This window comes from Diadema antillarum, unplaced genomic scaffold (assembly GCF_040938485.1).
Source record: "Diadema antillarum isolate AM-2024a unplaced genomic scaffold, OU_Dant_1.0 seq00001003_RagTag, whole genome shotgun sequence".
Lineage (NCBI taxonomy): Eukaryota > Metazoa > Echinodermata > Echinoidea > Diadematoida > Diadematidae > Diadema > Diadema antillarum.
The window spans coordinates 848,707-920,795 of NW_027271841.1; the positions used below are offsets into that span (position 1 = coordinate 848,707).

Consider the following 72,089-nt stretch of genomic DNA (forward strand, 5'->3'; position numbering starts at 1 on the left):
TTAGTCTAAGCAACTAAGGAAACATCGCAGGGATGTCCCCAAGACCAGCTGGAGACAGGAAAAAGTCTCCAAAAAAGTCAAACATATTCAATTCTCTCACAACTCTCTGGAGATCCTCAGGCTAGTCTCCAGGAGATGTTGTGGAGATGTCATGGAAACATCCCCGCAACCAGTGAGACTCGAGTTGTCACCAGGTTGCCACCTAATCTCCAAGCCAAAAGATACCACTTTACTCAGTAGCACATAGCACTAGGACCTACCAACCAGGTCAAAAAGCAAAGTAATTTGACACTCATCATCGATGAAAATGGAGGTGACATAGAAGAATGCAATTGTATCATCCAAATACTGTATTTTCATACTTGCCCAAAATATTAACAACTTAGAATCCCAAGATGCTTTAAACAATTATTTCTCCTTTGTTACTGAGCAAAGGGGAATTTTAAATTTTCATCCCATCTCATACTTAAATCTTGGCAGATTTTAGAAAGTGTACTCTTAATAGTGCATGCATGGAGAAAGTCAAATCATATTTTATTAAAGCAATTGAGTAGCAAGGCTTTGCTACAAGTGCCTTAAGTAAACCACATATTTTCATAAACTCCACACTTGGCAAACACAATAACATCAGCTAACACATTCCTATGGATGGCTCTGCAGTAGTTACTGACATCCTGCCTGTATGTAGCAGCATCAGTACTGCAAGGAAGGTAGTTGTTCTCATTTGTAAGTCATACCAATTATATGAAAACTAAAAAAAAAAAAACAGTAATCTGACGACAGAATCTGGCAGGACCAGTACAAAAGCATTTTTTAAATTGTTTCCTAAAATACTTCAGTCGTAATGTTTTCCTTGAATGGTTGCACAAAAGAGACCAACTTATAATGTAAGCACTGCACTACAACTTTTAATCAATGGCTAATTTGTATCTACCAGAAGAACTGTCATTTTGTTATCAAATAAGCCCATTTCTGTTCAAGTCCATTCACTACCCCCAGAGCTGCCAACTTTTGTAAAAGCCTTTCAGTACTATGATGGCTGAAAATCAGTAATTTGCACCTTTTTTGAGTGAAAATCAGTAATCCTTAACAGTGTTATAGAATTTATCACAGACAATGATTTCTAAAATCAGCAATTTGCTTGTAACCTTCAGTATTCTTGTCCAATTTCAGTAGAAATTACTGAAAATCAGTACTATTTGGCAGCTCTGTACCCCCCCCACCCCCCCCCCCCCCAAGATCTATAAATCTGATCCTAGATTGAGCATTGTGGGGGAAAAAATCAGACACAATGATGTAGCAATTGTATAGCACCCATTTTTTTTTTTTTTTGTCATGCTTTTTTTTGCTTGTCATGCTTTTTTTGGCGGTATATCTTCTCTTCTTTTCTTTTCCTTGCTCTTCTTTTCTTTACTTATCTTTAATTATTACATACTTTTTTCTCACTGTACCTGTAAATGTTTTCAATGAGTTTTTTTTTTTCATGTTTTGTGTTTACAGTGTATTATTTCGTATTGTACATGTAGGACCCTGTGGAAGAACAGTCATGTTTTGCAAATACGCCTGAACAGGCAATCCCCGGTTTCTTCGTACTGTATAAGTATTTTTCTCACAGATTGTATATATTCAATATGTACACAGAAATAACAACAACAACAACATAAAGCTTGATGCAAATATACTCTGGCGACAGAATTGCACTGAGTTTTCTGTCAGTTAAAAAAATGACTCAAACTAAGTTCCTGTGGTGAAAAATAGGACCACATCAGTAATTGTTCAACCAGGGAGGTTCAACCAATTAGAAAGTGCCATTGGATCCATCTGTTGAGAAATTTCATCAGATTGTAACCAGCCATCTCTTTTTGTTCAAATCTTTAAAAAAAATTGATTGATTTCATCCCAGCCAAATTAAACAGAACACACTATCAGAGGCCTCATACTGACATTTAAAGGAATATATATACATATATTTTCATCATGATAACACTGTGTGCTCATACATGCTCAAACAAAATGCCGACGCAAATTCAGGTCGTAGAGAGAGGGTTTGGAATTAATTTCTAGCAGACTCTAACATTGCCAGTTTTAATCCTATTATCATCCCACCTGTCGCTGATAGTGAGGGATGTGACAAAATACATTCAAGAACAAGCATGAGTTTTACCCCCGCTCAATTCTCATCTCCTTCGCATAACAGGAAACAGGAATTTGGAGGACTACTTTGAATGCTTGGAATTCTCACGGTGGCTCACACGCGCCTGCGCCTGTGTCCCTCTCGAAACCTCCATTCAACCTTGCTTCACACCTGTGGCTGTGTCGTAGAAGACAAATAAAATATCTCTGGTGCCACCTGCGTTGCGTGATTCACACCTATGCTATTCCTGGTGCACAAAAGAGGTTCAATATTGAACGGATTCCAGGTTTTTCATGATGTGAAACATCGTCACTGCGGTTTCAGTGCACCCTCAGTTCTGTGCATGTGTACGCAGGTGTATTTCCTGTTATGTTTGGTTCTCGTATCAATTGCATTATGTCCTATCTATTGGAAGGCTTTGCAGGTTGGCACAAAAAACGAGTGCACAAGAAAAACAAATGCGACCCTGAGAGATCTAGTGTCAAAGAATTAAGTTATTTTTGCGGAGAAAAGAAATTGACATTTCTTAGATTGAAAGACAGTCCTAATTGATGGTTTCAGTCATTTAATACAAATTTCATTTACACTGCTTCTTTTTTTTTCTTTTTTTCTTTTTCTCTTTTTTTTTGCAAAGACTGATCTCAGCAACTAAATACCTAATTACCAAAGGGAATGCCAGACAAGCCAACAGCAAATATGTGTAAACTAGAATGCATATATTTTGAATTTAAGCTGACAGCAAATTTGTGTAAACTAGACTCCACATATCCAAATATGTTCAACAAAAAACAGATGCTGAATATCTTAGTTACAAGATCCTTGGTGGCAAATATTGATAAAACTGGATACCTGAGCAGACTGCAGGTCTACTCCAGCGATGCAATCTGTCATCAAAGACAAGCACAGAATGACGTTTTATAATGAAAATTCTATTTTCATCAGAAACGGCAGAAAGACACAATGCTATTTACAAGATTTTTCCTGCTTCTCATGAATGCAAATAGGCATTCCAAAAAGAGCATATTTTGGTCACTTTAAAGAGCCTGTTAAAAATAAATTACACTCATTTCTTAGAAATTGTCAAATATTGTTGGCACTGGCATTCTGAGATGGCGGCCTCCAAAGGGTTAAAGATTTGTTTCAGGACTAGCTGGGGTTTGAGATATCTCATTTTACTGTTGAAATACGCTCAGAGCCACATCTCAAAGATATAATCATCAATAGGCGCTTTCACATCAGCCCGATGTTTCGAAATAGCGTGCTATTTTCTGACTTGGGGTATTAAAAAATATCTCCAGCTTGGATTTTTATCGGGCTGATGTGAAAACGCCTAAAGAGAACTGGTGTTAAGTATTCATGTTTGTGACAAAAGAAACACCCAAGTACTGTATCATGGATTTTTATGACTGACCCAACACCTGTTTATGCTATTTCCTTCACTCCCCCCCCCCCCCCCCACACACACACATATTTAAACAGAGGAACAAATATCAAAACTTGAAACCTGATTTCCACCTCAGAAGTGCAATTATTTGTATAACAGAGTATGGCAAAGATGTCTTACAAAACTCTATTACCGAAACTATTCTCATCTGCCCTTGTGTGCATGTGTGGGGTATGGGTATGTAAAAATGTGTGAATCCCTTGTTCTTTTTCTTAACTCAACACACTTGCTCTGTTATACAAAAATTTGGATATGTGATAGTCTTACTCAGAAGTGCTAACAAGGACAATAACATTAATAACATTGACGCCAGTGTGATACACCTTTCGTTCCTTTTGCTGGCATTTAAAAAGATTCATTGTTTGTCTCTGTTACAAATGAAAAAAAAAAATTACTGAGATTTTATGTAAAAGAGAAAATAAACGGTAGAAAAAACTAGATATATCGCTACGGCTACTGATATGCCTCCGCCATAATGCATGGTTCTGGTCTATAGTACAATGTCTTGACAATGTGTGATGACAGTTTCACACAATTGGCAAAATATTAAAATGACAGGTTTGACACAAATGTGCTGAATGATCACTTTCCTAGAACTAGGTTCAATTGGATGAATGATTAAAATGTCAGAGTGCAGGTATTTGGGGAACTGATGATTTTTACTTGACTTTTGACCCTTTTACAAGTTTATGCATTGAGTAATTTTCAAGGTATTGAGAAAAAGTATAATTTCAGTATCAAATGGGAAAATAGCATTATCTAAACCTGGCCTTTCATCATTGACCTCACAGTTGCCAAGAGAATCACTGTTAGGTTGAACATGCATGAATATGTAAGTTTCATGATGATACCTCGAGTTACTTTCGAGATATGGAGGAAAAAGTGCAATTTAGCACTTTCACTTGACCTTTGACCTTTTGACCTTTGACCTTTTGGCAAGAAACTTCCCCAAAAATATACATTGGGTAATACATGCCATACAAATGTACATCAAGTTTTTTTTAAAAAAAAACCTTCAGGCATATTGCATTTTAAGGAAAGTAGTGATATTTTGAGGAGTTGACCTTGACCTTTGACCCCCTGACCTTTGACCCATGACCCCCAACTTCCCTAGATAATCACTGCCCATCGGTACAAGCATATATACTAAGTTCCATGAAGATACCTTGAACCATTTGCGAGATATGGAGAAAAACATGAAATTTCAAATTTTTTTTCACAAAATAACCTGTGACCTTTGACCTTTGACCCTGTGACCCTAAAATCCACACAAAGTATCATCCCCCAAGGATATACCCTCATACCAAGTTTGATGTAAAACCACCACACGGTTCTTGACTTTGACAAAAACAAAACGGGACGGACAGACGTACGGACGTACGGACGGACGGACGGACGGACGGACGGACGGACGGACGGACGACCCGAAAACATAATGTCTCCGGCCACTTCGTTGCGGAGGCATAAAAAGCTCTACAAATGTGCTTCATTATCGCCTGCAGATTTATTTTGAGTGGCATGAAACCCTCTTTTCCTTTTTTTCTATTTTGAGGAAAATGAAATGGGTCGAACTGCCTACAGTGGCTAGGTAGTAGATTAATAGGGTGAACTGGAATTTGATGTGACATGTTTGGTACAGGTGTGTGAAAGAGCACTTAACGAGGTTTAGCCGGCCTTCTAGGTTCCCGGCTCGCTCAGGGATCAACTTCCTGTGCTATTTCAGGTCACATCATGTCTCGCCTTTGCTGTTGGCATGAAGAGAGGCCGCCCTGCTCCACAAGTCAAAGACAAACGACATCAATTGTCCATTGATGAGTTAATAATGGCCTTTTAAGCTGATGTTGGATGCAGGAGGGCCTATTGTACTGCTCCCAAATTTGGCTTTAGATTAACTAGAATTTTGAAACATTGAACAAATGTCATTTCCTTTTATCATTTTTTTTTCAAACAATTCCACCATTTGTCCAGATAGAGCACAATTAAATCACATTAAACACAGGAAATGGTAACTACATTTTAAGGGAATTGTTTCTCAATGGTGTACAGAATGAAACTCTGCTTTCGGAACAAAGCATGACATACTTTTACACACTAATTGCCAGCATATCATGTGCAAAAAAAAAAAAGAAAAAGAAAAATCAAGGCAGCCAGTATGAATACATATGCATGGTCATGACTCTAATGATTGATCAAACAATTTTGATCTATGTGACCATGTAAAGGATTTCAAAGACCATAACAGAGAGAGTCACCTGGCACGGAGATTCCGCGAAATCATTCCGAGAATATTCTTAGCCCACGCTCATGTAGTCCGAGCAGTAATTGGTGCAATGCTGCAGCCTTCATGGGCTTATTGGGGGCTTTGATTGGCCTTTGTTGAGAAAACAACCACAGCTGTGTTGAGAAACAAGGTTGAAAGTGGGGAGCAACAGACCAACTTGGGACAGATTGGAAACATTGCAGAAATAGTCCAGAGCCATCTCCTAAGCTAACAAGGGATTACCCAGTTTGGGATCTCAGGGGGTGAAGCAGGCAATGGTGAGGACACATATGAAGGTCAGACTGACGAGAGATGGGCTTTCCCTGCATCAAGTCTGCCCGCACTTTTTCAATGATACGCCCTGGCAAAACCGGGTGCTCCGCGCCCTGGCGGACGGAGCGCAGATGGAGAGCTGAGAAGGACGAAGACTACAGAGTCTTGGTGACTCACCTAGGAGAGACACGCTGGCGACGCGAGAGTCGGGCGTAATGAGCATACGTCGCAACGATTCTTCGCAACATCACCAAACAAGTGCAGTGGGTAATTATCACTAGCACGCACGGCAAATCACATCCCAGCACTGGGCTGTCAACAACGCAGCCAATGACTTCCTCCTTCCCGACGCCTCCACGGCTCTGACCTTCCCCAAGACCAAGGGATAAGAAGAGAGAGTGACTGGCTGTGACACCCTCGTGCTCGTCAGCCTGCCGCCTGCTCCAGCGCCACAGAGCCCCGAAACCCTGCTCCTCAATGACTACCAGGTCCTCCGAGGCGGAAACTGGAATTCCTCCCGGGCTTTGAGCTGCCAGGGGTAGGGCCGCTATGATAGGAGGAGAAGGGGGAAAAGTGTCAACACCATTGATACATTTCCTCACCAATTTACCTCAGCACTAAAAATACGCTCATCATTCTGACACTATCACGCACAGAGGTAAAAGAAAAAAAAAAGAAGAAATGTGTATGGTGGGTTTTACTGGCCGCAGCAACCTCATTAACAGCAAATATGGAACAAAAACTTAAACAAGATGATGTGGGAAGTAACGAGCCTACCAATCAAATGCAATCACAACATCCATCTTAACTAAGACATAAATCTTGAGTGGGTTCCAATCCTTCCCTCTTGTTCAACCCTGATGAGTCAATTGGGTTTGGGGAAGGTTTTAATAGAGACCTCCTGAGTGCAGCAAGCAAGTCTTCCTGCTTCAAACTCCTGTTCTTAGTTGGCTTTGACAACTGCTCAAACTTCCCCCACAACTTTTGCCTTCCCAAGCGGCTTACCTGACTAAATACGGAAATTCACTTCTCCCCCAGGAGCCCAACCTTTCCAGAGTAGAGGAAGATTCATACCAAGACAATCTAAGCGTATTGGCGCGCGGTGGAAAGGATTAGGCTGCGAGTTGCAGACCCAAGTCAAAGAGCACCAATGCAAGAACGAAGCTGCAAACAAGGTGGTAACCACGGCACATTGCGTCTTGCTAATCCTTCCCATGTAGCTGAACTTTTGAGGTCTGGTTAATTGCTGGCATGTGTGCATGCAAGCTTGACTTCTCTTTGGAGATCATGCCAAACCTCTGACACAAAGCGGAGTCTGAGATAGATTTGGTGGGGGCCCTGCCCAAAGTCACAGCCGTGTCAAGGTTTTCTTGATTTCCCTCCTCCCTTTCTAAAGATCATGTGAAGTGGAAACTTTTGATTTACCTTTGTATTTTCAGTTGAAGAGAGAGAAAAAAATGCACTAATGAATGGCAGATACATGACTCATTCCATCTTTTTGGAAGTTGAAAATTGTCTGCATCAATGTAAACAAAGCCACAGTAAGGACCTACTGGTGGAGGAATGCATGGAAAGGAACATTGGTGATAAGTAAAAATACCAGATGCTCCCTTCTAAACTAATGACACAGGATTTGACTGACAAGGTTTGATTACTAACACTGAACCAAGTTAGTTTCTGTTAACTCTGGCTTTGCCCATCTTGGGTTTTTTTGTTATTGTGTATCAACTCTTACATCATCAATGACAGAAAATATGAAGGAAAAAATGATGAATAATGCATCCATGAACATTGGTTGCCATGGAAATGGATGCAGGAATGAACCTCTATGCATCATTGGTTCTCCTTCTCTTTCTCTTTCTTTGCCTCTCTCCCTCCAGGAGGAGAGGTTGAGGGTGGAGAACAGGGGCAGGAAGGGACATTGGTGTAATTATCTTTCCAATAGTGTTGGAAAAAATGTGTCCAATGTTTTGAATCATTATTGCCCAAGGCAATTCTCTCCTCGCGCAAAGAGATGAGAAAGCACTGCTCCATCAAAGGCAGCGAGGACTGACTGCCAGATGCCTGGCACAGGTGACACTTGCGCATCACGGGGTGTAAGCTTCCCTTTCAGCCTGGCAGATTTTTAGAAAGGAAGTTCAAATTAAGGCACAATTTTTTGTCAATTCACATGAAAATAGCATCACATATTATATCTCTGTCTGGCCGAGGAAGGTAGGATGTTTAGCCCCTGTGTGTGTGTGTGTGTGTGTGTGTGTGTGTGTGTGTGTGTGTGTGTGTGCAAGCCTGCTGTAATTTACAGAAGGGAAATGAGCATACCAATGCATAAAGCATTCTGCACATTCTGCAAATTACTATTAAGTCAATTTATTGGATGTTAATTCTAGCTCCAAAATTAAATCTACTTCAGACTTCATTCCATTCTCATCACAATCTACCATTTTATCTCCTTTGATTATATTTCACGTCATGATTTGCTCTTGTATATTTGTTCCTAGACATTCTATACATTCATTTTTTTTTTCTATACACGCCTACAATGAAAACTTTCATGATAACGATTATCATGGCAATTACAACAACTCTGATGATGGTTTCAATGGTAATAATGATATAGGTAACAATGATAATGACAAATAATAATGATATTAATAGTAATGATATTTTTCAAATTCACTTATGGCAGTGACATCATTTGAGTAAAGATAACATCCATTTACAAATGAAATAGGATGACCATTTCAACCTATTTCAAACTAAGCAAACTCAATACATACTGGTATTGAGTCACGTCCCACATTATTGTATGTCATTCATGGAAATCTATGTACATACAATTCAGAAAATTGCACACATTCTGTATAATGGGAATTAAAACCATGAATTTTCATGTTGTGATTCTGTGCAAATTTCTGCTCTGCCATAAAAGAAAAAAAAATCACACTGAACATTATACATCATCAGACAGACATCCCTCTCAGATAGGTCTTCATCTGCATGCCTTAAAGGGACTGTACAGTAGTGGTTGAGGTGGGTATTCATGTTTTGAACATTCCTTAGTGAGATAATGAGAAACCTCTTGTGAAATATGAAAGAGCATGTAATCTTAAGAAGGATTCAATGTTTATTTGATGAAAATTGGTTTTCAAATGGCTGAGATATCCCAAAAAGTGATAATAATAAAAGGCGACAGGCCACGCCTTTTATTAGGATCTCTTTGTTTCACCTTGTTTTTGGATATCTCGGCCATTTCAAAACCGATTTTCATCAAATAAACTTTTGATTCCGTAGAATTGTATGCTCTTTGACATCTCATAGAGTGGTTTCTGAATATCTCGCAAAACATTAAAAGCTAAATCCTCACCTCAACCAGAACTGTACACACCCTTTAAGTCTCTGCATGCCACACTAATTTCTTGTACTTAGGTATATACATGTATGTGAAATCTGTGCACATTTGACTCATTGGCACAGAAATTGTTAAAAGGGAAATGTCATTTTCTTTTCAACTTGGAATCAACAAGAGGAAAATCAACAAAGCAGAAAACTAGCTTTCATTAACATAGGCTCTTAAAAAGATAGTTATGTCATTGTAAGTTCCACATGTGTTTCCCAAATTATCAGTTATATAGGCCCTGAACATGTGAAAAAAATGTGATGTCAGTGCAGTAGAATAATGAAACTAATTTTGGTGTCAATTATAGGCACATATCACAACTACCTGTTCAAAAAAAAAATCATCATGCCATATTGTTATCAATTTGAATTATTCTGATGCAAAAAACAAACACATGCAAAAGAAGATAATTATAATTCCATTCCAATTATATCAACTTATTCCAAAAAGCAAAGATCTGTGTCCTACCCATTGCAAGGGGAACTCTCCATTTCTCATGCAGTGCTAGGCCCTATGCTGCTGGCTGTGCCAAATATATGATTCAACTTCAAGAGATGAACCTGCTGCAAGTGCTAAGAAAAAACAATGAACTTTCCAGTTTATTTTTTGAATGGGGAGCAATTTGAATAGAAAATCATATTTGGTAATACATTCATCTGCACAGAATGTACCATGCAGTACGGGCCTACATAATTTGATAGCTATATCACGAATGAACTCATGAAGATAGGCCCTACCTGGTCTGGAAATCTTTACAACACCTATCCCTACCCCTTCAAAACAAAGCAAAACAAAATATTGCAGTAAAAACAGAAGCAGGTGTTCAAATATTGCTATTGATAACAGCTTGGGAAACTGGAGAAGGATTGTCACCATTTTCAAAGAATCTGTAAAACATGAAACAACACCATGAAACAGCACCTGTAAGAGTAACCTAACTGGGCAAAAATCATCTAGATCTATACGTATTGCCCGGCGAGGTTTTGATTCACTGCATGGCATATACACGCAATACTAAACTTCCTCTTCACCACGTGCTCATTGTAGTGACGCAGTCCCTCGAGAGGTCTAGAGTCGTAGAGGGAGAGAACAAACTCAAAACTTGTGAAACTAGTTAGGGAGGAAAAATGTGAAAATATAAATTTATCCCGAGCCGCCTCTGTCCGCTTACCTTATCTAACAATGAAGTGCATGCACGGAGCAGATAAGCCACAAACAGTTGTTAGGGGATTACAGAAGCGCTCATTAGCATGCAGAATTGCTCACTTGTCGCCTATCCAGGTATTAGCGAACAGGTGTTGCGCCGCATTTATCCCCTTTCCTACATCGAGGCATTCGTTGCTATGTATCAACAACCAACTCTGCACGTCACACGAGCAGACGAGAGCCATGCGAGAACTTTTTTCTGATGTGGTGAACTGTCGACACGAACAGCGCTAAACTCGTTAGGGGTCTTCTCAGAAAATCCAGGAGCGTGCGACCTCGCACAAGTTGACTCATTGTAAACAAACGATGTTCATCATTGTTTAAAAACACAGTGAAATAGAATTAATTGAGTAACATTCGGAGAACGAAATTGCTTATGATCTGAATTCCATTTTCATACTCCAGGCAAACTCCATGATTATGCGTAATGCATTTTAGACGATGATTCCGTTAAGACTCACATTTCGCATGGTGCCTATGTCTGCGACTATCGAAGATCAGCAGCTTGTGTTGCCCGACTTAGCGGCACCAACTATTCGGAACGCACGCCTTATTCACATCCGTTCTATATCAATGCGCTCTTGAAACACCTGACAGATCCAAAGTTTGTAACAGTTTGAACTGGTAGACTCCATGTTGTTTTGTGCATTGTTACTTTGTATTGCTCTCCATGCTGAGCTAATTATCATTTACTACGGATTCTTCTATCAATACTAGTCTTTGCTCCAGTATGGTGAATAGGCCTATGTCAAATTAAAAGGACATGAGATGCTGTAGCGGATGTTCTACACACCTCAAGAGAACGGAAGCAGAATTAAGTTCCGGGCACTCATCGGTGAGGGCGTGTGACACCTGAAGTGGTACGCAGGCCAAAAACTTTTAATAGTTCTCTGATACCCCATAATCAAGACGAGAACGAACTATTACTGTTTGATGGATTTCAATAATTAACTAATTAGGCAGGGTGTTAAATGCCACGTGTAGTCACATGATCTTAGACGAGATGGGTGGAGAGACAGACAAGCAAACAGACAAGTAGATTACATACATAAACAGTAGATAGATAAGCATGCAGATCGACAGATACACTGGAACGGATGACTATGAATATTAATAATAGATTTCATTTGTTCTAGTAACCTTATAATTTGCTTCAATACGAGGTGAACGTTGACTGACGTAGTCATGTTAATGAACATTGCGCGGCACCAGTAAAATGTGTATTGCTTGTTTTATTCATTAAATGAAATGGAATTTTCACCAGGTGATGAAGCATATAGGCCTAAAACAAAAGTCAGTCCCATCCAGAATTAATATTATGAGCAAAAGTGTAAGTCTGAGTGAAACATTTTTATATCAATTGTCATATTCTCCATTGATTTGTATTATGTAATCACAAAAATAAACACCTTGATTCAATATTATTGATTTGTGGTTTGATTGGAAATGAAAGTAAAATGGCATGAAAGTGATCAAAGGGTGTGTTACGAGATTACCAAACGGGGTTTATTAAACTTGTTTCAGTGATACTTAAACAAAAATCATAGGGTATATCCTCTTTAATTGAGCGGACGATATAAACAGATATGGAAATTCAGGAAGCAACCAATATTTTTATCTGCTTCAGAAAGCAATGATTGCCAACACTTGAGAACAAGGGGACTGGAGGAGTTTTCTGTTATCGAGTTTGTGAGATGATGGAGGAAGAATGAAAGAGACTGGCAGACAAACAAACAAACAAACAAACATAATTTATACCGATAGAGAGATACACATAGCCCCCCTACATACATACATACATACATTGATACATACATACATACATACATACACACACACACACATATATATATACATACATACACACACACATATATATATATATATACACACACAAACATACATACATACATACATACATACATGCATACATACATAGACACACACATACATACATCCCTCCATTTCCGACATCTTTTCCTTGATACGATTCAGTTACATTTTGCCCATGTATTTCTTTAAACTACATGTAGATATATATGTTTTGTCTTATTGTTAAAAAAAATTATCTTCATTAATTTCATTTGAATGTGCAAAAGTCACATTGTACTCTTTTTTTTAATACAAATGTTATATGAATTGCATACTTTTGTCGGAAATGCAATATAGACATACGTACTTGCATATATGCAAGCATACATTAATATACATTCACATACACACACAGACACACATACACCCATGAAAGATATATCCGTATGCAGTCATACACATAATGATATATATGCATACATACGCACATGCATGCAACCAATATCATAGATAAATAGATAGACGGATAGAACGGGTTGTATCACATTCTTTTATGTACAGTTTAGCAACAATTCATCTTATATGACTATTAGGGGAATGGGCGTCCCAAAGCTCCTGTAGGATATCTTCTCACAATAACAAAATAACATATACTTTAAGTCTATGAACAGAGACATCAGTTTTTCATTGTATTTCGTGACATTTTACCTTAACGCTAGTGACATCTATCATTCCCTTTTGGACCATAAAATGTCTAATATCCGATAGTAAGGTGACCTGCCACGCAGTCATGAATGTAATACTGCAATATTTCAATCTCAGGATTCACCATTCGATGCTGGACCCATACCTCTGGTTTAATTTCGAAAAGTTGCTCTGTTTCTTCGAACGGTTGAAACAATAGATACCTTGCACGCTGTGGTCATGCTCACAATAAATTCATTTGAGGATCAGCGTATATTGCAATCTTGTAACAGAGTTATAATAATTGTGCTATTCAGACTCTCTTTGATTTATGGACTGCAGGTAGAATAATAATGTTTGCATTAACAGAGCAACATACATGTATAGTTGCCTTTCTCTGTAAGTCGAGTCTGTCAGTCTTGTGATCAGATAGCCATGAAAATTTAAGCTTTATTCATTGTAGCAAACAAACATACAAACAGAAAAACAAACAAACATACAAACAGACAAGCAAACAAACTAAGAAACTTCAGTGAACGTATAGTGCTTTATTACAACTACAAAATTTGAACTGGAGGCCAATGCGAAAATGAATTTGTAACAACAAGATATAGCAGATTAAAACATATTGTTCTTTTTCGTTGTTCGAAACCTGAAATGTGAATTGGGAATTTGGTGATATTATTTATGACTTAACTCATAGCCAATTGATGATTCGCATCGTTGTTTCATATTTTCTCGGATTGAGATTCTTGAAGAAAATCATGTTTGTCTTCATTGCTGTTGGGTGTTATCATTTCTTGTTGTTGCTGTTGTTCTTGGAGGGGGAGGGGGTTTAACGTTTTCTGAATATGAGGTCACGTTGGTCTGGTGGTTAGAGTAAAATGGCTCTGAAGTCGGTAACAAGAAGTCCTTGGTTCGAAACCAATCCGGAATGACGTTTTATCCACTTTGTTTCTTTTAGCCCACGTGTAGATTACCAAGGATTATTGCGCCTCACAAAGCTGGGTCTAATGCTGACAATGGCAGGGAACCATTTAGGGAATATCCCCAGCACTTGAAAGAATTTCCTATATAGGTATCTTTTTTCTGTTAACTTTTTCGTTATCCATCTGAATCCATCAGCAAAGGGCAGGGTACCATCTTATTTCATTAAATACTATTCCAGACAATTTCATGTCAGGACTTGGAGCAACATTTTAATTGACAGTTAATGAAAACACTTTAACAGATATTATGTAGATCATAACTGCAGGATTACATTCTGTTCATTACCAGAACTGCGGTAGCATTTTTATTAGCACCCCGTAATCAGACCCAAGTGATATTTGTGAAAGGCGAATATGTAGGAATCCGAGCTCTCTGCCACTCGAAACCAACGATGGTAAACACTTATCTTTTGCTATCTTGTCCGAGAGTTCGCCCGGAAACGGTTACTCTTCTTTCAACAACTTGTCGGCAAGAAATGCTCCAAAATGGGCCTCGTCTTGATAGGTCACTTCATAAAGCATTATTCATTGTAAATGAAGACAGAGCGAAAAAAAAATACACGATTTGAATGACGACGCTTGAATTAATCGCGAGTGTTATCTATGTTTAAATACACACACACACACACACACACACACACACACACACACACACACACACACACACACACACACACACACACACACAAACACACAAACACATCACGAATGCTGTACGAATGCGCAATATCACCAATGGTAATAGTTGTCGACAATAATGTAATGTACAGTGATTATAATGATAGCAATAATACTGTTCATCACTAATACTATCTTGATCAACAGTGTAGTCATGCTTACTATCTTGATCAACAGTGTAGTCATGCTTTATCATGTGCGCATGAGTGCAATCTTATCTTTGTGTGCGTGTATATGTATGGTTGTGTAAGTGTGTATATGTATTTGTGAGTGTATCTGTCTGTGCCATTTTCTTTTCAGACATTAGGTTGGTGTGCATTCAACTGAGTGACATTGTACAAAACGGTCTTCAAACAGTAAAAGTGTGTTTCATGACAATTGTGTTTCTCGTGAGTCGTTGTGTCTTTAGGGTAGCTCTTGAACTTGTATGATGAAATGAAATGAAGAAAGAACTCTGAGTCTCAGTTTGCGTTTTCCTGCTGCTCATACTTGAAATCTTCCACATCAAAACCAACCTTAAATCCGATGTGAAAATCATTCGCTCAAAGGATTTTAAAGATCCAAGTGCAAACGAAACGCATCATTCTTACATTGATATTGGAACATGGCAAGAAAGATGGAGATAGAAACGGAGAAAGAGAGAGAGAGAGAGAGAAAGGGGAGGGAAAGAACGAAGCAGATGGAGTCGCTTTGGCATTGCGTGCACATTGCGGTCTGCTATGCGATCGTTCTTTTATTTATCGCTCGACTTTGGCGCCAGGTTGTCGCCAGAGAGTGTCGGATAGAGTCCGCGGCTATTGTTTCACCAAACAGGGAAAGAATGCGGTACCAAGCATTTTTCTATCTCCTCCATCCAGAGGTCGTGAGGGATTTAGCATTGCAGGTTTCGAAAGAGCCCCGTCTCTTATCCATCGAGGCAGCCGAGCTGTAGACGCGCTCGAAGCCCCAGGACCGTACGGTCTTCGCCACCGTGACCCGTGAGGGCGGGAGATTATTCGATGAGTTCGAGTGGCGTGGAGTAACAGACAAAGAGCTGCCACGAGGGACTTGCACATTCAAAACTACATGTACATGCACACACACACACACGCATGACTGAAAGTATTCCATGGCATGCAACTTTGCATTATGCATGCGTATTTGTATATCCGTTCGACATATTGTTGAGTGAGTATAAATGAACGAATGAATTAAGATAAATTGATAAATGAATTTACTAAATAGCGATAAAATGCATGTATGATCTTGTGGTTTATGTATTTCTGTCTTCGTAGAGATATGAATATAATTATGTACATGTATATGTATATGTATATATGCATACACTTGATGTGTGTATACATAAGATACATATATATATATATATATATATATATATATATATATATATATATATATATATAACGAAGAATAAACCGGTAATGCAATATTTCGCCAATATAGAGTTTATTGAGCAACTCAAATTTTCGGTGGCTTCCATCCACCTTCTTCAGGAGTATCGACGCGGAATGTCAATGTCAAATGTTTTGACATTGACATTCCGCGTCGATACTCCTGAAGAAGGTGGATGGAAGCCACTGTTTTGACATTGACATTCCGCGTCGATACTCCTGAAGAAGGTGGATGGAAGCCACCGAAAATTTGAGTTGCTCAATAAACTCTATATTGGCGAAATATTGCATTACCGGTTTATTCTTCGTTAAATTGGAGCCAATACGTGAATTCGCAACATGTTTGGACCTAGACTATATATATATATATATATATATATATATATATATATATATATATATATATATATATAATACATACATACATACACTGTAAAAACATCGGTGTTTATAGATTTAACACTACGGGTGTTAAATCTAACACCGATTAAACTTCAATAAAGGACCACACCCACAGGTGTTAAAAATGCACTGTGATAGTGTTGAAAAGTGTTCACCTGACACTTCGTGGTGTTAATTTAACACTGTACCTGGTGTTATTTTGACACTGTACTGGTGTTAATTCAAAAATGACACCACATGGTGTTGATTTGGTATTTGTTGGTGTTAATATCAATGGTTTAACACCCGTCCAGCTTCAATAAGAGACCACACCAGCTGGTGTTACTTTGGTGTAAATTTATTTTCACATTTTTCAAAAATCTAGTATTTTAATGTAAAATTCTTGATCGTCTTGTTTAAATTAAAAATCAACAAGAAGTGCAGTTACTAAGAAACTCTTCAAAAACAGTTTAAAATTTGGAAATGACACCCTGAGGTGTTAATTCAACACCATAAATGAGCACCGAAAATTTAACACCAGCTCGGTGTTCACTATTTAACACCGGACTTTTTGCAGTGTACATATACAAATACAATCATCTAAATACTTAATGTGCCCATTGTCTTTGTTCAGATGACAATTTCAAAGAAACTCATTGCCCCATATGAAAAACAGCATTACAATGTCATCAGGTCTCAAGCTATTTGTCTTCATATATAGGTGACTCGATGCAATATCTTCCCTTTTATACGCAAGTGATCTCCGGCATATAAGTGTCTTTTCATCTGGATCTATAGTCAGGTTTAGGCTTTCATGCTAACCAGTCATCGGATATTACCCCAACAAGAGGGGGAAAATCACTTCTGGTGCATATAGGACGCAAATGCACACAGACTTTACCGACTGAAATTTGATCTCATCATTATTTAAAGCACAAAGGTGAAAGATATATGAGTCCTAGTAAACTTCTTGTCCTGGCGAGCGACAACTTCTATTCAGACACTTTGCAAATATGTTGTATAGCGTTACACATACCTGTAACGAATAAGAAAAAAAAAATCACAAAATACGTAAGTATAAACACATGTGTAATAAACAAACATACAAGCACATGCGCGTATATATATATATATATATATATATATATATATATATATATATATACATATGCATAATATGTGTCTGTGTGTCTGTGTGGAGAGAGAGACGGGGCTAAATAGATTTGACGTATACATATGCATGTAAAAAGAATCATGACAAACACATTGTAAAACACAATCATGTTTAGACCAAAAATATACATTCTCATGAATGAAAGAAATGTTGACTAAAACATTACAAGAATCAGTGTTGCAGAAGTGAACTTGACTATAAAGCCGGAGTGTCAGTTATACGTGCAAAATCTGTAGGGTCTAAACCTACAAGAAATAATATGTAGAAGGGGGAAGGAAACGGCAACACCAACTTTCGACCGTGAGTATTTTGTTCACCCTTTTTGAAGAGTTTATGAGACATCAGTCTCATCGGAAGTGAGGCCGAGAGATGGTAAGAAAACAGGGAAGATTGTTATGGGAGGAAAGCTTTGGCAATGGAAAGAGAGAGGGAGGGTGAGAGCGAACAAACTGCAGGACTATCGGTCGGTAAACTAAGCTTGGCGCCTTCGCAGAGCGGATGAGGTATCTTAAGCCTTCGAGTGCTTCCAGGGTAGGGGGGAGGTGTTTGGCCAGCTCGCGCGGTCGTTTTACCAATCAAAACTCCGCGGCAAATATCATATTTATCTTGCACTTTGCCGTGATTTCGATGACTTTCGCGTTGTCCTTGGTGTGTGCGTGTGTATGAAATCCTTATGTGTTGGAAAGCATCGCAGGGGGAAATGATCCTTTTACAGGAGGGCTTGTTGTGAAACGGTGTGATACGAACGACAAGGTCAAAATCTGAATAAACGAATAGGAATGTCCACACACAGCACAATGAAAGGTACAGCCAGAAAACTCAGATGGGGAATACAAAGAAAGCATTTGTGGCGCTCGTCTCGGGCACATTAAAAAAGTAGAATGCCATTCAAAAGTAAAGCTACTAGAGAGTCAGCTGCTGACACTAAGACCACATTCATTTCACGTTTTTATTCGCATAATAGATGTCAGAAAACGATTTTATACAATTAGGTAAAGTTGCATTGAACCGGCCAGGACTAACTGTGATCATAGAGAATCGAGTCACTGGATCCAGTACCCATGTTGTAACGGCATTATATATCTTACGCAGCCATTGACCTGAAAAATACTATAATAACCGCTGAAAAAAACAACTAAATATGTTCATGAATACATTCATGAATTTGCTTACTTTACAATGTTCGTACTTCCCAAAATGTGATGCTAATCATGTCAATCTCGTTGCATTTGCAAGTTCATATTTAAGGATGGAATGTTCGGTTGTGTGTTTGTTTGTTTGTTTTTGTTCTTTTATTTTTTGGTCATTTACATCATAATGATAATCATCAAAATAAGTCGTTTGATTTTTATTTTCTTGTTGTTCTTATTTCGAAAATGTTACCAAATGAAATTCTATCAATCGAAATGATCACAAAAGGGTTTTGTATCGTGGACACCTAAGAGGCAAAAATTAGATATTTAAATCCATGTGAGTGTGTGTGGGTTTTTTTTTCTTAACAGAATCTTGACTATTGCGAGTTATCATCCGTTTCTCTAACATCTAAGTGTATTAATCCTATATCATTACGCCATGTTCCAGTTCTGTAGTTATGATCTTGATGCTGTGGAAAGTGAATAAAGTAGATTATTACCTTGTCATGGTGATTGTGCAAAAATAAAAGATGTATTCCAAATTGGAATCCTCCCCATCCAACTTCAAAAGACATCCGGAGTATATTGTTATAAGAGGTGATACATTTCTCTCTATACTGTTAAAAAAATCAAACGGCTTTTAATATAATATGCGTGATTGTTGATGGTAATTATTCGACGAAATGACAATTACATGATAGAGAGCCATAGGCCTGTTGAAATGAAAGGATGTCATTATTACATATTTTGCCACATGACACATATTACAAAACATAAGCATTATTGATAAAGGGTATACCCATAATACACAGTTTATCTCAGCTGCTTACGCATAACTTCAAGAAGCTTTCTCCGAATAAGATGGAAAGGGGAAAAGACGAGATATATAACATACGCATATAGAAGTGAGTGATGACGTGCACTTACATTATACACTACACACGCAGACGCACACAGATACCTGTACACTCGTATCTCTGTACAACACATTAACACGTGCGCGTGAGCACATACACACGTACACACAGGAAGAGACCTCACATAAGATGTAAGCACAAGACTTCACTGGCATTCCCCTTACCTTTGTTATCGAGAAACTGCGTCGCAGTGTCCCCACTTACCAGTGAGAACTGCGTCATCGGTACGTCACAAAACAGTCTAATTAAGTGTCTCAAACACACCTCACTGATCTTTCACTTTTCCCTTACAATTACCGCGATTTCTTTTATAATTATCATGAATCATAAAGGAGAAACCGAGTTTTGTTTGACTCGTATAGTTCCTTCTGTAAATGGAAACCATAGACTTAGATGGACAAGCCGTGACAAGCAATGTAGTTCCTTCTCGGAAGAAATGCATTGAAAATCTACTTCATACATCATATAACACAAAGGAAATGATATCGCACAAAAAAAGGGAAAAAATCACAAAGTTATTGCCGAACGAAGGAAGCAGAGGGGCAGTGTTCATTGCATATAACATATCCTACAATTTACAATATTCAGAAAGACCATGAAGATACCAGCAGTAGGGTATCCATTGATGTGATTTTATTGTTAATTTTACTGTTTTACCGTTTTTACGCGTCGCTGTACGTATAGATATAACATCACAACATTAATGCCGTTCGCATGCAGTGTAACAGTGAACGAAAGACCACGTAAACTGCTGTTGTTAGTTGTAATCACTTCTCCAGTTATGTGGGGAAGGCATTATCACCCTAATTTCATAAATTATTGTGATGAAGACTTGTTTTGCTACTTTTACGGTCAAAACTTAGAGAAATAGATCGCTGACGTTGACGTGTATTCGCATGGAATACATTAGACTTGCATTATAGGCATAGGCATCCGAGACTGCTGCAACTTCCTCTATTTACACAATCAGCACTCTTCGGCCAAAGTTAGTTAGCTCGCAGCGGTATAATAGATTATCGAAAACATACACGTGTTGAAGGCTAAAACAACAAATAAAAACGATAATGTGGAATACACATTATCAAGACTTATTATCCCTTATTTAGAAAAAAAAGAAAATAGCTAGACTGCGTCATTTCATTCCTGATATTCTGCATTTACAGAAGCAGATTACGGAAAACTAGACGTTCTACGTTTGTGTGTGTGTGTGTGTGTGTGTGTGTGTGTGTGTGTTTTTGGGGGGGGGGGGGCTCGTGCGCGCACACACACACACACACACACACACACACACAAATGCCCATTATTATATTTCTCAATATTCAATGAAAGCGTCATCAGGGTTAAGTTGTGGTAGAATTCGCAAATCTACTCATTCTCCTCGAAAATAGAGAGTAGCTGTTGCCAAATAATTGATTTAGCAATATGAACTATGGGTTTGGTTATAGCACGCATTTTTTTCCTCTTAAATGTACAGTAACTGGTTGTACCCATGACACAATGTACAAGCTTCGCTTTTTAGCCCCCCCCCCCATCTCTATCCAACACTCTATCTATCACTAAAATGCAAATTTCTGCGATCCCCATTACATCAAAAGTATATAATGTGCCACCTTTCTGTAATGCTTGCATAAATGTTGATATTTCTTTACTTCATTCACATTGTGCGTATAATATTGATTCTGTTGACATGGAGAAAAATAAAATAAACTTGATCTTGAACTTGAAACTAATATTTCTTATTTTCAGTCATTCCTATTTTGAATTTCTTCTCCTTAGTAATTCAATGTTGGTGTGATTTTATACTGTTATAACTATGGTCATGACCAGGGAAGGTACACCGCATATTGTCTGTATATAAATGCTATGTGATTTCTTTATTTTCCCCTCGTTTGAATTGATGTTTTGTGTAGGATTTAAAATCGGTAACGGATCTCATCACATGTGAGCCTCTAGAGCTATTGTATTTTATTCGGCCTTCCAATCAAATTGCTAAAAATGAATAATATTGGAATCATTCTTGCTCGTAGAAAGGCTGTGTTGTCGATTCCCCAATAAATGGCTAACTGTAAATTCGCCGAGAATATCCAATAACTTTCGTACAGCAACTGTGCTCGGTTTAGCACAATGCAGTGAAACTCCAGATTCAGCTCAAGTCAAACTATATGTGGCAGCATACAGGCTCGTGAATTCTGAAAGAGTGACCTTGTTTTCGTCGGGGAACGTAACAGAATAAAGACTGTTTGATCGTGGAGCTACTAGCTCCGTGGTTTGACCAAGCTCTTAAGAGCAAAACAAAAGTTTTGAAACTCTCTCGCACACAAAAACAAGGAGAGAAAAAAGAAAAAAAAAAAAGAAACAAGGTCTCAAAGCTGTGTACAGTCACCCTGCAGGTCGATCACGTGGATGGAATGGAAAATGAGGAAAGATTAAACTAACGAGGAAATTGCGTGCATGCGGTGTTTAAGTGTTCATTCTATATAAAAGACATCGTTACCTGAAACGAAAACTGGTTGGCATCAATGGTGTTTGGGGATATCAAATTACTGCGCATTGTGATGGGTATATCGACTTATACGGTTATCGAGAGTATGATGGAAGTCATCCATTGAAATCTCACCATTTTTACAAAGACGAAAAATACCTATACCAACATTTCAACGCAAAACTAATGGATCAAGACAAGTATGTATTTCATGACGCGTTGTAATCATAATCTTTTGAAATCATGTCATTTTCTGAATTTAACATATCAGTGTTGGTCATTACTATTATTTCCAATTTGTAAACACGTAGCGAAATGTATGAGTTTTTTTCCCCCAAGTATAATTAAAAAAGCAGATTCTGTAAAAACGCGGAACCATTTGTACATAGGCAGACATTCATCAAATTGCAAATTGAATATAAAGAAATGCTAATGAAATGATCACATAAAGTCAAACTAAGATTCTGCCTTTTCTTAATTTTACGTTCATCACCTCTTGGTATAACGGCGATGACGTATTTCCTTATTTTAACAAGACACCAACAACTTTGGTCATTCGAGGATCACTGAGGATGTGATCATGTGATATAGTTCCAAAGCGGTGATTGTAAAATCCAAATATTACCCTTTTTTGCAATGAATTTACCAATTTCACATGCTCATTTCAATTAACGTTGAACATGAAGCTTATGTATATATTACATACGTAATCATATCACGTGTGTGTATATATGTGCGCGCGCGCGCCCGCACTTATCGCGAAATAAGGAACTTATATAAGGAAACCTTTATGTATATTAAGTCTTTAGAAGTTACCTTTGAACATATTGATGTATATTATAATCTTACTACACTCTAAATCCATGGAGTAAAATTTTGCTAAAGTAAACTCAAGAGTGCTCAATATTGAGCAAGATTGAACATTTAACAGCGGTAAATTCGCCTTTATTGAGCAAACTCGTTCTTTTTACCCCTCTTTACTCAATATTTACATACTTTCATTTTGCTCTTCTTCGTGAGTAAGGTTTGCTCCATTATCTTACTCAACTCGGAGTAAACTGCATTTTACACTCTCGCTGTTTACACTGTACCAGGCGAGCCCAGTCGCGATATTGCTATGTTAGGTGTAAAAAGGACACACGCGGATGACTGGTGGGTCATTTTTACACTTGCGCGCGCGCACGTGCATGCATACCAACTACATAAAGTAGTAGTCTGTACTGTACTTCGACGCGACATCGACAGAGCACGAAGCATGGCGGACAGCGAAGTTGCTTTTTTGCTGCGTCAATGGGGTCTTGTTGACCAAATCCCCAACTTTAAAAGTAAGTATAAATTACCAGTATATTTGTTTCCAATAATGTAGATGCTTCAAGTTAGTTGATGGTACCGTTCGGAAGTGGTACCTACGACTAGTTGACCTTGCCTGCGCCGCACAGCAGCTGGCTTTGCACTTCAAGCGTATGTACTCGGCGGCCGGCGCCGGCCCTCGGCGGCTGGCTCTTCAAAGGCCGGCCGCTTGGCCCATGTTCGACCTAGTCACTGACACAGGTCCAATACTCGGCATAATCGTGATAAGCATGTGTGCAAGAACTTGGTACAGTACCGTACTTTAGATTAGGGTTTTTGATAGGCCTAACGTTTACTTGTTAAATGTTAGACAAGGCTGCACACTGGCACTGGTCCGACGGTCCCTGACCAGTAAAAATCACTGTCGGACCAGTAACTTTTTCAGGAATGGACCAGTAAAAAATGGAAAGACTGGGTACTTACTGGTCCGATGGACAGGCCGGACCAGTAGAAAAAATGGGTTAGTGTGCAGCCCTGTGTTAGATCTACTTTTGTCAGACTAAGCCTTCATAGGCTATAGTCAAGTATAGAGTAGGACAAGTTGATAGAAATCTATAGTCTATGCTATAGAAGTCTAGGCCTAGTCTAGATACTACTGTCTACTGACAGTATGGTATTTCTACTGTCTTCTGGTTTGCTTGAAGCCTTGGCTTGCCTTTGATTTGTGTGAGGTCTGGATGCACAGATTACAACATTTTGTAACAATGTCAAAGAGGTGAAATAATGCAGTAGAGTCTAGGCCTACATCATTTTCATATTAGTTCAAAGGCTTCAAACTGTGTCTGTTCTGTGGAATTTGACATTTTGGGAATCTGTCTAGATTTACCTCAAGACACATTTCCAAAATGTCAAAAATCTGCCGAACAGACACAGTTTGAAACCTTCCAACTAAATACATGTAATGATGTAGACCAAGAATATAACTCTAACTTAGAGTTACAATTGTACTAGTAAGTTACATCCTGTAGACCCTATTGTCTAGCTGTCTGCTATCTTTTCCTTCAGACTCAGTAGACTATTGTGCAACAACTTAAGTCTTATCCAGCTTATAATTTTCAAAGATAATTACCTAATCAGCCTTTACAACAACAACAAAAAAAAAAAAAAATGGGTGGCTGTTCAACATGTATACATTCATTTACCACTCTCTTTTTGGAAGAAGTTACTGGAGTTACACTATGGTCATAAACCCTTATCGTTCTTCACTTTCCTCAAATAATATGTTAATACATGATCTGAAATAGATATGAACACAGCAAGGTTGAACTTGACATCAACTATGCAGTTTCGTGACTTACATGATTGACATCCTCTTACATACATGTATTAGTGAGATCAGTTGATAGTGTAGTTTACCTAACTGCCCCAACACGCAGTGTTGGTGGCTCCCACAGTGTGTAGCTGTGTATACGGAGTTAGGGTTTACCAACATGTAACTTGAATCCATCCATAAAAGTAAAGGGTATATTGTCAAATATTGCTATTTTATATTACCCCTTTAATACACATGTTTGCTTTCTCTCTTTTTTGTTGTTGAGATTTTTAAGTTTTGAGAATCGTGATAGAGGGAGCTTTTCAAAGGATGTTATGTGCTATTAGGAGACAGGGTTAAAAAAAAAAATCTGGTACCAATTAATTTTTTTATGTTTTAAAGTTTAAAAAGTGTGTTTTCTTCAACCAAATATTCATATCTATCCTGAAATAAATCATGAGAACTTTATTCATTGGAGTTGAAATTATTGCATATTCAGAAATTTATGCAAATTTGGCCAGACCTGTATAAAAATTACAGAGTCAAGGCACCACTCTTGCCTGTGCTTGTATCCATGACATGTCCTTGACTGTACCATTGACGTGGGGGGGGGGGGGGGGAATTGGGCTTGCATGATACCCTGAATTCCACTAGAAATACAAACAACCCAGACTTTAAACACTTAAAAAATCCCTTTAAAGAAAATCTAATCGCACACAATTTGTTTTTCCTATCCAGATTAAAAGAGCTATAAAATGGCTATAAAGGAAGGGGAAAGCGGCTAGTTGCATATTGTATGTACTGTATATTGTCTTCATTGAAGTGTGTTTCTTTGTGTGTTTAGTGTGTACGGTATGTGTGCTTTTACAGTGCCTTGACATTTCAATTTTTTTATTCAAATCATGCATTACTCCAAAAAATGTACAAAATTGTAGGCCTACCTCGACAATTAAAAACAAAAATACATGATACATTTCATGAGGTTATATCAACCAAGAAAATTGTTGATGTAATATTTTGAGGGGGGCAGGGGGAGACCACAAATCAATTTTGAAAAACAGCATCATAATTCATATGATTTTTGAAATGACAAGGATGTCAAAAAGGCAATTTTGAGTATTTTTAATGGTAACAAACTTGAACAGTAATGCTTTTTGCTGTTTATGATAATCTACAGTATGGATTGTATAAAAGCACGCAAATCAACTTATCATTCATTTCTCTTTTTTTTCCTAAATAGAATTTACCATATTTTTTCTTTTGTTTTAGATTGTGGCATTGACCTGTCAGCATTCAAGCTGCTGGATGCAAGTCTTGTGAAGGATGTGATCTCCCAATTGGGCCCAAGGCTTAAATTTGTTCACCATTTCGAAAAATGGAAGAAACAGGCAAGTGTGTGACCAAGGACATCTCAAAAATCATTCCTGCAAAAATGTTTGCATGTTGCAAATGTGTGAAATCCTTTGAAAGAAGTGTGGACCTGTGGAACCACCTAAAGATCCACAACATAAACTCAAAGACCAAAACAAAACTTGTGTGTCATGTGCAAGAATGTTTTAAAACATTCTATCATGGTTATAGCTACAAGCGGCACTTGGAACAAGATCATGATTCCATTGTAGAAAATGTCAGTGATGGAGATTCTGTTGGAAACACAGTTTTTAGTGATGAAAGTGCATCAGAGCAGTCAGAAGTGCTTCCAAATGAAAAACCCACAGAGGAAATTTCATCAGCAATCAAACAGTCTGTTTCTGAATATGTAGCAAAACTTAAAAGCTCATCCCTGCCATCCTCCACAGTGCAAAGTATAATTTGTGACACACAAGAGCTGCTCACTAATGTAATTGAAGCAGTTCAACAAGTGTCAGCCCCCATCATCGAGGACGTATCTCAGGATATCAAACCCTCAGTTGATAAAATTGACACTCTACAGTCAGTCCTTGACATGGTGAAAGATCCTTTTGAGCATTTCAGTTTATCTACTCAGCATAAACAAAACCAATTTGCCCGCAACTGTAATGTTCTTATTGAGCCAGAAGAAATTGTTTTTGGCAATGTATACAAAGAATGTCTGAATACACATACTGGAAGGACTGAGCAGAAACAAGTTGAAGAAACTTTTCAGTACGTGCCAGTCGGTGAAAATCTGAAAGTATTCTTGGAACAACCAGGCTATATGTCAGTCATCATTCAGGAAAAAGACACTGCTGGCGAAAAAGATGTGCTTCAGACTTACAGAGATGGATCATATTACAAAGCTTGTGAAGGAAACCAAGACTGTGTGGATATAGAATTGTTGCTGTATAATGATGACTTTGAGACAGCGAACCCCCTAGGTTCAAAGAAAGGGAAACACAAACTTCTTGGTATCTATGTTACTGTTGCTTCTTTGCCCAAGAAATACCAAGCTAAACTGGAAAATGTCCTTTTAGTTGCTCTAGCAAAATCTTCTTTGGTATCCAAATATGGTGTAAATGTTGTTCTTCAGCGTATTTCGGATGACCTTGAAGTTCTCTTCACAGAAGGTCTTCATATTAATAGTCCAGATGGATTCACTGGCCGTGTACGTCCCCGACTCTTCCAGGCAGTCGGTGATAACTTAGCTCTCAATACCATGCTCGGCTTTGCTGGAAGTTTTAGTGCCAACTATTTTTGCCGGTTCTGCAAAGCACTCAAGGCAATATGCAGAAAACAGGTAGCTGTTGATCAAAGGTTACTCCGTACTGAAGAAAACATTGATTATGATATCAGTGTAAATGATGTTTCTCAAACGGGACTTCGGAGGTCGTGTGCTCTCAATACACTGAGCTATTACCATGTGTCGCAAAACTATGCTCCTGACCTGATGCATGATTTCCTAGAAGGGTTACTTCCAATCGAGATGAAACTTGTACTTTCAGAACTCATAAATCAGGGCAGATTTAGCCTTGATGAACTGAACTGTCGTATTCAGTCATTCAGCTATGGTATAACAGAAAAAGCAAACAAGCCCAGCCCCATCCTTCAAAGTCACCTTAGCAATCCATTTGGACCAAGTGGTCAAAAGGCTTCACAGATGAGTTGTCTTGCTGAGTTCTTACCCCTGATTGTGGGAGATAAAGTTGAAGAAGGATGTGAGTACTGGAGGTTGTTCACAGTTCTTCTGGAGATATACCAACTGGTCTTAGCACCAAACATTAGTACTGCTGTCACCTACTACTTGCAGTCAAGGATTAATGAGCATCATCAGTTATATTTGCAACTGTTTCCTGATAACCATCTCCTCCCCAAGCATCACAACCTCCTCCACTATCCCAAGGCAATCAGACAGCTGGGCCCTTTGTCACAGTATGCTTGTATGAGGCAAGAAGGAAAGCACAAGCCTTTGAAAAAGTGGGCGAAAACTTGTAATAATTACAAGAACATCGCCAAGACAGTTGCACGTAAACACCAGGAAGCACAGGCATTCAGAATGCTCAAGAAAGAACACATCAACAGCGAATGTGTATACATCCACACATCAGAATTTGTCAAAGTTTGTGATCTTGAGAGCGAGGTAGAAGTATGTCGGCTGTTGAGCTGTGAACCTGATACCTTACTAGAATTGTGTGATAAAGTAACATTCTATGGATACACATACAGACCCAATGTCATGTTACTGACTGACTGGTGTGGTGAACTACCATCTTTCTCAAGGATTGATTATATTATGAGAAAGCAAGATGGACTGTATCTAATGATCCAGCCATGGAAAACAAAGTACTTTCATGATCACTTTCAAGCCTTTGTTGCATCAGAAGAGGAGTTGGATTCTCTACAGTTGCTTAATCCTGAAGACCTGTTTGAACACAGACCTGTCCATGCAGTGAAGAGTCATGATAGTGCAGATCATCAGTGGTACATTCCTACCAGATACATGCTGTCATAACTGCAACAAAGATCACTAGACCAAAGTAATAAACTTCAAAAATAACTTACAGGTACATGCTCACTTCAGTTTCAATTTTTCAATTTAACCATTTCAAACTTCTGTGCTTTCTTTCTACACAAAGTTATACATGTATGTACTGGTATATCAAATGAAAGGAAAGTAAGTACCGTGGTACAATTTTTCATTTTTTTTTTGTTTGTAAACTAATGACCATTATACAGGATAAACCTATTGAAATGGAACAGAAGATACATTCAGTTTTTATGATTTCTCACTGACTAGCATTTATTTTCATTAAGCTGGCTGGAAAGAACATCTTTTTTCTTATTAAGAGGACACCAAGATCATAACATTTGGTTGTGAGCAGGGCTTGCACCCTTCTTCCAGGCATACAAGTTATGCACTTCAGTTTTGATTTCATGCTGTACATCTCTCTGTTTATTGCATTGTTTACATCAATTAAAATGTCAGTTCATTTCCCTTTTTAATGATACTGAAATCATGGAATGTGTACAACATTTTTGTGTGTGACCATGTACAAAATTTTTGCATAATGGATTGGCATTGTTATCAGATCAATGATCATGAGTATGGAGGGGAAACAGTTCTCTGTGAATCACTTTCCACAATGCACAAATCTGTAATTCAACCAAAAAATTACTGTCTTGATTTGATTTTGCACTATAACTCAAAAGTGTGTATGTATCAGTAAAAATAATGTGCATGAGGATACAGTGCTGGCAACTGTACACTCATTCCAATAATTTTAATGTCAAGTAAGATTTATTAAAAAGGAATGATTATAAGCTCATTGCTGTTGAATTGCTAAACCCTTTTTGAGTGGTGTATTTTCATCCTTATAGGACGAAGCAAATAATGCTGCAGAATCTGTACTCAAAGACATGCAGATGGGCTGGGAGTCATCTGAAGTTTCTGATGATCTGATGCTGTCAGATATGGAATCAGTTACTTTTGACCTTTCCCAGGCTTCAACTATCCCAGTAGATGTAGAAGAACCATCATGCTCATCAGCTGTAGTTCAGGATCTGAACAGCAGCAGTGACACACCGCCACCACTCAAACGTCAGAAAGCAGTAAGATACGTAAGTTCACATTTCATATGTAATTCATTCAGTCATATTGATATACATGTACTCATGTTATTACATACAGTGTATGTGCATGTATATAGTGTCTCATCTGTACTTTGTGAAAATATTTTTTTTTTTTTTTTTTTTTGTCATCATGCACAGTATAGATATGAGCAAATTTTTCTAAGATTCAGCCTTTCTTATGTTGTGTGTAGAGGAGGAATATATAAGCATTGGAATTTCAAATCACACCAGAATTCAGAGGTGTCATGATATTGACTCTGTTTTTTTTTTTTTTATTGTCAAAGTCTCTTGAAAATAGTCCTTCACTGCTGGGAAGCCCATTCTTGGTGCTAATTACTTATTATTTTGAGCCCTGATCATGCTACTGATTATAGTACTTGTACGCAGAACCAATTGAAATTACATGTACTGTATAATTTTTAGATTCTCTTCTAGCTAATATTTCGAAAGAAGTTGAAATATGCCAGAAAAAATGAATTGCCTCCTGTATCATGATGTTTACACACACACACACACACACCATTTTTTAAACTCATGCAATCTTGAATATTTTACAGGATGTGGGTGAAATTCTGAAGAAATCTTTGGAAGGGAGGAAAACGTTAGAGGAAGTAACTCGAATGAAAGTCTGCACGCCACACAACACTCGTGTCATCTGCAATATGTGTACAGAGCATCTAGTAGACTTGCATGGCCTCAGGTAATGACATTTTACCATTTGCAATGGCATCCTAATATTACCTTGCTTCTGTCTGTGTTGATTTTGCATTCCTATTCTTTTTGTTTCTCTTCTCATTTCTTCTAAACAAATAATCACATTCACTTTACAAGACCTTTTTTTTTTTAACCTAAAGTTGTATCTTCACGTAGGTGAATTTCTCATGTCCAATTCATTTCCAAACCCTCTTCTCCCTCTTCAGGAATCTTATTATTTATATACCCTAGACTGGGAAATGTGTAAGATCTTCCATATTTTGATAACCCTAAAAGTCATTTTATCCAAGGATAGTATCATTATGACTCATAATTTTTTTTTTATTTAGGCCTATACCCATAATTGGATATGCAGGTTCTCCACTGTTCCTAGTGCTTGAATACAATCTGTTCTTCCATTTTCATGAACAGAGAATCATGTTTAATGTCTGGTTTTTAATACCCTTAAGTGGTAAATTTATTCAAGGATTACATAATCATTCATCTCAATTTGATACCCTTTCCCCCAGATTTTTCCTGTTTTTGATACCCTTGTAGGGATTCCCTGTAGGTTCCTGGTCTGGTGCTGAGAAAACTAGCCTCTTTTTGTTAATGCAGATGATGTACAAGCTTTAATAGGATATACTTTATGGGGGAGGGGGGAATGCTCAACTACACCACAGTGCTTTGTGTGGGAATTGTATCACATGTGCATTTGCAATGATTTATGTACATTTCACTACAATTCTCATATTTTTTGTCATCAGACCTGGCCCTGACATGAAGGGGGCAATGGCCTCCTCCATCATTGCAGAGTTCCCCTTCCTTAAAGATCCAGCTGGCAATGGAGACGTGAGTAGACAGTTTAAAAATTACTGACTTAGCAGTCATTTGATTTTTCGTAAGACACAACCCAAGTTGACAGATAACTATTGACAAATGATATCTTTGGAATAAAATCAATGAATAACATGTAGAAATATGTATATAAATATATATATATATATATATATATATATAATTTAATGCTGATCTTACTACAGGCTTCAGAAATATAATGAAAATGTTTGTGGATGCCTAGCTGTACATGCATGTACAGTGCAGACATTTCATTCTTTGCTAGGAGCAATTTTAACAACATCTGTCCATAAGTGCATGTGTACAGGTACTACAGGATTATGATAAATTGCTAAAATTTACCATGTTTGTGGGCAAAGTATTAAGTGGCTTATTGGTTCAAGGTTCATGTTTCATCTAAAACAGGGTTTAGTTATTAAAAGATACTGGGTACAGGTGTTCCCTTGCACTATACTACAAGGAGAAAGAATCAATTGTACATCAGTTTACTTGTTTCTCTATGAAGAGCAATTAGTGAAAATAACCCAAATGGACTTAGTTGAGATATAAACAAAAATAGAAACAAAGAATGTCAAAAGAATTCTGAATTTAGAGATGTTATGATTAACGATCTCGCACCATTACCATAAATAGTTAGCTTCCTTCTGTCACTGATTCTGAAAAAGCTTTGTCAGCATTTGGGTTTTGATGATGCTATTCTTGTTACCATGCTTTACCATGAGAATTCTGTGTCAATGACCTTTTAACCTCACAACATAGCACTGTTGCATTTTTAGCTTTGTACACTCTTACCATGCTTACCCAGTACTTTTAAACCTGGTGTTGTGTCTTTTTAGTTGATAATACATACAGTATTGTGTTAGCATGTTTGAAGTCTCTGAAACACTACTAACCAATTTCCTATGTCAAGTTCGTGACCATTTCATCTTACAATGTTAATATGTGTATTACAACAATGATTGCCTTGGAGATTGAATTCTTGCAAATATTTACAAATGTATTTACCAATCTGAGTATCATTACACTCAAACAGCTGTAAATTTGAAACCCATGTGCATTCTCAAACAGCTCTGTAATGCATGCTGAACAATATATCATGCACATGTACTGTATCATGGTATTTTAGATAAATTTTATGATACATGAGTTACAAGTGTACTTCTTCATACTTTGCATACTCATATTTTTCAAGGTTTTGCTTGTAGTTCAAGCTCTGGAACAAAAAATCCATAACTTTGACATTTTTAGTTATAATTCAGTCTAAATATATATCAAAACACATTCAGAAATTTTGACCCTGTCAGAACAAAAAATTACTCCCTTTACTGTGAAAATAACCATATAAACTCTTTTAATTGTGACATTCTTCTTGCTCATTAATATTATTTCATTTCTTTTTTAAAGGAGGAGTGGTACTTGAAAGGGAGTACCAAACTTCCAGCAGGTGGTAGGCTGGAAAACCGGCTGAAGTACCTGAGAAGGAAAACAGCAGAGCAAGACAGGAAGCAAGACAAAGCCAAGGTTGGCAGTCCTAAGGATACCACTTCAAGTTCTTCCAATGAGGATTCAACCTCATCATTGCAGATGAATTATGGTATGTGCTTACAAATGTAGCCAATTATCTCCAAAGTAAAGTGAAGCAGGCTTGAGAAATACTTGCCCTGTATAAAAAATTTGTTTCTGTGCATCAAGCAGTAAACAATTGAGTTAAATGTAGATTTACCTACAACAATCTATTCATTTGCATAATTTTTCCACCTTGGGTCTGTTAGCAAGGCTTGAAAAAAGTGACTTCATTGCATTTTGGGGTTAAATATAAATTTGTATTGATTGAATGTTAGTACTAACTTTTTAAACCCATTTAAAGAGTAATTTTTGACTGGGTCTAAGGGGAAGTGCAAGTTATAGAAAAATCAGCGTGACTTGGGTAAAATGTGGCAATATTTCTATATGCACTATAATTATGATATGCCTTGTTCTTATACTTTGTTTACTTTTAGGAGAATTAGCAGCCCAAGCAATATTGTTAATGATGTCTGATAATGCATACAGCCTAACACAAAAATATTGGGCTATTTCAGAGGTTTATAGGTCAGAGATGGGTGGGATGGCTATATCCCCCCTTTTCAGGGTTAAAGCTAGAAAATGCTAGGATGAACATTAAGGCTATGCATTTGTTCTCAGGCTTGATTCAATAATGATTGTTATTATGAGTTTCCATAATTTGTATCAGATTTGGCAGACATGAAAGCTACGACCGAATGGTTGAAGAGTCATGACACCCCTCACAAAGACGTTGTGGCCAAGATGGAGCAGACAGCAGCTTATAGAAGGGACTTTGTACATTCCAACCTGCCGAGAAGTTCAAAGAACAAGCCGTGTGTGACTGAAGTGCTGGCTGAGTTTCCACACCTTCTTTCTCCTGGAATGGTAGGTGCATGTTACGTCCCCATTGTGAATGGCAGGTGCATGTTATATCCTCATTGTAAGCTGTCACAGGGGTTTTATTATCATGTCCAATATCTACCAAAATCTAGATGAACAAAATTATTGCAGTCAGTGTTTGCCATATTTGCATGTACACACAAATGCCTGATTTTTGTTGTTAAATCACAGCGTGCAAAATTAAAAAAAATAAATAAATCTGTACATATTCTATAGATAACATTGTATGAAGTATGTTTTGCCTTCCTACCCATAGAATAGTATGAAATATATATATATATTTTTTAATGTAAGAAATCATCTAATATGAAATATACATGTATATTGATATCATCAATGCTTGTCTGAATATCCATTTCTGTTTCTCTTCAAAAGCAATTTATTTATTTATTTTTTTTTGGGGGGGGGATGGGGTATAGATGAGGTTTCTTGTGCATCATCTTTATTATGCATGTAGCTTCTTACGGTAAGATTTGATGGGGGTTAAAGGTCTCTTGCTGATGTGTGAGTAAGGAGACAATTTGACTGCATGCTGTAGATAAATTTTTTCCCCCATGTTAGGAGGGGGGGGCTAATTAAGCTCCCCCTCCCCTCTGGAATACATAGGGTTAAGGCACAGTGTGTGTTGGGAACATACACAATGGACTAAGATGGTGAGAATTCAAGATCTAACAGGCAAATTAACAGACAAAAAACAAAATAACTGCAAAAACATGTTTTGTTGTTGTTGTTTCTTGTTTCTTTGCAGATTGAGCAGGATTACAACAAGCTATTTGATGGAAAGGGGGACCTTCTCTTCACAAAGTGGCCAGTAGTATCATCTTGCATTCTGGACTATGGGAATAGAATTTCTCCAGGGTGGAAGGTGAAATTCGGAGTACAAGAAAGACGTGATGAGGACTTCACTCAAGGTGTGTAATTATTGATAGATACTGTAGACTTAGGGGACATTTGACAGGCGGGTGACTTTGGACAGTTTAGACAATTTCACTGACATTATTTTGCTGCTTGCAATATACAAGAGAAGTGCAGTAATTCAAATATTCACATATCCCCCTTTCATAACCTACAAAAATATTTGCAGAAAAACCAACAGCAAAAAAAAAATGTAAGTAAAACAATTCCTGTCCAAAGTCACCCAACTGTCCCGTCCCCTAGTTCATGGTAACACATTATATTTGATTTTAAAATGATGTGATATACACTTCATCATCCCTCATAATGTAGATGTAATAGGATTTATAGAAGTGTTTTACTCCATTGCATTCTTCCAAATGGTGTATTTAGTAAAAACAGCACCAAGGGTCGTTTGTGCCCTTTCCAACATCTGACACCGAGGCAAGTGCTGGAATCAAGCTACTTCCAACTACTGCTGCTCGTGGCTTCTATTGTTGCTCATCATATTAACCTTTTTGTAATCTTTGTTGTAGCCCCCACCTACATTTGGGCACCTTCCCCAAATACACAGCACACAGCACACCACCAATTCTTCCATAAAAGAGCAGTGTGCATGTCTGCAAATCTGCATAATAATCTTAAGTCATCACTGGCCGATCCAGGATTCTTAAAAGGGGATGGGGGGGGGGGGGGGGGGGGGGGAGGCGGGCAAAAATTTTGCCGCATTTTCTTGTGATTACTACAAAAAATAGCAGCATAAAAAGGGGGGAGGGGCTGTGGTTGAATTTTTTTTTTTTGCGTGTGATGACTAAAAATGTGTTATCAACCAAATAAGGGGTGGCAGTGGCTTATTCGCCCCAAATCGCCCACTGGTTATAAAATAAGCCCTGAATTTGAAGAGATATAAAGCTGATATGTGAATTGAAAATATGCCAGGATTGATTTATGGTGTGAAGACATATGTAGCGTAAAATCTTTCATATTCTAATAAAGACTTTTTGTGTACTCCACTAACAGAGGAAAAGGCAAATCTGGCTTTTCTTATGCTGTCACATCTGTTCCCGGGCAAGAAGTCATCAAAAGGGGGAAGAGCCTCTTCCCAAGAGTCATTGGAGTGTTTCATCGACTGCCAAAAGGTATGTCAAATGTTTGTAGCAAAAGCAGTATTAGTGAAGAAAATTGAAAAATTTTGTGTTAGCATGGGTCACATCTCCATACAGCAAGATCAACTCCACGTATCAAGTCAAGACATGAACACTTTGATGCTTCATCAAAAAGGAATGTGTATTGAATAAAAAGTTCCAGTAACTGTTATGTGCTACTAAAATGTTTACATCTGTTTGCCTGAGAGCTTAGTTGTCAAAGTTATATTTCACGTATTACTGATGTCAAGTTTTATGTAATAGGGTCCTGGCATGTGAACTTGAATCGCGCTTATGATGGTAAGAAATGTAACCATTTGAATTTTACACGTACCAGAACTCGCTGGCCCTAATTTTAAACTATATATAGGATTAACAGGGGAAGGAAAATGCATAGAGTATTAATCACAAAGATTTGTGTGATGTGTTGCAGAGTTTTAACCTAAAGCAATATTGACTGAAATCAGTCATTTAAAAATATCACCACGGGAATGAAATGTTTCATATCACTATTGATGGTAGTCGTTTCTTGCAGATTTTTATTCTTTGATTGAAACTATTTCTTTCCAGTATAGTGGAGGAAACAGCAAACTTCGTTTTCAGACTTTGTGAGCCATAAGATAAGATGTACTTTTTATGCCTCTGCCACGAAGTGGTGCTGGAGGCATTATGTTTTCGGGTTGTCCGTCCGTCCGTCCTTCCGTCCGTCCGTAATGAATTTTGTAGACAGCGTAACTTAAAAACCTCTTGAGGTATCCTAATCAAACTTGGCATGTATGTGTATTAGGGGGTGAAGTTGTGCCTATCAACTTTTGGGTGCACATGCTCCAGGTCAAAGGTCAAAAGGTCAAGGTCAAATATGTAAAATTTCTCTATTTCCACCATATCTATGCAATGCCTGAAGATATTTTCTTGAAACTTAGTGTATACGTGTATTACCCAATTTAGATTCTCTAGTGAAAGTTTGGGGTCATGAGGTCAAAGGTCAAAAGGTCAAGTAAAGATATTAAAACTTCACTTTTTACTCCGTACCTTGGAAATTGTTCAAGGTATCTTCATGGAACATAGTACATTTATCCATACACACAGCACATCCATAGTTTATCCATGTCAAGCCAGAACTCCTTGGTCAACCAATCGCTGCTTTAATATTTTAGTGACAGGCCAAGTGGGCGGAGCTTGTTTGTGCGTGCCCGTCTGGCTGTATAGTTTTGTTCAATGGAGGTGGGATGGGCCTGGGAGAGTGTTTGTCTCAAGGGTAGGTTGACAGAGATGGCTACCTATATTGCACCATAGACATAACACATGCACAATGCCACATTAGCGCAGACATTCTCAAAACTACGTTTAACTACTAGTATTGATACAAATTCCGTGTTCAATTAAGAACAAAATAAGAACATTATCTTCAAGAACAGACAAATTTGAATGCAAACACACACACGCACGCACACACACACACACACATGCATGCAAATATACCATAATACATGTACATAACTGTGAGTCGAAAAAAAAAATCGACTCTCGTGAGAGTCGAGTTCACTTAAGTCGACGCATTTTTGTCAGTTATTTACATGTACTGACTGGCAGTGATTATCTAGAGAATTTAGGGTTCATGGGGTCAAAGGTCACGGGTCAAAGGTCAAAGGCAACACTTCAAAATTTTACTATTTCCCTCATATTTATGCAATGCCAGCAGGATTATTTTTTTTTTAAAACACTTGGTGTATGCAAATATAACCCAATAGAGATTCTCTGGAAAGTTTCTCTTTTTTTTTGCTTTTTTTTTTGCCTCAAAGGTCAAAGATCAAGTGAAAGTGCTGAATTAGCTTTTTCCTCCATATCTCGGAAGTGGCTCGAGTTATCTTGAAACTTACTACATATTTATGCATGTCCTGCCTGACAGTGATTATCGTATGAATCTTAGGGTCAAAGGCCAGATGAAAATGGTAACAATTTACTGTTCAATACAGAAATTGCACTTTTTCTCCCTACCTTGAAAATTACTTAATGCATAAACTTATGAATGGGTCAAAGTCAAGTTAAAGTCCTTAAATCCCCAAATACATGCTCTCCTATTCATCCAATCAAACCTAGGTTAAAGGAAGGTGAACATTCAACACATTTGTGACAAACATCATTTTAATTTTTGCCAATTTTGTGAAAATGTAATCACACATTGTCCACATGTACTATAGACCTATTAGGAGAATCATGCATTATGGCGGAGGTATACTAGTCGCCATAGCGACATTTGTAGTTTAATATTTATCATTTGCAGGAAGGAACCAGTCTCGAGGCCTACCGAAAAGACCATGGGAGGAACCAGCCTTTCGTCCTGGCTGTAGGGAACAATGTCTGCCAGCCAATCCAGTGCTTCGTCATTCTGGAGAGCCAAGTGTTTGAGAGAAAGAGCCTCGTATCTGCTGTTGACCTGTGCTATAAGATATTTCAGATCTTTGATCTGGAGTATCCAGCACAGGCTCGAGCCATGTGGGTGATCTTGGACACTGTGGTGTATGGGGTGGAAGCAGGTGCCCAAGAAACGGGGGCAGTAAAGGCCTTCAGAGCCTACTACCATTTTAATAAGAAGTAGAGAAAATGTTCAGCTGAAGACTGGTATTAACTTCTTGGTTAGGGGAAGACATATCTGTAAGTTGAAAAAAAGATTATATTAATCATGTGTTAGTGGATTCCCATACCTTTCCTACCCACTGTATCATCTGGAGTTCAGTTAGCGTGAGCTGGATGGTGTTTCTGCTTGTAATTCTCTTGTGATAGATTCCCCCAGAATGGCAAAATGGTAAACACTCGATTACAAGCACATACATGTACTACTGTGGTGTCTTTGGAGAGCATGCTCTTACATAAAATATTTAAGCAGAGTAAAGATTGATTGAACTGTTGTGATAACAAAAAAGAAATATATCTTCTTAGTATGAATACATATCCATAATCCAAGAAATATAAAAGATGCAATTCTTAAAGTCAGTATGTGCTGCTAATCAAGAATTTACGGTACATCAATTTTGAAACAATCACTGTTTCGTCATTCTTGTGAAGCAAGCGTTTTAGCAGAAGAGTTTTGTATCTGCTGTTCACCTGTGATATAAAATCTCTTTTAGATTTTCAATTCATAGTATCCCACACAGGCATGAGCCCTGTGGGTCATTTTAAATCTTTTGGAAGCAAGTACGATGAAAAAGGGGCAGTAAAAGCCTTTAGAGCCTTCTACCAGTTTAATAAGAGGTAGAATGTTCACTTAAAGGTAAAAATTAACTTAATGATAAGGGGAAGACAAATAGCTGTATGTTGTTTTAAAAAAATTATTATTATTATTATTATTATGTTTTAAGGTGGTTCCATTTCAGGATCATATATGCTACATCATTTTTATACCAATTTATTTTACATTTTCATATTGTTTTATTTGGAGTTTGCTTAATAGGGTGAGCTGCATTACATTTATGAGTTTGTTCTCGTTCTTGTGAAAGATTTCTCCAATATGGCAAATACCGTAAACTCTGAATTACAAGCACATACATGATCTCTTTGAGTAGCATTGTTTTTGCATACAAATTTTAGCAGAGTAAAAATTGACCTGTCTTTAATAGTAACAGTGAAACACATATATCTTCTCAGAAATAATGAATACATATCAATAATCCTTCAAGGTGGTAAGCTTTATTTTTTAAGGGAAAGTTTATGATACATCAAATCTGAAACAGTAGTGAAATGCAAAATATGTAGCACCTATGTCTTTCTGGTTTTCTTTTGCTGGAGGATTTTTTTTTCCAACTGCAGAAAAGGCACCGAATTATTTGGCTTGTAGCCCAGTGTTTCATTATTCTTGTAAAATGAAGTGTTTGAGCGGAAGCTCTTAGTCTCATACATGTATCTGATGTTGACTTGTGCTATAAGAAATTTCAGATCTTTGATCTGGAGTATCCAGCACAGGCTCGAGCCATGTGGGTGATCTTGGACACTGTGGTTTACGGGGTTGAAGCAGGTGCCCAAGAAACAGGGGCAGTAAAGGCCTTCAGAGCCTACTACCATTTTGATAAGAAGTAGACAAAATGTTCAGCTGAAGACTGGTATTAACTTCATGGTTAGGGGCAGACACCTCAGTATGTTGTAAAAGAAATCATAATCGTGTATTCGTGGAGTCCATTTCAGGTTCTTATATAGTATGTCAGCATTATACCTCTGTATTTACATGTGAATGTTGTGTTTTTTAAGTTGAGTTCAAGTTCAAGTTCAAGTTCGAGCTAGGATGAGCTGAATGCTATATCTAAGTGTAATATACTCTGGTGATGTATTTCCCCAAATGGCAAATTTACTTCAAATCTGAAACAGACAAAAATATATCTTTGAGGCCCTCTGCTGGAGGTGCTTATTCCACATTATAATTTTCGTTAATTTTCAGTGTTAAGGCTCATTTACATGGCATCACGGCACAGCATTTACAAGATATCTAGTCTGTGATTGGTCAGTGCGCGCAGAGTGTTAATCAATCACGGTTTAGATATCGCGTTAATGCTGCGCCATGATACCGTGCCAGATACGATATAAATGCACCTTTATACTTGTTATGCCTGTGCCCATTGAAGACATGTTTCTGGTTCCTTTATGTAAAGAATTAATCATCATGTACCAACTTATTGATTATTTTGTCCTTTGAGAAGGTCTACAGCTAGTTTACATTACTGGTTAAGAAAATTATGACTTGAAGTGTCATCATTCCACTGCATGCTTTATTTTCCTATCATGTAAAGTTTTACATGTGTACAAGCTCTGCATGCATAAAGACAGTCTATTTCAGTGTATAAAGGAAGTTTGAAGTAACAACTCAATTTCATGTGGTTTATTTCATATGGCCATATATTTTGCAAAGGGTGTTCTATAAAACCAAGGTTTACAATTTATGTGATGTAAGACTTTGCTGGAATATAAATGTAGAGCAACCAAAATATTGACCTTGCTATAATCTTGTTAAAATACTTGTGCCTTCACATGGGAAGGATATTGACCATATGTTAGGAAAGAAACACTTGTACTTTGTGCGGTATCCTTGTTTTGATTTTTGTGTTTAGAAATGTTTAGATTGGACCAACATCGAGAAATGAGTTTTAAATGTTGTGACTGAAGCTTTGAGAAGACCTAGAATCAGAGTGTCGTTCCATTTGGTTCCAAACTTTAATCCTATACCAGAGACTGGAAAGGAAGTGATGTATAGCACAAGATGCTTTTCATAAATCACAGTTTATTTTAGTTTTACATGGAAAAGAAAGGTTGTGACAAGTTGATCGCAAGCTTTATTTTTTCTACCATCAATGACCATGTAAAGTTCTGCATGCGTGTTACATGCTCTGCATGTAAGCACAGTCTAATCCAAAGTTCCAGAAAAAGAGAAGTTGCAAGTTTATTCCAATGTTACAGAGAAAAAGAAGTTGTAAGTAACAACTCAATTCCACGTTGTTTTCCTTATTTCATGTAGTTTAAAGTATAACATACTACCAGCTTTTCGTGTATGTTTGTTATGTTTTATTTCTGAGAAGATGAATAGCTCAGCTCAAAAAAAAAATTGTTTACCTTCACAATAAAGGTAATAACGATATATATTTTTTGTCATGTGTTACTTATTTGGGTTTTATGTCGCAAACTATTTTGGTCTGTAGCATGCACTTGCTAGCTTGCCTTGTCAACTTCAAATGTACCATGAGAATGTGCAAGTCACATTTCACGTGTTTGTTATGTCATGTATATCATACTGTACTTTTAAAATGAATTGTACATTGCAAATACGTAAGCAGGCCGACCAAAATTGTTTTGCCACAAAAGTAAAAACGAATTTACACTTTCCTCGTGTTCTCCAGAATGGTCAATTGGGAGTAAAATTGAACTTACACATAACCCCGATCAAAATGGACACATGGCCAAAGATGGTTAAAAATCAGAATAGTCATCTGGGATTAAAATCAAATTTACACATAACCCCGATCAAAATGGACACATGGTCAAAAATGAGTAAAAATAAAATTACTCAATAATAAAGCAAAACAAATTTTACTCTTCATTGGGTAAAAGAGGAGCTCAAATATGATCAAACTTTTACTCAACTAGGAGTGGTTAAAACTTTACTCAATTCTGACCATGTGGCCGTTTTACTCAATTTTTAGTGAAATTTTTCTTAGAGTGTAGTAGCCATGATAAAAAATCATGGGCGTACATACTCGAGCAGGATTCAAAACTACGACCTCCTGATCACCGGACTATCAAACATTGCGCAATATTGCAGCAACTCTTTTTGACATTCCGATATTCTGAGTACACTGCGCACATCCTGCTTGTATTCAAAATGCCAACCAGGAATCACGCTGAATCACAATCTTTTGTCGTCTCCGGGCTTTTTGAACAATGTTATACCTCTTTAATTATATGGTTAAAAGAAATCTTAGAAAAATATCTTTTTTTCTTGATCAACCTTTCATGTCGATTTCAAAAGCAGTTTACTAACCCTTTTTTTTTCTTTTTTTTCTTTTTTTTAATCAGCGGATGGGGGGGGGGGGGGCACGTGCCCCCCCCCCCCCCATGCCCCCGTAGTTACGCCACTGTTCCTAGACCTAGATATCTAATGAATTTTAGGCGCAATAAAGTCATCCAACCACAATTTGTAGACTCACACTCAGTTATCTTTCAGTTTTAACTTTCAGTCATTGAAAAAATTCATATCTACTATTACTAAAGATTACCAAGTCCATGTGCTATTACTAATTACATTGAGTAGCAAGTAACTTGCTACTCCCAGAGCTTCCAAAGCTTGCTGCTTCCAGTAGGCTACTATACTGACTGTACTTGGTAGTCAGTGGCGTATCTAGGGAAAACGGCGCCAGTGGCAAGCGCAAAAATTGCGCCCCTAATTTCTGAAAAAGTGTTCAACCCCAGCCCCATCCCGGTAGGGACTTAAAAAAAGTCCTCATGATATACTTTTTGAAGCACTTAAGAGGGGTCTTTTGAGGGTGATTTAAATGTAAATAGGCAACCCTAAATTTTGATATATTTTGGCGAGCGAGCGCAGCAAGCGAGCCGAAAATTTTTATATTTCAGCTTTATACATAACATGGAATTCTTGTCATTTTTGATTATCAAATCTTCGAATTACAATTCTAATCATAGTGACGGCCTTATAGATAACGATTTGTACCAACAGTGTCCAACCCCATCCCGGTAGGGACTTTAAAAAAGTTCACATGATGTGCTTTTTCAAGCACTTATAGAAGGGGTCTTTTGAGGGTGTTTTGAATGTAATAGATATTGAAGAATTTTGGCGAGCGAGTGCAGCGAGCGAGCCGAAAATTTTTGTATTTCAGCTTACAAAACATGGAATTCTTGTCATTTTTGGTTATTAAATCTTCGAATGACAATTCTAATCAAGATATAGTGACGGTCTTATAGATACGAAACGATTTATACCAAGAGTGTTCAACCCCAATCCCATCCCGGTAGGTACTTTAAAAAAGTCCACTTGATATGCTTTTTCGAGCACTTAAAAGGGTTTTTTTGAGGGTGATATAAAATCTGATGAATTTTGATAAATTTTGGCGAGCGAGCGCAGCGAGCAATTTTTGTATTTCACCTTACAAAACATGGAATTCTTGTCATTTTTTGGTTATTAAATCTTACAATTCTAATCAAGATATAGTGACGGCTTCATAGATAACGATTTATACCAACAAACTAAGGACTTGGAAAAATATTGTGAATTACAACGAGTGAGTGAGCCGAAATTTTTATATTTCCACGTCATCATTACGTTTTGTTCTTCTTATTTTTTTTTTTGGATAAATTTTGGAGAGCGGGCGCAGCGAGCGAGCCGAAAATTGTTATATTTCAGCGTTACAAAACATGGAATTCATGGAATTCATGTTTTGTTTTTATCTTGTTTGATTTGGTTTTCTGCCCCCCCCCCCCCCCCCCCCCCCCCCCCCCAATTCTCCTTCCCCCCGTCCGGGCGAGGTTTTTTTTTTTTTTCTTCTTCTTCTTCTTCTTTTTTTCTCGTTTTTTTTTTCACGTGCCCCCTTGCCCCCCCCCCCCCCAGATACGCCACTCTTGGTAGTTTATACTACTGACTTAGCATGCAATGTGCCTATAATAGGCTGCAGCGCAGCATGCATTGTACACACATAATATTATGCATCATATACACAATTTACGGTACCGCGTACGGTATAATACCGGTAAACGGTGAACATTATGCGCAATGTATCTTCGCGATTCGGTCAGAAAGCAAAGCAGGGATCGGGAATGTCTACTGTTTGCGCGTCAGCTTCGCGCGCGGTGCAGTAACGTAGTATTAACACGTACTGTACACGAGTTCTTTAGTGCGTATAATATCATGTAACTCCATAATGTATCATCATCCACACAAACATAAAAACAAGGAAGAGAGAGAGAGAGAGAGAGAGAGAGAAAATGAACGCAAAAGAAAGGAAAGGCGGAATTCAAAACGGAAATAAAAGCGGTAAAGACAGCTTTTGTTTCATTGATTTTGTCAACATCTAAGCATTGCTGAAGAGGGGTGTTGAATAGCTCAAACACCTCCCTTTTGCCCAAGGGGGGTGTTTGAACACCTTAAACACCCCCCTTTTGGCAAAGGGGGGTGTTTGAACACCCAAAACACCCCCCCCCCTCGGTACGCCCTTGATGATGCTACATTGATAGCAAATATTTTTAATCAAATTTTTCGCAAAACGGAAGTAATTTTGCCCAAAATATTCCTCAGATTCATATAAAGTTCTTTGATTTTTTACTTACCCATAATCCTATAATTATCTAACTCTTTGTTTTTTGCTCCCTTACATAGAAACGAATTAATGAATATCGTCCTGAATTTGAAGGAAAAAAAAGTGCCGGGTATGACGGCATTGACAATGTTCTTTTGAAAAATATTGTGGATTTTATCGTCGATCCGCTGATACATGTGTTCTATCTATCCTTACGTACCATTATCCCTATGGATATGAAAGTTTCCAAGGTAATTCCAGTTTATAAGAAAGGAGATAGGAAAGATGTTATAATTCGGCACATAACTTCTATTTAGAAATTATTAGAAAAATTGTTCATTCATAATTATTTCTGATTATCTCTTTGGTTTTCGGCAAAAGAACAATACATCACATGCAATCGTTACCTTCCTTGACAAAGTTTCAAAAGCCATTGATAAATCTCATCATACTATTGGAGTTTTCCTGGACTTCTACAAGGCCTTTGATATAATTAGCCATGATACACTTCTCAATAAATTATTTCAGTATGGTATCAGAGGAAATTCATTAAATACTCTTTCTTTTTTATTATTCGGTGACGTCACTATTATGAGGTTAGAATTTTCAATTTGTCTCCCTCAAATTTGTAAGATCGCAACTGCTGATTTGTAATTGAACAAAACATGTCGAAAAAGGAACCAGTACGACTGGAACCTGTCATCTGGAACTCCGGGCAGCGACTTATACCACCAGGCCATTGAAGAAAATTCCAACCTCAACCTTCACCATATTCTACTTAAAATTCTCTTGCATTGACACTAATATGTTTTTATCTAACACTGGTCCTGATGTATTGATTGATACTTTAAACATTGGATTGATGAGATTACTTTAGTGGATAAGAGCAAATAAATTGCCGATTACAAAAAAAAGACCAAAACAAAATAACTAAGTGTAATTTTGTTGGTAATTCCTCAGTATAATTCTTGATAAAAGACGTACCTGGAATTTACATATTGACTCCATGTAATATCTCAAGAAACATAGGCGCAATGAATAAAGTTGATTTTTTTTTATGCCTCCGCCACGGAAATGTCGCCGGAGGCATTATGTTTTCGGGTTGTCCGTCCTTCCGTCAGTCCGTACGTAATCAATTTTGTGGACAGCGTAACTTAAGAATCATTTGAGGTATCCACATAAAACTTGGCATGTGCATGAATCAATTATATGTATGAGTGAATGAAGTCGTGCCTATCATTTTTGGTTGCACATGCTCAAGGTCAAGGTCAAATGCTCAAAATTTCACAATTTTCCCAATATCTATGCAATGCCTGAAGGTATTTTCTTGAAATAAAGATTCTCTATCTAGACAGAGTTCCGGACTAATGAGGGCAAAGGTCAAATTAATATGTTAAAATTCCCCTTTTTTCTCTCCATATCTCGGAAATGGTTCAAGTTATCTCCATGGAACATGGTACATATGCATGTACTGACTGGCAGTGATTATCTTGGAAATTGGGGGTCATGGGGTCAAAGGTCAAGGTCAACTCTTCAAAATATCCCCCATCTTGCTTATGGAATTACTGTGTGGGGACATTGTGCTCAGTACTTGCTTCAAAAAACTCCTTTGTTCTTGTGTTCCCTTTTATTGAAAACGCAAGCAATTGCTTGTGCGGGTCAAGCAAAAGGTATAAAGCACAAGCAAAAGTTTATGCATATGGATTTAAGCAATTGCTTGAGCTAGACCTTCTGCTAGACGAGCTTGTGCTTTTACTTGAAGCAATTGCTTACAAGCAATTGCTTGTTTTATGCATTCGGCCCATTGCTCGTGTGGTCAGAAGCTATAGCAGTGTGTGTGTGTGCGTGTGTGTGTGACACACATGCACACACTAACCTGACATAAACCCGAAGGATAATTCAACTTGGGGATAAATGTGAGGGATCACCAAAGTGAGGCAGCTTTTTGAGTATGTAACAATCACTAACAGAACGAAAGTGACCTGAAATGATTATAATTCATTACCAGTAGTGGAAAAATGAGCAAAGAAAATGGGATTCCATCAGGATTCAAACCCAAGACCTCCGGATTGCTAGCCCTGTGCTCTCCCGACTGAGCGATAGAAAGCCCTTCATGCAATCAGAAACTAGCGCGAAAATAAAAGCATGCAAATATTTTGGCTTGCAATATGTTCCAGTAGTTGATGTCTTGATTCCAGCGAATTACCCGGATGAGCGCGAAAAATTAGTCTCACAAAAATATCCACTTTTACAGTACCTGAAGCAGAGTACTTTTGCCTCTTACCACAGGGGATGGCATAATTACACATAACACTGCTCAGCAAGACTCAATGGGAATCACATGGAGTGAGTTACTGTGAGGCATTCATGCTAATGACTGAGCCACATCTTTGCCCTTTCAGGAATGACACTGTAACTTGAGCAACCAACCTGTAAGATTTATTTACTCACCTTAATCTTCTTCTGTGTTTCCTGCTCCGTCTTTTCAGCAGAACTTTGTGCACCCTCTCTCTGGCAGGCATTGATCCTATTTTTCTGTGATGTCTGAACTCCTTGATGACCCTTGAACCCATTCTTCTGGGAGCTCTGCTGCTACGTACCTGTGATGCCATTCTTCTGCACCTTGCTAGATGTTATCTTAGTGGAGACATTGCTCTTTGTTGTCTTCCTCTTCTTGGCTACGCTGTCTGCTGCCCTCGTCTGTTGATTTGAAGTCAGTTGCTCAACATGCCTGGATCACAGAACTCTTACACATAGAAGAATCACACCCATTCACAACCCGCTGAGCTCGGTGTCGCCACCGCGCACCCCGGATGTGACGCCTCAGTGCACACGCCGCCATGTTGCTTAGCGGTACCTCCGCAGCTCCTCGCGAGTACGGTACGGTCAACTCACTGATCGGACAGTATGACAGCCGCTATAGCCCTTGATATTTACTTGAACTTGTAAACTGTCAAACTGGTACTTCTCAATCCAGCGTTGACCGCAGATTCATGTACTCATTTATGTTAATTATTTCACACTCTTCCCTGAAAGTTGTCTGTATTGAAACAGGTGTTTTTTCCCCTTTCGGATAGATCTATTTGACTTCGGAGACGTGATCTGCTTTGGTATAAAATAATCTAAGACGCGCGCCTGTCCTTGTCTGTGTCCTGCCATTTTTCTGATACCCCTCTCAACCCTATGTCTTGCATTTTTCCCCCTCCAATGATATTGTAAGAAGATGTGTGTTCGTGCTTTTATTTTTCTCCCATTAAACAAGTCAAATTAAATTTCCAGTCAGTCCAGTTGTAAAAATCAATGATTTGTGGATATGATTATGTAATACATCTTCCCCATCTGACACTCGTTCAACATATTAGAAATTTGGAAGACAACATCACCTTAATTATCTATATTCCTGCTGTTATCATTATCATTAGTAGTGTGTAGTACAATGTAGTTACCACTATTGCACATATTGGTATAGGAAGCAATATGCTTATAGGCATATATACACTGTATATCTGTATACATGAAATAAAACAGAAATCGAGTTCATGCTAATCACCGACAATTTATTTCACCACACCAATTTTTGAGCGATTTGCAACAACACTTGAGAAAGAGCGAATCGCTCAAATATTTGTGTGCTGTAAATAAATTGTTGGTGATCAACATGAACTTGGTTTCTGTTTTACTTTCGATATCATGATATTGCTGCACCAACATGTAGACTACCCGGTACTCAATCAATATATATATATATATATATATATATATATATATATATAATTATCTATGTATATATATATATATATATATATATATATATATATATATATATATATATATAATATATATATATGTATATATAATATATATATATAATATATATATATATATACATGTATATGTATATATATATTCACACACTCACACACATTACAAGCATGAACTCCTTTCAAGATTGTCTTCCCACAAAAAAAAAACAGAAAGTGAAGTTGGACAGAGTTAATTTTCCTGATTTTTTACAATTTATTTGACATTTATCAAGGCCAAAGTTGATTGCTGAGAATCAACCACAGTACAGTGATATACCATTTGCTTGAAGTACACGTACCATTATCATACCTAATACGGCGGCTATAATCACAGGCAGTACATGCGTCAGGAACATATTATGCAAATGATAGGCAAGACCACCAGTGTCGCAAATTTGTGACAACTATTGTAATCACAAAATCAAATGCATATACATCTATAATGATATTAATGCAATAGGGCAACAACATAAAATTCATGAATAATGAACATTGTCTGGCAAGATTATCTAAGGCAATACATCAATATAGTGCACAATTTCACTTGCCCTTGATAGCTTCAAGCGTGATTCAAAAAGAAAATCCTAATGAGTGTAAAAATGCACTATGGTATAGTATGAAAACATATTGTGTTGATCCGCATGCACTATGGCAATATAAATCTACGAATTATGAACACTGAAAAGAACACCAAAGGCATTCCTGGCAACGGTATTAAAGGCAATACATTTGTAAATGTAAGATTTCACTTGTACTTAGCTCAGCATGATTCAAAATTAAATCCTTAGTAATGAGTTTAACAAAAACTATCCCATACACTGTGTAGTATGAAAACATAATTTGGTAACAACATGAAAGCAAAACAAGTATCACAGATATACAACAAATGTTGTATATTGTATCATGAAAGCAAATGCCTGTATAATCAACTATCATGCAATATAGCAACAACATAAAATCCATAAACAATGAACACTGTCGGGCAAGAATATCAAATTCATTCTTGGCATAACAATATCAACTAAAGGCAATACATGAACATATGTATAATGCAAGATTTCACACGCACCCGTTTGCTTCAAACCAAATTCAAAGTGAAATCTAAAGAGTGTGAAAACAAACTACACTGTATCTCAAAGTATGTACATGTAGGCAAAACAAGTGTCACAAATAAGACAACTACATGTATTGTATATCATGAAAGCAAATGCATGTACAATCACTTAGCATACAATATGGCAGCAAAATAAAACCATGAATAATGGACGCTGGCAAGAATATTAAAAAAAATATCAAAGGCAATACTGTATAATCCAAGATTTCACTTGCACTTGTTCGCTTCAAGCACAATTCAAAATGAAATCCTTAGGAGTGAGAAAACATACTATGGTATAGTACGAAATGTTAACGTGGCAACAATATGTAGGCAAGACAAGTCTCGCAAATACATGTATGACAAATATTGCATATTGCGAAAGCAATGTCCCGGGGTTACTTTAATACTAGAGTACACAGTCAGTCTAGACAATCTAGTACAGTATCTAAACGACTGTAGGCCCATTCTCAGTAAAAGCGTTCAAATACAGAAATTTGGTGTCGCCGACATTCCATGACAGTTTGCGGCTCCCTGAAACCTATTAGATACTATTTAAATGTTTATAATATATCACGAGGACTTTATTTGTTAAAAATAAACACGATCAAATGCGGTTGTCTGCCTTTTTGTATAAAATTTTGCTGTTAAACTTCGTTAAGACCCCCAAAACGCAGTGTCGCCGGCTATTTCAGAATTATGTTTTATTGCTCCTCTCCGTCCACAAACACACTTTCCAAATATCATTTTCATGGACGATAAGCATATCATATGTGCTAATCACAATACTCAAAAAGTTCCAAAATTTTTATTGACTTCTTTTTTTATAGCCTTTTGAAACCTGTCGCCAAGTTCACCGCCAGATACGTTACCAGTTTCTTTAGTGTTACAGCATTGCGAAAATAACAAGACTATGCAATGACCCTGTGTATATGAAACCCTGAGGATATACTTCATACATTGCAAGTACTTAGATTTTTTGTGCAACAGCTCTTTATTGAGAATACGGCACAATGTTTGAAATATCGGTTTTCTACACTTTTATTTGGACAGATACGTGACAAACTTTTCACGCCACCCACTGCGACAGATATTGCAATGTCAGACAAATTGTATATTATACAGTACTCCTCGGAATGACGCATCGATTCAACATTAAAGTTTAGTACAAGTGAGAAATATTTGGTAGATATCGCTCTCATAATAATATGATCGACCATATACGTTACCACAGATACGTTACCCCAGATACGTGACCGAATTTTGCTCATTGGTCTTGTGCTTTCTGGGGATCAAATCTGGTCAAAATTCATCCCTACACATTACATGCTTGGTTTTGTTGGACCTCAGGATTATATTCTTACATGAAAAGGTCAGAGAGGTGAAAAAGATCAACACTTCCACATGATTTTTCTTTCTGCGTCAGTGTCTCACAACTTAATGCCAAGTTTTCCGACAGATACGTTACCACATAATCAAAATGCTGAAAAGAAATTGTAAATGTTTTTACAAACAAATCGTTGTGTGCTCATAAAGTCCAAAGTTCTATTCTATAAAACCCAGCCACTTTCATATTCTATGCAACAACTTTGAACGTTTATTTTACAAGACGAAGCTAAGATTCAGCATATCAGTTTTTTGCTTTTCAGATTTAGCAGATACGTTACGTATAATTCAGGGCACCCACGGTGACAAATAATGTTATGTAAGCATGTTAGCATATCGAGTTCATAGAAACTGTACCTACTTCCTTCTAAGTGCCTGCAAAAATATATTTTTTAAACCTTGTTTGCATTATCCATTAAAACTTAATGAATATTTATAGTCAGTTGGATAAATACATTCAGACGTAAGATGAGAATATTCTGTGAATGAAGAACTCAGCTTTCACATTTAGGGCTCTTTTTCACAACATTTCATACTTTAAATATTACGTACAATGTTTAAAATGGTTAATTTGGGCTTACATCATTCATTTTTACATCAATTCATGAGGTAAATAATTAAACAGGTGATATTTATTAATTCATACACAACTAAAATTATTACTTATATTTTAACAGATACGTTACCAAAGGTGATTCGATGTTTTTCAATAGTTATTTCCCCAGGAAAGCAATTCAAATTTGTTTCCTGTGAAATTCCAGATCGGATCGTTCCCTTTGCATGATCTGTGGGATTCGAAACTTTATTTGCAAGCGAAATTTGCTAAAAATACAAAGTGAATCTTAAGGTTATATTTCATTTCAGCAAAAAGCATATTTCAACCTACCACACAGAAATAATTTCTACCAATTAGCAAGGGATGACAACATCTTTACCTCTTGAAAAAAAAAGCAATATCTTTAGGGGGGACAGATGTCTTTTCCTGAACAGAAATTGGATCAAAACAATAAATTTAATTCAGAGTTAGGAGTCCATTACAACATGTAAATTTGCGGTAACGTATCTGATTGGTGATCAAAAATCATATATGATGCTCTATTTCAATTCATTTTTACTCAATGAATGGCCATCATTTAGAATGTTCCACTTTTTGTTTCGTATTTGACCGGTTTTGAAGTTTCCGAAAACACATCTTTGAATGTATTACTTTGTGGTTGATTTTTCGGTTTTACTCACATGGAATTGAACACTTAATCTGAGAATGGCCCTGTAGTGTTGTCACTGACACTGAACTGGCCCACCACTGGTACTGTGACTCTAACTAGCTAGACAAGAATAAATCCATGTGTAAAGTTTACACCTAAGCTCAAATTTACATAAATTTACACTTTTTTCATGTACAAAGCTGTTTGCCCCAACACACAACGTACAGAGTGTAATATAGCCCCAGGGCCTAAATTAGGCCTACTTGATCTTTTTTATTTTGCATAGTAGTTGGTGGTAAACAGATATGTCGACGACAAACACGAAATCCAGTGTCTGGGACTACCTTTGCTACTGCGCTCACAAGAAAGCCAACATACGGCCGATCCGCCTAATTGTAACGTTACTTGGGGAATTGATTTACTTGTTATTCTCATCATGGCTTGGTGTCAAACTTACCTGTTTCCGAATCCTTTTGTCAATTGATTTGTGCAGTTTACAGCCGCAAAATATGGCATTTTAATGCCTCGCTCTGGGTCTCGGAACGTCAGAAAAACACGGTACAACATGCAGTCACTGTATGTGGATAGCGTCTGCTGGGATTTGCACGCAAAAAAAAGTTCCGCTAAGCAAAATGGCGGAAGTCACGTGACAATGAGTCGGGCGACGGCGACAAAACGGCTGGCGAGTGATTCTTCTATGTGTAAGAGTTCTGTGGCCTGGATGCATTTGACACCTTGTGAAAACCATTCATAACCTGGCATGAAAAAAACAAAACAAGCAAAGACAGAAATATATAGATGAAAGTCGGGTCAAAATTTAATTTGAGCTACTGATATATAAATCGCTGTTACATTTTTATAGAACATAGTGATACAAAGTATGACATAAATGAAACATATCTTTATACAAACATACCTGTAACATGTTAACCCGTTCCTTACGGGTACCAGGTATACCAGTTTCCTGTGGCGGCAACTGATATGGTAACCTGGTATACGAGGTTCCCAAAACGTAGACAAGAGTGTCTGCATTCGTGGCCTACATTCATGTTTATTTGTTTTGTAATGCCCAGAAAAATGGCTTTGGTAAAAAGATAAGAGTTTCTACTCTCAGCATTTATTCTCGTTCTGTAGAAAACCGATCATATATTTCTTTACCTTTTCTTTCCAGGTGTAGTTTGTGTTTGTTTTGTTATAAAACTCACATGAAGATGTAAATAGCAATCAAGGCTGAGTTCAGTAGATTTCGGTGTTCGCTGACCTCATTCAGGTGCCTCGTTTTGTGAATAACAAAAAAGTCTATGAGTCCATCAGCCCACGCTCTATTCATACCTTGCGCTCGATTGATATTTCATTGTTCGATGCTGTAGTTGACCGTGGAAATGAGATACATGTATACCGCTTGACTGCTTTCGCACAGGTGGATTATCAACCTGTCCATTCTCTGTCGATGTGCAAAAAGAATCCCATTTGGGGGCATTGAAGGGCTTTAGGCTCTCAGAGAATTGTGGAAGGAAAGGGTTAAGAGACAATTTGTAAGATTTGTAAGATTTTATTGACTCTATCGTCCCCCTCTCGGGGTATGAGAGTACAAACATATTTTCAATATATGAATACAAAAATATAAGTGATAATGTACATGTACACGTGAAAATAACAGATATAAATAAATATGTTTACAAAACAAGGCGTAAAGGACGTTTAACTACTCTACCACTACGTGTACAAACATTCACATCTACTTTACTTTCTACAAAAATACTGTCTTTCTTCTTTGGTATTGAAGAGAACTGAAACATAATAATTCTGACAAATTTGGCTAGTTTTTTCAAATGGCAAGCATTAGTCGAATTGAATAATTTGGCCATATGTAATGCACTTGGTCTACTGGCCGTCAAGCTACTTCGTAAATACAATAATCTCTCTTTGTTGAAAAAGGGACAAACAAAAATATAATGAAATTCATCCCCTGTATCGTCGGATGAACAGAGAGTACAATGCAAGTCATCTGTCAGGCTTGCATCAAACCTGCCCTTATTAACGGGTAATCCATTAGATCTATCTGAATTTACTTAACGTACTATAATCTTTCTTACACAAGACCTAATTGACTGTATATTACAAAAGCGTGCAATAAGGGTGATTACTAACTCGAATTACTTCGCTCACACTCGACCATTGTTTCTGAAACTAAGAATATCATATTTCTGGGTTTATGTACTTACTTTTGAATATACTTCTTCCATTTGAAATCCAGGATTATGTGCAATATAACTCTTCTGTCAATGTATATGCCAGCAGAAAGTCAAAAACAGATTTATGTTTCATTTTATAAATATGAAGTTTCAAGAAATAGTTTATTTCATCAAGGTCCTATTATTTGGAATAATATACCCACTGATATCGAAAGTAAAACTTCTTTGTCTGCCTTGAAAAGAAAATATAAAGAAGGTGTATTCTCACAATTAATTTGTAATTTCCCACATAAAAGAAGGCCTATACTTTTTGGATTTTTAAAATGTTATGTACAGAGGCTCATATTCTGAGTTTTTACCAACAAATCTTTGTCAGTACTACTTTTTTAAAAACTTGATTCTTGCCATGTCAGTGTTGTCTTCCCACAAATGTCTTTAATCTTCATTTTCCTGCTTGTCTTTCTCCTTTTCTCCGTTCTTGTTCATTTACATGTATTTTTTTTTTAATGCAAACTTGTAAGATGCAGTCGACCAAGGGTTTGACCTCTGACAGGCCAAGGGCCTTTGTCATTCCCTCACATCTGCTGCATTTTTGTACTGTTTTACTTTTTGTATACTATATCGTAACAATCCATAATGTTCCACTTTTTGTGCTTTGGAATTGTTTTATGTTTATTTCCGTGTATATATTCCGCGTTCTAAATATATATATATATATATGTATACATATATATATATATATATATATATAGACATATGTTTTATATATATATATATATATATATATATATATATGTATATATATATATATATATACATGTATATATTGTATAATTATATATATATATATATATATATATATAACGAAATGAAATGAATCGAACTTATATTACTGAACTTTTTATGAGGGTTTTATACATGTAAATATGTGTATGAATACAGTATGCCACATACCTACACTTTGTAAATAAAACATGCCCTGCAAAAAAGAAAAAAGAAAAGAGAAAACGCACGCGCAACAACAACAGAATAAAACATTCAGTTACAAGAACAAATGGCATCATTGCAGAGATAACACACATACGTGTAGGCCCCTACAATGTAAACCAAAATTTACCCAAAACTAGATATGGCAACTGGTATGCCTCCGCCATAATGCATCGTTCTCCCATTAGGTCCAGAGTATGTCTTGACAATGTGAGATGACAGTTTCACATAACTGGCAAAAAAAAAATGAAATGAAATGAAATAAAATAAATAAATAAATAAAATTACGTGTTTGTCACAAATGTGTTAAGTGTTTACTTTTTTTGAACTGAGTTTCATTTGGAAGGATGGCTAGATTGATGAAGAGAGCAGGTCAAAATATGGGAAATATTTTGACATTGAACATCTTCCCTTGACGTTTGACCCCACGGCAAAAATCTTTCCCTCCGGAATCATTGTGCAGTAATGCATGCATACACCTAGGCCCATATGCATTGAGTAGTCATCAAAGCATGGAAAATATGTAGACTTTTAGATCACTGTCGGGCAGCAAGAAAACACGCACCATGTATACTACGTTTCATGAGGCTACATACCTTGAGCCAATTCTAAGACGTATGGAGAAAAAAAGGTGAAATTCTAGCAGATTTCACTAGACATCTGACCTCTAACCTATGACCCCATGGCCCACAACCTTCCCTAGATGATATTTATCTGGTAGTGCATGTGTACACAGCATTTAAAGGAAATAAAAAGACACCGTGGGGCAATGTATAGATATGGGTGAAAATTTTAATAGATGACATTTTAAGAACTTGATCTTGACTTTTGACCTTGGACTTTGAACATGCGCAGCCAAAGGTTGATAGGCGCAACTTCGTCTACTCATACATACATAATATGACGAGTTCATAATATCTTAGGCCATTTCCGAGATACACTGTATGGAGAACAAGGCAAGTGCCAAATTGTGTCTCGCCCATTCGTGTGGAAGAAATTGATGTTTTTCTAACTCCCAGAAGTTCACTGACCCGCCTATGACCTTTGACCTTGTGGTGACCTTCAACTCCCCAAGGGACATTTACCATCCAAGTTTGGTCACAAACGGACAAAGGGATCAAAAGTTATGAGCTATAATCGAACGTGCCGTAAAAACTTTACATTGGACCCTAAAAGTTTGTTGACCCCTGTCTGTGGCCTTTGACCTTGTGATGACCTTCAACTCCCCAAGTGACATCTACCATCAAAGTTTGGTCACAAACGGACTTAAATATCAAAAGTCATGAGTCATAATCAAAACGCGCCGTAAAAACTTAAAGGGACCGCAAACCCAAAGAGCAATGTGGATTGAGTGAAAGCAGTAACATTAGTAGAACACATCAGTGAAAGTTTGAGGAAAATCGGGCAGTCGATGCAAAAGTTATGAATTTTTAAAGTTTTCGTGTTGGAACTGCTGGGTAAGGAGACTACTAGAGGTTATGACGTATGAGTGGACTACAATATAAAGAAAAAAATCAATAAAGATTCATTTTTCACGAAAATAATACATTCCACCAAATTGATGCTGACATATTATGTTAGGGGTAGCACTTATTCCCCCTGCTTTCTGAAAGCAGTTAGTCAAGTACTTTTCATTTTGCTAGAAAAGTGAATTTTTGTGGAATTCCTTTTGTATTTTCTTTATATTGTTGTCCACTCATACGTCATAACCTCTGTCTCCTCATCCAGCGGTTCCAACACCAAAACTTTAAAAATTCATAACTTTTGCATCGATTGTCCGATTTTCCTCAAACTTTCACTTTTGTGTTCTACTAATGTTAATGCTATTAGTCAATCCACATTGCTCTTTGGGTTTGCGTTCCCTTTAACATTGGGCCCTAAAAGTTCGTTGACCCCTGTCTGTGGCCTTCGACCTAGTGGTGACCTTCAACTCCCCAAGGGACATCTACTGTCCAAGTTTGGTCACAAACGGACATAAACATCAAAAGTTATGAGCCATAATCGAAACGCGCCGTAAAAACTTAAACATTGGGCCCTAAAGTTCATTGACCTCTGCCTGTGACCTTTGACCTTGAGGTGACCTTCATATTTGGTAAAATGTGTAACTTTGTGTAACCACTCTTCCCTCCAAGTTTGATTGAAATTGAAGTCCTCAGTAAAGAGTTATTCAAGTTTTTGTAGCTTCACGGACGGACGACGGACAGACGACGGATGGACGACGGACAGACGCTGCAGGCGGTCCCTTAAGGCGGTGTCACACCTGTCCGGGCAAGCTACGCGGGCTTGTGGCGAGGAGGTAGTTTAAAGCACGTAGAAGATTTTCCGCGGGCGGACAAGAATGTTTGCAATTTTCGCACTTGTTTCTTACTTACTAGACGCGTGCTACTTAGCTTCTACTTGCGTGTGTTCCGTGTGACTCGCGTGAGAGCTTTGAAACCGATCCATTTTCTGTTACGAGCGACTTACGGGGATTGCGAAGTACCTGCTTTGGAGTTGCCTGTGAGGTGCTACCGGTAAGGGTTTCCTACTTGTGTTCTGCGCGTACCTCTACGGGCAACTCCCGTGACTCTTCCGGAACAAGTTTTGAGCATGCTCAAGGCCTTGTCATACCGTATCTGGGGAAGTTTTGCGGCTTTACTTGCGGGGAAACAAATTTGCTACCCGGAGCTCTCCGCAGTTGGCCCGAACTTGACAGTACCTAGCACTTATCTCGTCCTTAGTTGCCCGAAGGTGCGCACGCTAGTCCAATTTTCCCGCAGCAAAGTTTTGAGCATGACCAAATCTATTTCCGGATGAGTCGTGAGGATTGCCCGAAGAGTTCCACGCAGAACACCCGTAGGAGGGACGTAGCCGCCGCAATTCACAGGCATTTGACCCACTTGAAGTAAGTAAGTTGCCCGCTGATCTATGCCTATGTGAAGGGAGTGCGTGCCATTTGTGGGCTCATTCTCTTCTTTGTCCTCTGTCCTCTGTGGCGTCGAGGACTACCTGGTCCCTTTCGGACAGGACTTCATCCGCCGAATGGACTTCAGCAGTAATTTGATGCATTTGCTGTGAATCTTCCGGGCTTTGTGGCTGTCCATCCACTGGACGTTCTCTGCCCTTGTACACTTTCCGTCTACGGGGCCATCTTCACTTCTTGAAAGCTAGTTGACAAATGATTGTTTGCTCATCCACTCGAACCAGCCTATTGTTCAGACTAGCACTCACCTCGCAGGCGACTAGTACGCAGATAACACGCAGTTGTGGCGTAGGTACTTCGCAGAGCCCGTATGTCGCCCGTAACTGACATAAAAGAAGCTATCACGAAGCTATCACGTGACACCCACGCGCCTAACATGCAGTTCAACGGAATACACGCAAGAAGGACTTAGGTATCACGCGTTTATCATGTAATACCCACGCCAAACTCGCCCTAAACCTTGTCCGGCCGCAGAAATTATTCTGCGTGCTGAAAAATCCCCATACGCAATAAGCCCGCTTAGCTGGTTTGACAGGGCCTTTTTTGGCAGTGGGTAAATAGAGCCAGCGTGCGCACCTCCGGGTAACTACTTTTGAGATATATGCTAAGTACTGTCATGTGCGGGTCATCTGCGGGGACCTCCGGATAGCAAAAATGTTCTTCGGAAGTCGCACGCAAGGCTGGTGTGACACGGCCTTTAAGGCCACCGCACACTACACGATCAGACTGGTCTTAAAGTCTTAAGCCAAGCGGGGTCTTAAGACTAGTCGTACGACCGGACACCGCACACTATACGACCCGACTGCAAAGCGCGCGCAGTGCGCACTGCGTGCGCTTGCATTTTACTGCATTGTGAATGGCTGAAAGCCTACGACCAGTCGTAGAAATTCAACATGTCAAATCTCTACGACTGGCGCTAAGACCCAGTCGTACGACTAGAAAATGGCAAGATTGTGACGTCACACTTCTAGTCTTAAGGTCTTAAGACCGGTGAATCGGGGCAAAATCGTGTAGTGTGCGGCGGGCTTAAGTCTCCCCACACCTCCGGTGGGCTCGACAAAAAGTATCATTTTAGGATTTTCTCTTGACCTTTGACCCTTGACCCCATTGCCCAAAACTTGCTCTAGAGAATCTTTATAATGGTAAAGCGTATACACTAAGTTTCATGGAAAAATCTTGAGACATTGCATGGATATGGGTGGAATACAGACATTTTAAGAATTTGACCTGAACCGTTGACCTTTGACGTTGAACATGTGCAAACAAAATTTAACAGGCAGGACTTCGTCCACTGGCACATACATATTAATCATAACGGATCTTGTAGTTTTGGTTGAGGCCTAACTTCAGGTTTCTAACATTTGTTGGTAAGACGATGAGAAACCTCTTACGAAATATGAAGAAGTATGTAAGTCCATGAGAAATTAAACGTTTATTTGATGAAAATTAGTTTTGGAATGGCTGAAATACCCAACACAGAGCAATACTAATACAAGAGACCCGGGGTCTCGCGCTCACCTGAGTATCGCAAGTTCACCTTCCATGCATTCTTGCAGACTCTTACCTGAGAACATTAGAAACTTGTGGTGGGGGTAGCTTTGAGAGCTGGTGTCCATTTGCATATTCCATCACACTGGTAAAAACACCTGCATGTACACTGTACTTTATAGAATGTTGGATTATGCAGCTTGGGGGAAAAAGACTGAAAGCCCTATCACTTTTGATTAGAACTAGAGAAAGATATTATTGAATATTCCTTAAGTTAGGAGGTTTGGACCCCCTTGTGCCCCATGGAAAGCATAGTGCCCATGCAAACACTTTGAGATCCTATCCCCATAGGAATGCTACTTGCCAAGTTTGGTGAAAATCCATTGTGTTGTTTTCAGCAAGATGAAAATTTATGTCCCCCCCCCCCCCTCGACTCGGGGGGGGGGGGCAGCCCTGGATCTGCAATGAACAAACTTGGAACTAGTCGTCAATACTGTACAAACTCAAAGTAACTTTGCTTTATCACTTCTGGCTCTAGAGAAGAATTGTAAATATTCCTTAATGTGGGGGGGGGGGGGGGAATTAGGCCCCCTCGGGTCCCCCAAGGGGAGCATGGTGCCCTGTTGAATGAATTGAGATCTTAACCCCCTGCTAATGCTACTTGTCAAGTTTAGTGAATATTCATCAAGGGGTTTTCAACAATGATGAACATGTATGTACAATTTACATCACCATTTGGACCCATCCTACCCCACTCCCTTGGTTCCCACGGGGAGGGGGCACTCCTGAATCTGCCATGAACAAACTTGAAACAACTGTCATCAGTATACTGACTCATTGTATTAACTTAGCTCAATCACTTCTGATTCTAGAGAAAGATTCCTTACTGGGGGTGGGTTGGGCCCCCTGGGAACCCCCAGGTGGGGCATGGTGCCCGTCTATCCCCCTAGGGATGCTACCTTCCAAGTTTGGGGAAAATTCATCGTGGGGTTTTCAAGAAAAAGATGACAATTTACAATTTAGGCCCCAATTTAGGCCCCAGGTGGGGCATGGTGCCTATTTCATGTACCGGTAGTTCAGATTCTGGGGATGCTACCTGCCAAGTTTGGTGAAAATTCATCATGCATTCTTAAGAAAAAGATGAAAATGTACAATGGTTATTTGGGCCCATTAGGACCCCTCCCCTGGGTCCCAAGGGGGGCACCTCTGATTCCGCCATGAACAAACTTGAAACTATAATCATCAATGTACTAACACATGGTATAAACTTAGCTCTATCACTTCTGGTTCTAAAGAAGATTTTTTTTTAAGATTCCTTAATTTGGGGGGGGGGGGGGGGTTGACCCCTCTGTGGGCCCCCAGGTAGGGTATGGTGCCCACTTGAACAAATTGAGATCCTATCCCCCTAAGGATGCTACCTGCCAAGTTTGGTGAAAATCGGTCCCGGGGTTCTCAAGAGGATGAAAATGTAAAAATTTTACGGACGACGCACGGTGGGACTCACCTTCTACTCCGACTGCTTTGTTTTACTTTGTTTTTGGATGTCTTTGTGATTCCAAAACCGATTTTCATCAAATAAACTTTGAATTCCTCTAAGAATGGTATGCTCTGTACTTGTATATCACAAGTGGTTTCTTGATATCTCGCAGAAAGTTAAAAGCCCGTTTCTCATCTTCACCAATACATTGTACAGTAGTATAGGTACCATCCCTTAAGTTTTGCTGTCCAAAAAGTTCATTACAGACGGACGGACAACCCGAAAACATCATGCCTCCGCCACGAAGTGTCGCCAGAGGGGGAAAAAAAATGAAATTAGTGGTAAGTGCAAGGGATATAAAATGTCTAAAATTACATATAATGACGTTCCAAGTCTGAAATTCCGACATGCCAGCTAACCTTGTATATGATGCAGAAAATCAATTTATCAGTACCAAGCGTACTGGAGTCAAAAGGCAAGAATCGTATTTGGTACAGCGTCCTCCTCTTGATGAACTGTACTACATGTACCTCATTTATCTTGCATAAAATTAATACACTATAGGGCCTACATGTATCAGAGTGGAAAGGAACAAGGGACAATAGGGTACTCCAGTGTACATGTACTCCCGTTCTAGAGGCAGTTCTGCGATATGTTGCGTTTTTACAAGTAAATGTAAACGGAAAAATAATGTATGTTTCCTTTCTTCCCGCTCCCAGTGTATTTGGTAATACATACATTGTACTCATTGTTTTAAGATACAAGTGTAGTACATGTAGTACATAACTTCCTAACTTTTCGTCTACAGCACCATAATTTCCAACAGATTCAAAAAATATGAATGCTACATAATAACATATGTTCATGTAGTTTTCACTAAAGAAAACGCACACAGTAAACTGGACATAGAAAAACTATGTATCTGTTTTGTGGAAATAGAACTTTTTATTTTAATTATTGTATTGTACACTCAATGCCATACAAGAATGATAACCATACAAGCAAAGATCTACAAATAGTTTCTAAAGTGTTATATAATGTAGACATATACAATTTGGTAACATACAGAAAAGGCAGTATATACAATTTTTTTTCAAAAAACAACAACAAAACAAAACAAAACAAAAGTACAAGTATTCTGCTCATTCCTATGGCTCACTCGATATACATATAGTGGAAACAAAACGTCTGAAAAAACAACGAATAGCCTTTGTTTGAATTACTTTTTTTGTTATAAACTCAACATCTCTATAAAAGCTGTACTACATTGTATAGCATCTTCCATGTAGACTTTAGTTTTTCCTTCTGAGGCAAGTAAACACCTGGGGTAACTCTCTTGTGAAGTAAGGTAGAAGAGTACTACATGTACATGTACATGTTTACTCCACAAAAAAAAAATAACAACACACAAAATTACTACACAAATAAACACTTAAATAAAAGCACAAAATTGTGGAAAAATCTAAATGTTTTGAATGCAGCAATATGCAAACAGAATATCAGTTCACAGTTATCAGAACACATCCATAGCAAATTACATTGACTGGACACATTCATAATCACACATTTGCAAACACACACAAATTTACACATCTAGACACTCTTAATAAGCTTTCAGGGTACATGTATCAGATTATCAACACGTAGAGTTAGCTACTCTAAATTGGAAGGTTGCCCTCAAATTATTTCTAAATGCAGCTACACAGAAAAACCTAGATATCAAGTCACCTGCCTTTAACACTTTTGTGGAGACATGCGATATTGAAGTTGAATTTCTTGTAATCCACATGTTAGACAGAAAGATCTCCAAAAGTCTTTTAAAACTTCTCAAAATTGCTCTTCTCTTAATCCAACAGTCAATAAAAAAATAACACAGTCCTCACATTTAAAGGAACCACCATGAGCATTTTATGTCATGTCAACTCAAAGGACCAAGTACTATAAAAATCCCTGCACGCCATAAAATTGTAGTACAAAGATAATCTGCCATGCAATGGCAAAGTGTGATTAAATGTGAGATAATGCACCTTACTTGTTAGGGAGAAACACACATGGAAATAAGATACGACTGTTACACTAGACAGCATAGTCAGCATAGTCTTGCATATCAACTTCCACCTCTAACACTACACACGTACTACATTAACAGTACACGCTATTCAGACTGTCATCTGAAGAGCTTTGTGTGTGAACAATTTACATTGGCGCTGCATCTGTATTCGATAACACCCCGCCCTAAAGAGCATGTACATACGCAGAATATCATGTTATACAGTACACACTGTCCAAGCAGCACTTTGTGTTGGTATGTAAAGATGTGTGAGCAGCATCTCAGAAAAAAAAAAGAGTGTTTTCTAAAATAAAGTAAATAAAGTGTCACAATCTCAGAGTTTCTGGTGAAAAAAACAAACAAAACAGCTCTGAATCTTATTTTCATTGTGAGGTCATGTAGAACTTGTGATAGGCATTTCATCTATTCCTCCTACATGCTCACGCACCTTAACTTTGTGTGCATCCTCAAAAAATATTTCTAATCCATGGAAAGGAGAAAAAAACAAAACAAAAGAGGGGGCCTTCGGGGCCAGAGGTATAAAAACGTGATCGGGAGTAGTGTCTGGGAAATTAAGTACATTGTACTAAAGACTGAATGATGTTTGATTCTAAGGAGCATGGTTATAAATTGTATAACCATGCTCCCAAGAATCAAACCGATGTTATCAACAATATAAACTGTATTTCTAGCAAGTATACCTTTCTACTAAATCTTGTCTTATCTATTTGAATAACACAGGGCTTTCGAACATGTATTGCACAATCAAGTACCACAATGGTTATGCAAGTTCAAGTTTGCTCCAGACTGGATGGCATATCTAAACATTGGTTAAGTTATCCTTAACAAAGGGAGGGTTCCTTTTTGTGTACATGTGTCATGGACCTACAATGTACATGGCTCAGCAAGGTACTAAAATACATGAAGCCACTTTACGAGAGTATCAATATTCACGCAACACCTCATGGCAAAATTGAAACAATGCTTTTAATTGTACGAGGGGCAAACATCAATTTAATTTATTTCACAGAATTAAAAATTGAAACAATGCTTTTAATTGCACGAGGGTCAAACATCAAGTTTATTTATTTCACAGAATAGCTGCCTTTAAGAATATCCTTGAGCACAACACAATCCTACGTTCATATCCTAAAAATCTGAAAAGGATATGAGCCTGCTATATCCTGAACTATAACACAGATTGAGATTACAAGTTCTCAGGAAGAAAGAAAATGGGTTGAAAAGGATTTACATGGCCTGCAAGCAAATAATACAAATGGATTTCATTGTACTTCAGGTACAAGTCAGGTAAACAAAATTGAACACCTTCAGAATTTTAACACTCTTCAAAAATTAATCACTTGCAAGCTCAGTGACTCTGTCGTTGCTACAACGCATTATGGCTGTCTGAAAAGCACGCTGGAAATATAGACTGAACATTTAACATTTAGAGATTACACTTTACTGGGGTAGGGGGACGTGACTGCAATATTAACATGAAAACTGCCATAACAGGGATATAATTTTCCTGGTACAATAGCATCACGATTTGCTATGCATTTCTACACCATTGCTTCACACAGTATTATGTGTGTGTGTGTGTGTGTGTGTGTGTGTAGCAGTTTTCTTTAGAAGTGTACAGGATACCATTTGAAATACTGTTCATCAGAGATGATATTGTGAATCAAATTTGAGTTGGAAATTATTCCCTGCACATACAACTGTATCAACTGTTTGTCCTTAACTTTTCCTGTGGTAACACAAATTGAAAATGCCTGTTATATATGGACAGAATTGACAAAAATTATTCCCAAGCATTATGCAGAAAGATTTCTACACCTCTCTCATCTAAGATACGATGAAACAACCGTTAGGATAGGGTAGCATTAAATCATAGACTTGAACATAAACAGAGACAACCTCTGCACACACATATAAATATATATATATATATCTTTAAAAAAAACCAATATAATTTTGACGAGATCAAAAGAAGCATTTCTTCTTACCAGCACAGTGCAAGGGTGGAATAGCTGCAAAAATCACTTAAAAAGCTCCCTTCATCCCAGCAGATATTGTCATGAATGAAATAGACAAGTGAATAAATTTACTCAAATCATGTTGTCTTGAATAAAAATATGACATACAAAATGGTCACTTAAATCAGTGACAATATCGGGAGAGGAAATCAACTGACCTTGAATTTTGCAGGGGAAATGCATGATTATTCACCTGTTCATATTGCGCCTTTAATCTCAGTCTGCTGTTTTCATTACAGCAAGATAACTTACCAAGGCCATGAACTTCCATTGAATCACAGCTAAAGACAATAAAAGTTTTATGTGCAATACAGCTAATTAACTGACCAGCAGTGTGCACAAATGGAAGCTTGGATGTCTAGTGGAGCCAGATGGTGATCTCTATCTGGCAAGTTACTTCAGCAATGGTACATCATGCCCAACTGTGAATGAGCTGCTGAAACAGTCCCATGTGTTAAATGATCCTATAATATCAAATTCTCATGGTTTGGGTGGATGGGAAATCAAAATCAGCTCTGATCCAGAGTAGTGTCAGAAAAGGGCAAGTGAAAATTAGAATCAAGGAAGAATTTGATGCCATTCCCTTGCAGTGTATCAAAAAATAAAATGCACCATATTTGTGTTCCATTATTCTTACATTTTCACCACATCACATATCTTATATCTGCCTCAGAACACATTTCCTATCATATTGTGTGGGAAAGCATCTGTGTAGAGGTCTGGTCAATTGACTCTTCTTTTTTTTCATTCAGGTGTGTATCAAAGTCATGATGTGATGCTTTAGAAGCTATCCTAGACAGGATCACGTCCCTCCTTCATCAGAGACTAGCAAAATACAGGAGAAAGAAACTGCCTCAATACAACTGTATGACATTGGGTTTTTTCCCCAAGTTAATGTACAAATCGTACATACCTTCAAAGATATTTTCTTGCATACTCTTTGATACATTAACCTTAAATTGCAGGCTAGACACATGAATCATTGTTCTGTACCACATCACTCTGACCTGCATACCAGGCCAGTATAAATGTTGTTCTTGGGGCTCTGGTTCATTGAAAGTGAAACTTGCAGGTTGCAGCATTCAGTTGTATGTTAAGATATCCATCACCAACTTTTGAGGCTTTTAGAAATGCAGCAATTGAAGGTTTTATGAGCACATACAAAGTACAGATATACTTTATCATGGAAAAAAAAAAGTTTTGTAGACAGGTTTAATACTGAAAATTTTCTTTCACACACATTTTATCCAGTTTTGTTTCCCTTTTAAGCACTCAGTGTATGAATTCTCATGCACTGACATATCTTGTGAACACCCAAAGTTCTGATACTAAGAGGAGACAACCTAATACAACAGCTGAATTAAGGGTGACCAGTGGTGGTGATTATCTTCGCAGAGATGTCTTCTATCCTGTCCGAAGCTGATCGCAGAATGAAAGCTCTGTATGGTGAATATACAATTCTTCTACAACAAAAATAGTACAATTGAGGTACTGATTGGAATTGATAATATGTGCAGTGTTAACTGCCTATCTTGGGAATAGAATGTGCATTCTTATATTTAACACAACCACCTGTTCTCAAATTCTATATACATAAATATTTGTAATTTAAAAAGAGTGACATTATCTTGCTTCTCCGTTGAGTAATTCTATTTTGTATTCCTGAATTGATAAATTTATTGGCACTTGAATATTTCATTTTGTTTTTACTGGTATCTTCATGACTTCTGATGATGTTGGCTGCTTGGCTCAACTGTTCACATCCTGGCCTGTTTGTGTCACACAAACTTCTAGTTTTCATGAATTCAGCATCATACAAAGGATCAAATAACACCTGGGAATCCCTGAAAGCTATAAATCAGTGATGACAATTTCTTTGGTGCTAACTGCAAGCCCGCCATCGCTGCTGTTCACGTCTGACCCAATACTCCTGTTGTCACTGTCACTGTTGTACCCAATAACATCGACATCATCTGCAACAAAAGGAGGAGAATCACAACAGGAATTCATGTCAATATCATGCACAAACATGCAGGATTCTCATCATTATGCAACGTGCCATGTTGATAAAATAACGAGGGAGGTTTCAACAAACATGAAGAATCGGCGAGTGCAGAAAGAATGAAGGATGAAATACTCAGTTAAAGTTGGACCATACATGTACATCTGTTTTTGAAAAATGTAATGATTATTGAACTTTGTATTAATCCCACATACAGCCCTCTTGTTGTAACAACCATTGCCACTTAGTAATGCCACATAAGTGCAATATACATAGGACATTAACAAATTCCCCCCCCCCCCAACATACATTCAACATACTGTAGTTTTTTGAAAAGGCAAAGGGAATACATGTATTTCCTTTACATTGAAATATTATGAGAATGTGTCCCTTACATAGAAAATAAATGTGTAAAAAGTTGTGAAATTATTTGAATAGTTGGGTTTCGTATCTTCTATAAATTTCTCCACGACTTATTGACATGTCTTTCCTCAGTAATATTACAACTAACATAACAGGGTTACTGCAAAGTACCTGCTTATTCCTACGTAAATTATCACATCTGAACACAGTTGTATGCGACCCTGGATAATACTACATTCTGTAGATTGTTTATTCTACAATTTTATTATAACTATTTGGGTCAATCCACGTCAAATTATCCAATTTTCAGAAAAGTTGTCACCCGACCCCCTCCGATTTTCTTTAAAATCGCACCAAATGTTCCCCAAAGTGTCTGACGGAAAATCCCAAAATATTTTGCCCCAAGGTCAATTGGTTGCTAAGATACAGCCTCACATAGCAACCAATGCGCATTCCAAAGTATCAGTTAAAAGAAAATTATGCATTTTTGATTGATTGTGGTAGCATGGATATTTATGCAAAAGTGTTCATTATCTGGAAATTGAGAGAACTTTATAGTCTTTGCAAGAAAAACTGACTGTGACGCAAAATTGACTTTTCGTTAACGTGCACAAGGTCACCGAAAATGGTGTTAAATGTTAATTTTGAAAATTTTAATGCATATTTAGAGGCTAATATCTTCCACATTTCATCACCTTAGGTTCTAAAATATTATGCTGTTGAAGGCTTTGACTTGCTCAGTGATTTTGAAAAAAATCAGGGGATTCGTGGCCACTGTTTTTACGGAGAGCGCCCTCAAAGTTGACAAAAATGAAAAATGTGCCAAATTCACGGTCACGGATCACCCTTCGTCCCACCTAGGAATGGCATCAATTTTTTTGTATTGACAGACATTTACCTATATTATCTTGGGTTACCAAAGAAATTTTGCTACCGAAATGTTCAATGGTAAATTTACCCCACTGAAAATGGTCGTAAACGGCCAAATTCCCATGTAATATCACACATTGGGTTTAGAGGACATTTCAAATGCCCATTATGCTTTCAAGATGAAAAGCCCTAGCCCTGTGATATTTGCTGTAGGGGTAGTCTGTTATATATGTTTTAGTAATATTTACCATAAAAGACTTTTATTTCATAATAATGACCATGAAATTTAATCCAAAATTTGATAAAAACAATAAGTCGCTCCATTTTCCTCATTGCACTGCATGTAATATGTGTTTTGAAAGACTTTTCACAGAGCAATATTTCACGAATTATGAAAGCTGACAGCCTACCATATACATGCAGTGCAATGAGGAAAATGGAGCGACTTGTTGTTTTTATCAAATGTTGGATTAAATTTCAAGGTCATTATTATGTAATAAAAGTGTTTTATGGTAAATATTACTAAAATATATATAACAGACTACCCCTACATCAAATATCACAGGGCTAGGGCTATTCATCTTGAAAGCATGGGCATTTGAAATGTCCTCTAAACCCAATGTGTGATATTACATGGGAATTTGGCCGTTTACGACCATTTTCAGTGGGGTAAATTTACCATTGAACATTTCGGTAGCAAAATTTCTTTGGTAACCCAAGATAATATAGGTAAATGTCTATCAATACAAAAAAACTGATGCCATTCCTAGGTGGGACGAAGGGTGATCCGTGACCTTGAATTTGGCATCTTTTTAATTTTTGTCGACTTTGAGGGCGCTCTCCGTAAAAAAGGTGGGCACGCATCCGCTGATTTTTTTCAAAATTACTGAGCAAGTCAAAGCCTTCAACAGCATAATATTTTAGAACCTAAGGTGATGAAATGTGGAAGATATTAGCCTCTAAATATGCATTAAAATTTTCAAAATTAACATTTAACACCATTATCGGCGACCTCATGCACGTTAACGAAAAGTCAATTTCGCGTCACAGTCAGTTTTTCTTGCAAAGACTATAAAGTTTTCTCAATTTCCAGATAATGAACACTTTTGCATAAATATCCATGCTACCACAATCAATCAAAAATGCATAATTTTCTTTCAACTGATATTTTGGAATGCGCATTGGTTGCTATGTGAGGCTGTATCTTAGCAACCAATTGACCTTGGGGCAAAATATTTTGGGATTTTCCGTCAGACACTTTGGGGAACATTTGGTGCGATTTTAAAGAAAATCGGAGAGGGTCGGGTGACAAGCACTGGATGATTTGACGTGGATTGACCCACTTACCACTTTGTTTATTTAATCATACTTGTTTCAGTGCCACTATCACTGGATTAGAAGACTGAGGTGGTACCACAGTTTGTGATGTCACATGCGTAAATATTAGAATACCACAAAATAATTTCATCCTTTTTTTTTCCTTTTTAAAGTACATATTCCCTAGTAATCCCTAGACTTGTTAGTGACATACATACATGTATGTTAAGGGCAATATAATTCCCCCAGCCTTTTGAAAGAGGCAAGTTACTTGTAAGTATTATTGTACGTGTATTATGCTAGATAAGTGTGACAATATTTTGACTTTTTAAAATACTTTCTTTATATTGTCTTATGCATACATGTGACATCACAAACTGTAGTAGTCTTCTCATCCAGTGATGGTGTCAATGAAACTTCAGAAACTCATAACTTTTGGATTGATTGTCCAATTTTCCTAAAACTGCTCATATCACAATATTCATGCCATCCACACATATATTCAAGGTAACATGTCCTTTAAAGTTGGTTGCAATCATACTTCAGAAGTGCGTGTCGTTAATCATTTAGAGATAATGCTCAGGTTACCTTGAACTTGTTCAGGGCATCATTTGCAATATCTACTGTGACTCCAAGTAATGTTGATAGAGCAGTTTCATGTATGACATGCTATAATCTGCAGGAATGCTGTCATGAGGGGGATGATATTTGGGTCAACTTTTTTAATTGTCAAGCAATTTCTCATTCCTACTAACAAAGTTTGTAGTTCCTGTAGAGCTTGTCTTTGAAATTGAGTTGTCCAGATCACTTTCTCCACTAAAATATCACTGTCTATTAAATTGAAGGTCCTTCACGAAAATACAGCAGAATACCACACCCTGGCTAAATGAAAAGTCTCATCCATATAATACCTTTTTCTGAATCATCAGAAGCTAGGGAGCTTCCGGTGCTGTCTTGGCGCTGTCGATGCAGGGTGGACTGAAGGTGATTTAGTCTCCTCCGAAGGAAGCGCTGTTCTCTGCATAGTTGGTCTTTGTGTAAGGCATACCGAGACTCTTTTTCTTCAAGAGCCTGTTGAGATAGCAATATTATGCAAGAAAGTGCTGACACATTTCTCTTACTGTAATATTAAGGCAGATTCTTGCTAATATAAGTGTGTGTGTGATCAACAACGCAAATGGCAGATGTGCTCAAGTAATTCTGCAAACTCCTATAGATGTGTAATACACAGACTGTGCAATTGCTCGCTCAGCTGTGGCCAGCCGGCTCACGATAACACCTCAGTATGTGTAATGGCCATGCCTATAGAGGGCCAAATACACAATTCGCTTTGGGGATCTATACTACCGGTAGGCCCTCGGGAGGAATCCAAGCAGAGTTGTAAAAATTACACTTCTCCAGTGAGCATGCTCACTAAACTTTGTCACAGCAAGCTTCATGAAAAGTGGATAAAATCACCCTCTACTCTGCAACCTGCTAGCAACATTATGCACGGTTTTATCCAAAATGAAGTATAATTATACAGTGCTACAATGTACATCCTGTACAGATCTGTACATTGTAGTCAAGGCGAACAACCCTCCTCAGTCCTAACAATACAGGCTTTTAATTCCCTTCATTTCCTGGCCAAGATTAACCAGCTCCTCTCTGACAGCTCTATGTATTCCACACCTCGACCTTACTCTTACAGGGGAATGCAATCCCGTTAACACAAGCTACTCTGTGATAGGGTCCCATATTTTCGTCTCTTTCAACAGTTTCTAATGTACAGTCAAAACATAAGAAAGGGATTATGGGCATTTAAACTCAAAGGAAGCACAGTGCTAAAAAAATGCATCTTATTATTAAAAGGAAGCACAGTGCTAAAACATTCATCTTATTGTATTCTGCATGGTGCTAAATTACATTAACCAAGGAGCTCCTTGCATTAACTTACAATTACTCCACTGTAACACAGAAGAACAGTATAGTTTGCACATACTGTTAACACAATGATGGCAAGACACTTGCAAAACAATCACCTTATTTTCTGACTATCACACTCTCTAA

The 72,089-nt window shown here is 37.8% G+C and overlaps 2 protein-coding genes across 3 annotated transcripts in view; one reads left to right on the forward strand and one right to left on the reverse strand.

The window, feature by feature from the left end:
• The first annotated feature begins 23,610 nt into the window (after window positions 1–23,610).
• Window positions 23,611–39,322, forward strand: LOC139742487 (uncharacterized). Its single transcript, XM_071653025.1, has 10 exons — window positions 23,611–23,680; window positions 26,227–26,345; window positions 29,731–29,970; window positions 30,540–30,682; window positions 31,443–31,527; window positions 32,938–33,127; window positions 33,767–33,963; window positions 34,727–34,889; window positions 35,893–36,011; window positions 38,302–39,322. The coding sequence occupies exons 1-10, from the start codon at window positions 23,611–23,613 to the stop codon at window positions 38,614–38,616; spliced, it is 1,641 nt and encodes a 546-aa protein (XP_071509126.1). The 3' UTR covers window positions 38,617–39,322.
• A 22,049-nt stretch (window positions 39,323–61,371) lies between these two features.
• The window catches only part of LOC139742485 (max dimerization protein 1-like), a 21,376-nt gene continuing 10,658 nt past the window's right edge, over window positions 61,372–72,089 (reverse strand). For both annotated transcript variants that reach the window (XM_071653023.1, XM_071653021.1), the window contains exons 5-6: window positions 70,952–71,111; window positions 61,372–67,461 (exon numbers count right to left, since the gene is read on the reverse strand). In XM_071653023.1, coding sequence (XP_071509124.1) covers window positions 67,340–67,461; window positions 70,952–71,111 — 282 coding nt within the window. In that variant the 3' untranslated portion in view covers window positions 61,372–67,339. The remainder of the gene's footprint in view (window positions 67,462–70,951; window positions 71,112–72,089) is intronic.

Excerpts from the sequence above, each read along its gene's own strand:
- LOC139742487 (XM_071653025.1), top strand. The coding sequence starts at position 23,611 with ATGGCGGACAGCGAAGTTGCTTTTTTGCTGCGTCAATGGGGTCTTGTT. Across the intron at positions 23,681-26,226 it reads CCAAATCCCCAACTTTAAAA|ATTGTGGCATTGACCTGTCA; the intron begins GTAAGTATAAAT and ends CTTTTGTTTTAG. Across the intron at positions 30,683-31,442 it reads GTAGACTTGCATGGCCTCAG|ACCTGGCCCTGACATGAAGG; the intron begins GTAATGACATTT and ends TTTTGTCATCAG.